Here is a 72,089-nt window from a genome sequence, read left to right on the forward strand (position 1 = left end):
TTCAAACTGTTTGCAAAACTAAGTTTCATATCTTCCTCTGCTTTGATAAAATGGATTTTAGCTTTGAGACACAGCACTGTGAAGCCTCCGATGAGACATACTCCAATCCCCCTGCAGAGGTGTGGGCCTCTGCTGGGTCTTCCTGCACCAGAAAAACACCTTATTGGTAGTAGAGCTCCTTCCAGGGGGTAGAGATGCTCTGGGACAGCAGTAGCAGGTTTCCAAGCCTGTTAGTGAGGACGCTGAGCCTCCAGTGGAGGTGCTCTATCCCAGGCCAAACTCAGAGGGTTTACTGGTCCAGTGGTACCGATTGGTAAGGCCAGAGTCAGGCACGCATCAGGGTTTATATCTAGTCCCCTGAGGGGGTTGTCTAAATGGCAGTGGGCATTTCTGAATCACATCACTTCCCAAGTCCCAGGCAGTGGACAGTGAGGCTGTTAATAGAGGGATACCAGGGAAAACCCCAGCAATTACTTTAAGTTCTTCATTGGCCTCATCACCTTAAAAGCCCTCTGGAGTTTTTCTGCTAACCCAGTCACCTCACAGTGACGGCTGAGAGTTTTCATGGCTGGAAATGACCACCTCATCAGGGTTGAGGTCCCAAGTTACGCTAGACCATGGTCAGCTTTGAAGTCTTGGAAGGTCCCTGTGGCTCTGGAGGCTAAGGCAGGAGGATTACAAGTTCAAGGGGCTAGTCTCAGCCATTTAGTGAGGACTTAAGCAATTCAAAACCCTGTCTTAAAATAAAAAGAGCTGAGGATGGAGTTCAGTGGTAAAGTATCCCTGGGTTCAAACCCCAGTATAAAAAAAAAAAAAACACAAAACAACAACAACAACAACAAAAAACTTAGAAGGAAGGGACTGTATCTCTAGATCTCTAATGATCAAGGTCAATAAAATGCTATTAAAAAGTCAAAAGAGAAATTACATAAGGATCCAGGCCTGTTCCTTTCCACTGTGTGTCTGGAAATGGTGGGTGGGTCAGAAATTATAGTGAATTAGAAGTAAAACCAAATGTTTGAATTCCAATTTTCATTATGGAAACTCTAATTATGTGAGCAGAGGTAAATTCTTCAACATTACAAATAAAATTTCCCCATTTATTATAAAATAGAAAAATAGAAAACCAAAGCAAAAAGATGAAGTCCTAACCTGCATGAAAAGTAAAGAAAAAGAGTTAACAGTATGTGTTTTGGAAAAAAAGAAATACAACTATACTTCTTTGCAGACAATTTGATGGTGTATGTAGAAAAATTTTAAGAATCTATTAAAAAAAATAAGCTTCTAGAACCAGTAGCAGCCAATCAGAGGATTCAAGAGCAATACACACAAATAATTTACATTTTTATTTATTGACAATCAATAATTTTAGAAATATTGATTTTAGAAATAGCAATAAAAATAAAAATCAATATTTTAGAAATAGCAATAGCTCCAAAAATAAAATATTATGTGTGACTGTAACAAATTATATAAATGATCTGATGATGAAAACTGGAAAATATGAATGATAGCAACAAATGAAGATGTAAATAAGTGGAGGGACATACCATGTTCATGAATGCAAACTCAATATAATTATTGTTTCTTTTTTTCTTAATGAGCTATAGACTTCACATGCTTCCCCCCCAAAAAAAAATCAGGATTTTTTTGTAGACATTGACAAGCTACGTGTAAAAATATATTTGAATAGAGGAGACAACATAGCAGAACAATTTTGAAAAAGAACAAAGTTAAAGAACTCAAATTATCTGATTTTAAAACTTCATATAAAGTTATGATGACCAAATGGTGAAACGATAGACATGTTGATCAACAGAACAATGTGTCCTAGAAATTGATCTACCAAAATATATTCAATTGGCTTTTGACCAAGCAAAGGTAATTCAATGGAGAAAAGATAGTTCTTTTGGCACTTAGACGTTTATATGCAAAAATATTAATTTCAATATATATCTTATGCTTTCCTCAGAGCCAACTCAGAATAGATTATTGATCTAAACATAAAGGTTAAAACTATGAAAATTTTAAAAGAAAATATTGGACAAAGTATTTGTGATCTTAGGTTAAGCCAAAGTCTTTACATAGGTCTCTAAAAAGGAGAATTAAAAGACAAGCTATAGATTGAGATAAAATATTTGAAAAATCACATATTTGAAAAAGAAGTTGTATGCAGAATATATAAAGGGCTCTCAAAATACAATGATAAGGAACTAGATTTAAAAATAAACAAGTGGCAAATAAACCCATGAAAGGACTTTAAAATATTTCCAGTGGGGAAACACGAGTCAAAACCACAAACCACACAGTTATTAGAATGGCAAAAGCCACTGGCCAAACACAAATACACACAAGTTTTGACAACATCGAGCTCTTCCATGCTCAGAGCAGCCAGAGCTCCACTGTCTCACGGGTGCCCATGACAAATGGCTCAGGGTCTCCCGGAAAAGTCCAACGGTTTCCTGTAAAGTTTACCAAACACTCACCCTAGGCATCATCAGACTCACTCCCAGGGTTTTAATCAAGAGAAATGTGGAAACACATCCACAGGAAACTTACCTGTGAACGTCCAAGCAGTGTTATCCCTAGTCACGGAGAGCGGTGAAGAACAGGGGTACCTTCCAGTGAAAGTAGGGATGAGCAGGAGGCACAACCACACCAGCAAGGCAGCTGGTAGGTGATGGGGAGTGAACAGCCAGCCGCTCAGCAGGGGGACCCTCGTGGGCATTCGGCTAGGTCTAAGGAGCCTCCAAACACACATACGGTACAATCCAGGTTTATGATGCTCTCAGAACACAAAACCAAAAGTCGGGGAGCACACAGTGATTTAACAGGTCTGAGATGAAAGTGGAGAGTCTCACTACAAAGGACGGCAGGAGGGGACTTTTTGGTGGTTATGGAATAGTGTATCTGATTGTGGTAGTGGTCACATGACTCCATAGTGTCTCAAAGCTCATTGAAGTGATCACTAAAACCCAAAAAGCTAATTTTACTCAATGTTTATTTCAATATTTTATATTAAATAGTAGGAAAAACTGACATTGCTTTATGTACTTTACTTGTGGATTTACTCAACGTTAGTTGTTTGTTTTTGTACTAGTGATTGAACCCAGGTGATGCTCCATCACTGAGATACATCTCCAACCTTCTTGCTTTTACTTTGAGACAGTGTCTCATTAAGTTGCCGAGGCTAGCCTCAAACTTGTGATCCTCCTGCCTCTGCCTCCTGAGTCTCTGGGAGAACAGGTGTGTAACACTCGGCTGTGCCAGTCAGCCTTGCATCACTGTGACCAATACACCCAGTGAGAACAATTTGGAGGAGGAAAGGTCTATCAGGCTGTTTCCACGGTTTCGAGGTTCAGTCCAGGGATGACTGACTCCATTGCTCTGGGTGTGAGGTGAGGCAGATTGTCATGGTGGAAGGGCATGATGGGAGAAAGCAGCTCAGAACATGGAAGGCAGGAAGCAGAACTTGAGTGCAAGGAGACAGGTATGCTATCATCCCGAGGCCCGCCCTAGTGACCTACCTCCTCCAGCCATGCCCTGTGTGAAATGTCTAACCCCTCACATGGGGAAATCCACTGATAAGGTACCAGCTCTCATGATCTAATCACTCCACCTTTGACCATTTCTGCATTGTCCATCATGTGAGCCTTCCAGGGACACCTTATATCTCAACCTCTGTCAATATTTTAAAGTCAAATAAATGGAAACTGGTTATAAAAACCAACACCTTGGTCTGACATTAGCCTTTCATCTCAATATTTGAGCTGTCCAAGAAATGATTCAGACTGAAGTTCCCTCTTGAGCAGAGTCAGCGATTCCCAGGCCTGGACCCAAGAGCCGCCTTACATGACTGTGTCCCAGAAAGGCTCCCCCAACCACTGGGCCTCACGGGTTGCCCTTTTCCCTTTGGTCTTCTGCTCTGTACTGGGACATTTGTACAGACAGACTGATGTTCCCTCAAAACTCACTTTCTCAGTCCCACTTTCTCAGCATCTGAGTGTATTTGGAGAGAGGCCGATTTAAAAGGGAGTTCACCGGTGTGGGCCCCAATGCAATGCGACCCTTGTCTTATAAGGAGAGGAAATATGGACACAGATGAGCACAGAGAGAAGACCCTGGGAGGGACAAGGGCGAAGGCAGCCATCTGAAAGGGACTCAGGAGAAACCAGCCTCGGAGGGAGACCTCCAGCTTCCAGAAGGCTGAGACAGCCCGTGTCTGCCTTTCCGCCTCAGTCTGTGGGGCTTTGCTGCAGCAGCCCTCGCAGACTCCTGCAGACGCATTACAGGAGGCAGGTTGGTGACATCTCCCTTGTCCCAGGAGCTGTTCCCCACCTCACTTCAGAGCTTCAAGGCACAAAAGGGGCTGAGTAAAACATTGCAAAATCAGATCAGGTCTCCACTGTCTGCTTAAAAGTTGCTTCTCTAGATTTTACATGAATTTTTAATTTCAGATGACACCTTTGACTAGAAGTGACAGTGGAGCAGATCATTTGTGTAATTACAGCAACAATCCCTGAGAAGAGCGGGCAGCTTTCAAAAGAGCAGCAAACATGAAATGGACTGGCTGGCGGTGAGGCAGGTGCCGCTCCCAGCCACCGCCTGGGTTCCGGGGCGGGGAGCTCCTTTCGACCCCGTAGTCTCACAAAACACCGAGGCTTTGATTTCCCGTCCTTGGAAGTGAATGCTGTAGATTCTCAGGAAAAAGCAGCATTTGCTTCAAAAGCATTTTTTTTTTTTGAGGAGCCAGGGGATGGGGCCAACATAAAGGTATCAGATAAATAAATCCAGACAACAAATAAAACGAAGTCCCCGCCAGCCTTCGCTTGCTGAGCTGCACGTTTCCAGCCACGGTTTCCTCCACAGGGCGAGCCGCTCTGGTTTGGCTCCTTTCCCCTCAGATATGACATCCGAGGCATATTAGCGACTATGCGGCAGAGTAATTAAGCTGACAATCTGTCCATGCAGGGGAGGCATGATAAAAAGCTTTAAAACGACTTAGTCTGGAAAACAGGAGTGGAACTGTGTTTTCATCTCCACGGCACAAGGATGTCCCATGCCCAGGACCCCGAGAAGGAGGGACAGACCCAGGGCAAGGTGGCCTGGAACAGAGGACAGAGCAAGGGCAAGGCGGCTCGGAGCAGGACTTTTCTGCTTCCACAAGTGCAGTGAACAGCCCTGCGTCCACCTTGAACCAGGGTAGAAGGAGGGAGGCGAGGGATTGACTTTACTAAAGGACAGCTTTAGAAAGCCAGCTCCAGTTGAATAGTCCCTTGAAAATGGACAGCAAATGTAACATTGTAACAATCGATTATGGAAAGATTCTAGCCCATTAGGCTCAGTTGAGTAAAGTCCATCCTTTGAGATGGAGACCAGTTCCTCTGCCCCGTGAAGAAATTGCCTGTCATTTTCAGACTCTTGATAGCAACACCCTGCAGCCCCTCAGGTGTGACTTGGTGTTGTCGGGCAGCCTGAGAACGAGCAGTCCCATCTCCAGTTGCATCAATGGTGTTTGGAGGGAAAAATTGTGTCACAGGTGAAAACCACGAGGTCTCTCTTGACAGGCTTAGATGGCCATGAACCAAGTTCAGATTCAGACTGGAAGTTTTGGGAGCTACAACTTATGTGTTAGTAGGGTCTGAGTGCTGTTACTAGGACGCACGCTCCATTTTCCAGGTCCTGATGGAATCAGTGCATTGTTGGTTGGGGAGCGTGGTCAGGGTGTCATGTTCATTATGGAGACGAGCAGTCCTGCCCTGCTCCAGATGTGGGAGGATGGACTGGGCCTGCGGATTGTCCTCAGCAGGAAGGGGAGGGTCTGGGCTGTGCACCTGCAGATTTCCTTTCTTTTAATCACGGTTAGCTCAGTCTTTCCCTATGATCCCCTGATTTACTACATCTTGAATGGAAACAAGAAACACCTTTCCTGTCCTCGGGAAATGGATGCTTCCCTCAAAAAGTCAAGTCAAATGTCAAGGAGATGTTAATGATGATCTTGGCATCTGAAATAAGGTCCCTGTTGCTAGAGGGCTCCACCTGGGTGTGGGCATCGCTGGCACACTGAAGTTGCATTTCCCCTCTGTAAAGAGTTTCTCTGGGTCTCACCCTTTTAAGGCAAAATATGCCTTAAAAAAAAAAAAAAGAAAGCACACATTTTGGTAGGCAGCAGAGGTCCATGTGGTGTGTCAGAGTGGACTGGGAAGACTGAGGCCCAGCTGCATCTACACACACAGGAACATAGGTCCCAGAGTGAGATGACTCACCAGTGCAATGGTTTAGACAAAGAAGAGTCTTTCTCCAGGAGAGGATGCCTGGCAGATGAAGCCATCATGTTCCAGGCTGCGCCCAATCCCTCGTTACCTTGTGGGCAAGTGCAGTTTGACTCCCTTGGTTTTTCTGGCTTAAGTTCAACAGGTCACAAGAGGAAAAAACAGCAATTTGAGACAAAGGCTGCTCAAAGTGGCCGGTTCTTCCAGGATCATGTACTTGGCAGCTGAATTGCAGGTTGAAAGAGCTGTTGCTGGGAAGGACGAGAAGGCATTTCATGCAGAGCAGACAAGAGGCAAAGTCAACGGCTTTCACAGGAAGGGCAGCGATACTGGCCAGAAGCAAGGATAGTAGAGAAAACTCCAGGAGCCAAAGGACCCATGGTTAAAGATATATTCTAGAAAAGGAAACAGGAGTCACAGTCAACAAGACCTGTTATACTGTGAGGGAAGCAATTGCTCTTTCCGCACATAGATACTCTTAAAAGGTAGTTTGGAAACGAGAGAACCCGTCAGAGGCAAGGACAGGAAAGTCCAGTCTTCAGGAAAGTGTAACCAGAAGAATTACCAGCGAGAGGAGACTGCATGTCCGACCTTACTGGTAGCAAATCCTGGAGGTGATAGTAAGAGCTGAGATCACACAACACACAACATCTGGAGAGATAAATTGGTCAGCGCAGTTCACACAGGCAGGGCTCCCTAGGAAACCAGATGGAATGTGCTGGGACACAACACAGGAAGCAGGGCCTGCTCAGGGCACAGCCTTGTCCTGTACAGTCACCTGCTCCTGTCCAGAGGGAGGTTAGCATGGGTTGATGAGTAGCATTCCCTCGCTACAGTTAAAGATGGGGTTTGGAGGCTGCTTCTGGAGACAAGAGGAAAGCCGTGGGCAGAATCTCCCTTTCCTGGATGAACTGCAGGTGGAGAAGTTGGGCTTGGCCCAATACTTAGGATCACTAAGGCACAGAAATATGGGGCTTCCCTAAAATATACCTAACCGTCCCCTGTGGTCAGAGACCTTCTCGTTTCAAGTGCCAGACATCCAATACCTCATGAGGATAGATGTACCAGTGGCCCATGGGCTCAGACTTGTTCTGTCCATGTCACCATGTCCACTTTTTAGACCAACTGCCAGAGGGGTTGGGCTGGTGGTTCCCAGAGAGCTGTGGATTGAGGAGGAAATATCCCAGAGTGAGGGTATTTGGGCTGAATGTTGAACCAGAAAAAAGCGATATAAGTTCACTATTGCCCTCATGGAGAACCTGGGCCTATTTCCACAGCTTCTGAAGGTACTGCAGATTTTGACAGTGGGTTCACTTTAGCTGTCATGTGTGTATATTGCTGTCGATACGATGCAGATTCTTGTGATGGGAACTCTGGGCTTGCTTTGGAAAGCTGCTGCAGCACCTTGGTATTATTCTGTATGCAGGGCATCGTGTGTGGTGCCTGCCCTTCAAGGTCAGTGCCTTCCTATCCATCTGAGATAGGACATTCAGGCATCTCCCTCGTTGGCTGTAGGGAAACGTGGATCCCACTGCAGGGACACGGGGCTTTGCTCTGTGGTCTGCAGGTGCTCCAGGGAGCCTCGGCAGCCCGATGGCACCAGGCGCCCCTCTGTTGCTGAAGAGGCGTTGAGGACAGCCTGACCTCTCTGGGGCTCAGCATCAATGACTGTGCTGAGGCTCGTGGGAACAGGCCCTCAATTACACGTGGACACCACAGTCTCCCCCTGAACGCTTGGGCGTTTGTGCTCTTCTCCTACAGGGTTTCCATACACACACATTGTTTTGACATTTTGTTGTCTTATTGACAAAGACACTCTTTGAGGGCTGCAAAAGAGGCACTTTTTTTTTTCTCTTAAGAAATTCATGAAGATCTCTAGACCGAGACTGACTCTTTGTGGAATGAATGAGCAAATGAATAGATATTAAGGAATATTATTCAGAGTAGACGCTCAGTAAGTTATTTTAATTGGATAAGTAATTCAAAATGTGAGTAGATAACCTTCTTAGGTTGATAGTTAAAAGTGCAGATGGATAAATCAAACACACAAGAAAAAGGACTGGAGAAAGCCTCACGTGTCACCTTTATACCCACCCATGATGGTGTGGCTGCAGATAGTGAGCCGGACGGCAAGTGCTCGGGTGCTAGGGTGGGTCAGAGGAGCGCCATCAGCACCAGTGTTGGTGACCAAGCCTGTCGTCACTGCCGACCACTTACATAATCAACAAACTTGAACCAACTTAATTTTTAGATCAATTAAATCCAAACAATCAACTTTGTTTGCCTTGACAATGCAAAGCCGTCAAGTGAATTTCTTTTCCTTACCATTTGCTTAGAAGTTCTGCAGACACGGACATAGGCCTGGACAGAATCACAGCCGTTACCCAGGTAGCCATGGTGGCTGCTTGGGAAGGTCAGCGTGGTCCTGACGGCAGCTGTTGGCAAGCACTCGCACACTCGTGAGCACAGGAAGATCTGTGCAGGCCGAGTTTGAGATGGCATCGGAGTAGAGAGAGAACGCCCTGGTGGGGATTAACATACAAACGGCAATTAGTCCGGCCTGGAGCTATCCATCACTCTGCGCACCAGGAGAAAGCAGCGGGCTGAGGTCAAGGTCCCATAAGTGAGGGTATTAGCGATGGAAGTGACACAGGGTGGTTTTCCAACCTGCTCACTCAAGAACTAATTGGTAGGTCAGAAAATTGCAGACACTCATCTGAACCAGCTAGAAGAGGAGCGTGAGGAAAGGGCAAAGTTTCGGCGTGAATATAGGGATTCTCTTGCTTTAAATGCCATATTCTTTGTTGCCTGACATATTCACATTATCCCAGAGGCCATTTTAGTTGGTCTCCAGCTGTGAAAAAGACAACATCACATCTGTGGTGTCAGGTGGAGGCAAACACAACAGGAAAAAAATTAATTGAAAAATCTTGTTCAGATATTTTGTGAAGAAATTAATAATGTGCTTGCCTTGTAGAGGGATGGCCAGCCTCGGTGCCATGTGAAGATATGCAATACATATTTGAACAGCTTTGGGTTTAAATCTACTGATATTGCAAAGACTTAGTTCATGAAGATGTGAAAAAGTAGAAATCACTCAGTAGCTTTACCAAAAGGGAAATGTACCAAGACCTATTACTATAATATCCAACTGATCCTTCAGCGGATTTGTTGTGGCAGTTGTGTTTTTAACTAGTCTAAGTGGGATGCGCCCTGAGCAGCAAACGCGTGTGCCGTGAGTCCCACTGAGGCTGGGAGGCCTCACGTGACCTTGCCGCCCTGGGACCTGTGTGCACTCCATGCATTTCTGCCCACGGAACCCGAGGCCCAGAGACCTGTACACCGGTGGGTCCTGACACTTCGCCGTGGAGGCGGTGCGGAGGAGATAGACATAGGCTTCCCCCAAGACAATTAAAATCATCAATTTTTCCCCCAGACCCTTGAGTATCACCCGATTCCTTTGCCTTTTGTTCACCTGAGTTCAAGCCACTTACTTGTAGCACACTATTCACAGTCCTTTCATTGTATCATTAAAAATGAATTTCTACCTGGTGCCGTCATCAAGCTAACTATGAGGCGCTGCGTTGGAGGAGGGATGGGAAAGCATGAGGGACACCCTGGGGGAAGGACACGGGCTTGCTGCACTGCACGTGGCCTCCTGCCCAGGGGTGCTTCTTCCCCAAGTCGAGGGTCTTCTCTCTTCCATCTTTCCTGACCCCTGGGCTCTGAAGCTCAACTAAGGATGATGTCAGGAAGGCTTGGTTAATGCCCCTGATGTGATTCCCAGGGACATGCTGAAGGAAGTTTAATGTTCGGCCACCTCTGGAGTGACCAAGGGGACTTGTTGGGACCCTGATTCCCCCAGAGGAAGACCCCAGAGGCGGGCAGGCCAGAACCACCTGAGTGCTCAGGACTCTCAGTCTCCCTGCTTGTTGACTCCCTAGGGCAGCACTGCATGGTGACCTCCATGTCAGTCTTCCTCCTGGGGGACACACCATTCTGCCATTCCTAGGAGGACAGTGAGGACGACTCAGCAGGTACCCGAGTCTGCACACACTTGTTTGTATGCCTTTTCCCAGCCTCGCTTTCCCAACACCCTGGGGGAAGGACACAGGCCTTGCAGTGGAGAAGGCCGTTCTGGTCTCTCCAGGTCCCTGAGCATGCAGGATGCTAATGGTGGGGGCAGTCCTTGCAAAGCCACGCTCTTGAAAATACAAGGCTGCTCCATTCCCTGTCCACTGGCAGTAAGTTTTGCTTCTAATCTCTAGGATTAAGTAATCACTGATCATATTCATCGTCAGGTTAGGAAGGGGGCTTCTTGGTGTTGAGTTGATGAACTGGGAACTAGATACCTGAATGGCAGGTTCCTGTGGAAGACAGGAAAAGGACATGGGCTCCTCTAGCTTTCCTGAAGGTAGACAGGCTGGCATGCGCAGTGGAGGGAATCCCTGCTCTCTGGTCAGAGGCTCAGGAAGTCCAGCAATACTGAGGGAGTGGATGATGCCAGGAGCTGACTAGCATGCCAGAGAGAGCCCTAGGGACCATAAGCTGTGGGCACCACTGGGTTTGGGCAGGTGTGGCTCTGTGAGCACAGAGGCTGCTGTACTGGAGTGTCTTCTGAAGGACCTTAACCAAGATAGAGACAAAGCCCAGATTCACGGAAGAAGCCACCTCCCAGAGGCTGCAAAATCAGATTCGATGAAATAGTTGGTGTCATAAAAAGGCATCTAGCCAGAGAATGGCTGTGTTACAAAAGTATCTTTATGCAAGTACATGTAACGACCACATGAATATCAAATGAATTCATTATGATCACTGCTATTTCCCTGCATACTGAGCCAATGTATAATGACTGGGCTCTTAAAGTTACCCAGCTTTTTAGAAAAATACTAGTAATAACAGGAGAACAAATCTCCTTACATGATGGAGAGACCATATTTTAAAGAAACAGTGTTTAGAAACACTTAGACAGTTGGTAACCAGGAATTTCCAGATATTGCAGCAGGTATTTATTATTCCAGCTTTGTCCAGAATCTATTTCAATTGCAAAACATTCTCAGCAATGCCCCAGAAGAGAGGGTGCCACATCTGGTATCTGAATGAGCAGGAGTTGCCTTTCTTCAGGGTCCGTCACTGCTCTCAGCCTTCCTAACTCTGGAAAGTCAAAGGCTCCTGCCTTCTTCCCAGACGCATATTGTCCAATGCGTTTTAGGCAAAGTTGGTCTGTGCAGAAGTGGGGGCAGAGCCTGAGGGTGCTATGGGTACATGTGAGCATGTGTGCACAGGCACACACATGTGTGCGTACACACACACACTTTTAATATATGCATGCATGCAAATGAAATGTATGCATATATGTGTATTTAGTCAATTCAATGTATTTAGTCAATTCCCAATAATGCTTTTTTATTAGGTGGCTCTGTGCCCAGAGTCTGTCCCACACACCTGGAATTTGGTGGCTAATGGATACACTATCCAGTGAAGAGGTTTCCTGTGGGAATTCTTTAAACCAAAGAATAGGACAAGCTTCATTTTTGTCCTAATGTTACTTCATCCCATCCCTCACTCTGTGACCGGAATGATCTCAATTCAAAAGTTCACAGATTCCAATCAGAACTGAACTCCATGCATAGGAGGGGTGTTTTGCACACAGGCTGCTTTGGACTCAGAAAGCACAGACTGTAGCTAGGAGATGAGTGCTGTGACCACCCCCAGAGCTGTGATGTGCAGCCCTGTTGAGAACTGCCATTCAGAGGCTCCGTTCACTGTCCAGCTAGCCTTGGCAATCACCAGCGCACTGCCCCTTGCTGGTCAGTCTCTGTGGCTCACATGGAGGATGTGGAGAAAGTGGGGAGAGTTGGAATGGGTTCAAAATTCAAAAGAAGAGATTTGTCTGCATTTATATCCAAAGTAGTCAAAAGAAAGGGGTCAAACCTAGGTCAATGTCTTGGGAACAACTCCAAGGGTGAGGGAGGACACTGGCAGATGATGTGGCTGGCCCCATAGAGCACTGGGCCCATCTTTGGAAGATTCAGCATATTTTGGGTTCATGTGACAAAACTTGGCCTCCCTTTGGGCATTTCTTTAAAAGGCCCAGTTCATTCATAGACCAAGGGGGTCACTGCAACATCCAGAGTGTCCTCAGGGCCTGAGCCCCTGCTCTCCCCCTCCAGGCGTCAGTCTTGACAAACTGTACCATGCAGCATTCCACAGCCACGTCCCATAACCTCACAATCCCCTCATCTTGAGAACATGAGATCCCAAGGAGTCACAGGCTGAGGCCACAATGGGTGCTGGTGCAGGAGGTGGCCACCTCAGCCCCTCTAGGGCTCCACATTCAGGTGGCACAAAGGTTGGGAGGTGACAGGTAATCAAACAACAGTCACCTTTTCTCATTCACTTAGTTAATCGTCCTCATCACTGCCAATTTCCTAGGGCACATTTCTTCAGGAGCAGAGAGAAAAGGTGAATTCACACCAGTGCCTCCAGCCACGCCCTTTAGCACACGGAGGCTGTGCCTTCTGGAGGAGCAGCATTGGGATCCTGGGCTGCCCGCTGCCCTCCTAGAAAACAGCCTCTCTGGCAGCTACACAGCCCAGAGGGGAATGAGAGGCGGCTCCAGGCAGCTCACACCCCTGAACTGGTGCCTTGGAGTCATCACATGACCCTCAAAGGCCTGGACTCCTCAGTAATAAATCAGAGACTGACAACATGGAACAGCGTCCCATCACACTGGAAGAAGTCTGCTTTTAGGAACGCTGGGGAATACTTTGTCTAGTTCATCTCACGGCACCAACGATAATGCCCATGGTTAAACAAGAGGTTAACATTAGAGGAGATTTACAAGAAGGTGAGCAAATCCTAAAAATATTTTAAAATAAAAAGTTTAGAGTCATGGCAGGACAGAGGAAACCCTTGGTCAATATTGTAGAGTAACTACTGCAATGATAACCCGAGAGGGTGATCACAGACGAATCATTGCAGAGTTGGCCTTAGAGCCACTGTAGAGTGCTTTTCATGCTGTCAGCTGCTGGCCAGAACTGAGTCCCCTCCGGAGAGTATGTGCCTGGCCCCTGCTGCCCAGGTCCCACCTTCCTCTTTCTGCCTCACCTCCTAAGCCTACCATGAAGCCACTTACCACTGCCTAGAGGTTTCCAGATGTCCCATGCTCTCCCAGGACCCACTATTCCAGCACCTCGTTCCTTCCTCTGGCTCTGGCCCTGCCATGTAGCCTCCCTTGGTCTGGATGCCATTTCTCCCAAGAAGTCAGTCACTCCTCATCTCCTACGTGCCTCAGAGGGTGCAGCTGACCTCCTCCTGCTTTCCAACCTCTGCGGACCCCTTGCTCAATTACCCACCACCCACTGCACTGGTGGCCAGCAGGGTGCTGGCTCAGCCTCTGCACTGCAAATGCTAATTGGGTGAAGGAATGAATACTGGTTCTGTCTCCCAGCAAGTGAGCCATGAGCTCATCCAGAGATGGTCTTGAGTCCATGTCCTCTCCAAGTTTCTTTCTATGATGCCAAACATTACTAGAGTAGGTTACTGAAGAATTTATTGCTTGAATGAAAAGAAAGAAAAGAATCTCAAGAATAAAGCAATTCTGTGAACTGCAACAAGGAGACAAGTGAGAAAATGCTCCATCATGGCCTGATCTGAGAGCTAACCCCAACCGTAGCCATGTGTGTGTGAACGCTTCTTGGTGCCATGGTATCTGGAGGGTCCACCATGGGCCACACACTGAGCAGGAGGATGCTGTGCCCAGATCACCTGAGCAACCAAGCAGAGTATTTTTTGTGCATACTCCTAAGCTTATGATCAGCATGATTGCTACCTACCCATCCTCCATCTCCCATAAAATAAATCATTCTCTGTATCAATGATAGCTACCCAAGGGACACCCACCAGAATGAGTTGATCAGGCTTGCCCCTGTCTCATCAGAGAAAACCAGTTTGTAATAAAAATATCCACACTGAAACATGCCATAGGGGAGCAAATGAGGGATCTGCCTGGGTCAGGGAATGCTTTGCACAGAAAATGAGGGTTTAGTTTCTGTGAATGTTCCATCCTGTGATAATGCAATGCTTACTTAGTCTTTCATTGAAAGAGCCAACGTGAGAGTTTGAGAATGATCAAGGTAGATCACAGACATTGCTAACATGTCACAGATCTCTGTACACCCCCGTGAGTGGGACCAGCAGATAATTTGCAAAATGATAAGGTGACTACTTTTCAAAAAATCGTTAATAATTTCAAGACAGCAACAGCAAAGCATTAAATGAGTTGTGTGGCCCTTCCCCCACAGGACACAGTGAAACGTCATAGGTCAAAGGTCACAGGTCACATGCCCATGAAACCAGCCTTGCCTGTCAGTCAGAAGCCAAGGTAAGCTTGGTTTGATCATCCTTTGGTCGGATCACTGAGCCGTACATGCTGCATAGCAGCCGGTGCTTAGTTCATGGCGGTTCTTCTATGTGACAGAATCCTACGGCCTCGAGTCCTCCTTAAAGGAGAACTGTTCATCACCTGTTCACATGAGCATTCTGATCAAATTATTTCCTAGAACGAAATTCAGGTTCCATGATCTTCATTAGCCATTGATGGAATTTTTTTTGCTTTTAAGATACTAAATTGTGGGAGAAAATCAGTGAAGAGATGAAGTTCATTATATACTCACGATAACTAAGCCTAAATAAAAGAAAAAGTAAACCCAGAGTGATTAAAAAGATTAAAAATAAGTCCTCAACAGCACAACTTAAAGACACAAGCTCCAGGGTGAGACCAGGCTGCGGAACCATCTCCGGTTCAACGTCAGCCACAGATGGGAGTGTATTAGGCCAGAGTGCAGAGAGAGCACCTTGGAAACAGCCATCATGCATGTACAGTGATTGACCTGGATGCTAATGCCGACCACATCCAGAAAAATGACCCTAAGTATGCACTTTCTGAGATGTTTAGAGCAGATTGTAGTACTGAAATACCGATTATCATACTCATTGGACTGGCAGGCATACATAATTTATGCATGGGTGAGGAGGTTTAAAAATTGACTTAATGTTCTCTATTTGGCAACTTTTAATGTGAAATTGAGAATAAGATGAATCTTTCTGGAGAGAGCCAACGCTGTTCCAGTGAAGTCACGGGAAATGAGCTCAGGAGGAGACTCCATACAGTGCTCCACTGACTCTCACCTGTAGCTGAAACGGTCAGAATTGATGCCTGTTTATCCAGACTAGAAGGCAGGAGGGGAGCTCATGGCTCTGCCACCTGCTGCCTGAGGAGGAGATCAGGTCTGCCACCTCCGCCAGGCTACCACCAGCCCAGCCTCTGGGTGGGAAACGACCAGGCTTCGTGCCTGGTTCCCGATTCCTGAGCGAGTGTGAAGTGCTGCCGAGGATGCAGGCTCTCTGGGAGGTCAGTGCACCTTCTGGACACGTCTGGAGCAAGCTGTGGTGGCAGCATTGCACATGAGCGCGTTTAGTCTTGTTTCTAGCAAACCACATGTAGACTTCCCAGCGCAGCCTGGATTTCAGGGATTGCCCAGTGGACTCTCCAGGCCCTTCATACTTGTTGGACAGGAGCACACGTGGCAGCCCTTCTCCTGGAACGTGAGGATGAGACCCGGCTGTCACTGCCATCTTCATCCCTGGAGGTGCTTTAGCTACGCCTTGACTCTTGTCACTGGCGCTGCCCCTAACTGAAGCACGGGAGGACCTGGCCACCCAGCCGTGGCCAGCTTTTCTCCTGGCAGCAGGGAGCTCCTTCTGCCGGGTTAACAAGGCTCTGCCTGTGTCGCCTGTCATGGCAATAGCCCTGCGGGGGCTGTTTGCAGCTTTCATCTCAAGTGACTTCTTATTCATATTATATTAGATTAATATGCACATTATACCAATGAACATTTTATATTTCTTCAATTAAAATTCCCTACCCAAATATACTGCTTTAATTGCTGGGAACACCAGCACTAAGTCAACACCTCTACACGGCTCAGGGTGACACGTCTTTCTCTCCATCCACCGTGGTCACACCTGTCACGGATCCTTCCAGCCTGAAAACTAGCTGTGTGAGGGACACGGTCAGCCACCCAGAACTCCTGGGAGAAAGAGGCTGGAAATCACTAGCCTCGCATTGTGAGGTCTTAGCTAGGCCCTGCGGCTAGGACTGGCTGCTGGCTGTCATCAGAGCACAGTGAAGAAAGTTGTGAGATACCAAGAACAGAGGGGCGGGGGGAGGTGACCTGGGACCTACCCGAGTGGCCCCTCGGGCGGAGGCTTGCTGAGCTGGTCTCTTGCCCTGGAGCAGCAGCCCGCAGCTGCTCTCTTAGCAAACTTTACTCCATGACGCTCCTACAAAGCATTCCCATGTGTGCCCCACTCGACCTGGGGAGCGTCTCCTTTCTCTCTCCACTTGAGCGCTCTTACTCAACCCTTGAAGCCCGAGCTTGGCCAGCCGCCCACCTCTGCGCTCTCAGCAAACGTGCAGTCCATCTGCTGGGGCCCAGCCTTGCCCTACATGTAGCCAAAGTCCCCACCTCTGCTCAGTGGACTCTTCGAGCCCTTCCTACTTGCTGGACAGGAACAAGTACGACTTGGGTCCACTGGGAAGAGACTTAATGGGGTCTGAACACCCAGGAGGATGGGCTTTGCTGGGTTGGGGACAAGCAGAGCTCCCTTGAATTGAATGAATGAAGACATGAACCAGAAAAGAAGAAAACCCAAGAGAAAGGAAGCAGACCCCCAGACCCCCTCCAGGGTCGTTTACCCCCATGATGGCAAATGGATCCATAGTTAATCATCCGAGTGAAAACCAGAGGTCAAAAGCCCATAAACAATGTTGCACTCCACCCCAAACCCACTTGGGCCTGCATTCCACATCCTATGTGCTTCAGCGCTTCTCTACACAGAGTGTAAACATCTCCTCACATCCTTTTACATTTTCCCATAGAATATTAAAAAATTGATATCATGTAAAAATCTGGTTCTCCGCCCATACGCAAAGGAGAAAATAAACGTTTATAACCCAGAAAGCAGGGTTCCATTTTGAAAAGTAGAATTTGTGCTACTGAAAAGTGTGGCAGCCCCAGCTGCGGTCAGCCTGCCTTAGAACTGGGGACCTCGTAGGATGGAGAGCTGATCACAGAGCCTGGGAGGGCCAGCCAGGGCAGGGCAGCATGCAGTCCTCCACAGTGTGGAGACCTGGACGCCCCACCACACCAACACCCCTCCAAAATTCAGCCTCACAGATCACCAGCCACCCTCGGTTCCCTGTCTTCTCTTCCGTGGGCCTTTCACACGCATATAGAACCCATGGCAGAGGTGACCACTATGGTATTTCTCTGACCCTGGCAACTGGCCAGCTGCCTGGGTGATGCTTTAGCCCAGTGTGGAGAGGAGCCCAAACTCGCCCACCCCTCCTGTGCCAGGCCGTCACACAGCACGCAAGGCCAGTGCACAGCAGGCCTTCCCCATGGATGGGTCACCAAGAACTCAGGCCATTGTCCACCCAACCCTGCAGCAGCTGAATCTTTCGTGTGCACAGCTCGCTGCTGCCCTGAAAAGCCACAGGACAAACAAATAAGGAGGCCGAGCCACCACCCTCAGGGCTTGGCAGCTTGGCAGAGGCTCGGCCAGAAGAGAAGTGTGGATGGACGGCCTCCGTCAAGACCCGGCATCCCAGGCTGAGCAGAGGCAGGAAAGCAGAGAGCCAGCCACAGAGAAAACAAGAAGCCATGCCAAGAACTGGCAAGTCCAGAGGAGAAGTGGGGGGTCATGATGAGGTCAGAGGTCACAGTCAGGATGGGCCCAGGGACATGGCTGTGCCAGCAGAACCTGGGCAGGTCTTTTCATTTTAAGCATGAGACTACACCTCCCTGGCACTGATGAGTGTCTGCCCCGTGCCAGGCTCCCTGTGGCCCCCAACAGAAGAAAGATGGGTAAGACAGTAGCCCCATCCGCACTGAGAAGCCCACCTGGCACAGATCCTTGCAGCCCTGCCCATTCACAGTACACCTAACCCAGGGCCCCGGTGGAGTGTGTCCAGCCAGAGCCAGGCAGACAGGCACTAAGAAGCGGGAGTGAGGGGAGGCAGGGTGGCCCAGGCAGCAGAGAAGTCAGGAGCAGAAGCTGGTGGAGACCCGGCAGAAGGAGGAGATGACGTCCCATGGCCTTAACAGGTCCAGAGGTTCCCAGACGTAGTCGGTTTTCTCCATTTCCCAACCGATGACAAACAGTTGCCTTCTAATGAAACGCTTCACAGATATCTTTTTCTTTTGACCTGTCCTGGAGTGAAGGACAGTTTATTATCATTTGCCAAAATGGCTGAGCCAGGCTTGTAATTCTAAGATGGTCTGAAGGCCTGAAACTCAGAAGTTGCTGATTGGCAGGAATCCAGCAGGAGGAAAAGGAAGGCGGAAGAGCTCAGGACCTGGGAGCCCTTCCTGGAGGTCTGGTGGGACACGGACGTGGAGGGACATGAGCACGCATTCAGCAGGAGGCCACAAGTCACGGCCTCGTCCTGCGGTCCTCATAGGTGTGGGTGTGAGTGTGTGCGGTATGTGTGCAGCCCGGGTGAGCGAGGAGAGGGTGCTCAGCCTCCCATGACATCACATGGGCATTTGCTCGGCTCCTTCCAGGTGGTGGGCAATAACTTGGGCCAGAGGGCCCACCTCTAGAGCTTCAGCTAGGGCTAGTCAACTGGCTTGGAGGGGGCAGAGTCAGAGAATGTTTGCCGTTAAAAGTTTGGCAAAGTCAAGAATAAAGAAGTACATATTTAACAAGATAGACTGACACCCTTAGTTAAATATTTAAAAAAAAAAAAATAGGAAAGCCCAAACAGAACAGAGAGGACAAGGAAAACACATCAGAGAACAGAATGAAAGGCAGATCAGGGGCTGCATAGGACAGTGCGGCTGAGTCCCCCTGGGCCAGAGATTCCTGAAGGACTAGCTGCTGGCGCACATGCCACACAACCCACCTGCACCACACAACCCACCTGCACCTCCCAGCACGTTCTGGGGGCACAAATGTCACTGCTAGCCTACTTTGATGTATTTGCAACATGCTTGCAATATTTTCTCAACTGTTTGGTAGGCAATTTTTCCTCCCTAAATAAAGGTTGAGAATGTGCAAATTATTATCTTCTCCAGAATCCCTCAGCAGCACCCAGGCTGGCTCCACACTGGCACAGTGAGTGCAAAGACACTGGTAAGTCTGTCCCAGGGAAGAGGCACTGAGCAGTGGGCAGGGCAGTATCTACACCTCTGGACGGCCTCCAGGAGTGTCAAACAAGCTCTGTCACACCCAGCATTTCCTTGGCTTTAGATTCTCCCTGCAGGACACAGGCTTTAACATTTCCCAAGTAAGGGTGAACCTGGCAATAAATGTACATGTCTGAGGTGAGATTCCTTCTCATCCCCGTTGAAAGCTGTTTTAAAAACATGTGCTCTTAAAATCAAGGGAATATAATAATGCTGCAGTCTGGCTGGGCACAAAATCACGAGCCACTCACACCTTGTAGATTCAAACAGCAACTATGAACAGAGCAGGGAGGAAGAGCAGGAAGAAAAGATTAACTTTAAACAGAGACATGAGGTGGGAGGGAAAGGGAGAGAAAAGGGAAATTGCATGGAAATGAAGGGAGACCCTCATTGCTATACAAAATTACATATAAGAGGTTGTGAGGGGAATGGGAAAATAAACAAGGAGAGAAATGAATTACAGTAGATGGGGTAGAGAGAGAAGATGGGAGGGGAGGGGAGGGGGGATAGTAGGGGATAGGAAAGGTAGCAGAATACAACAGTTACTAATAGGGCATTATGTAAAATTGTGGATGTGTAACCGACGTGATTCTGCAATCTGCATTTGGGGTAAAATTGGGAGTTCATAACCCACTTCAATCTAATGTATGAAATATGATATGTCAAGAGCTTTGTAATGTTGTGAACAACCAATAAAAAAAATTGAAAAAAAACAAACAGCAACTCTTTATTCTCGAACTGTTACTGGCACTTTACACACAGATTCTGGGCAAATCCACGTTCTGGGCAAAATCCACACCTCCACTGAACTCCAAATACTCTCTGAATCCCGCGAGAACTCAATGGGAACTCAAGGAGCGGGCGGGTGCTTGAGGCAGCAGGATACGCCCTATTCCCAGCAGGATACACCTTAAACCTGGAACCGCCCTAAGCCCAAGGAGCGCCCTAAACCGATCCACCCTGGTCCTTGAGCAAGGTCACCTTACATGCAATGTCACTGCAAATGACCTGGGTCATGCCATGCGTCATTCCTACTTGGCAATGGCTCTCAGCATAATAATATGTGTTTGATAAATAAAGAGGTCTCAGGTTCTTTGGGAGTTGAACTTGAGAAATAACCAGCAGCCTGCTGCACCCCCAGACCCTCCGGGTCCCGTGCACTGGTTTCTGCTGCTCCCCTCAGGAAGGCCAGGACCCCAGCAGGTCCTCTTAGACAGTGCTTCTCTTGAGTTACAGCTCAACTCTCCTCTTTTGGGTGGTGCCTTGCCTTCCCAAGGCCTCGACTTACACAACACATAGTCTTCTGCCTCCACAACTCAGGGCCTCCTCTCCTGTCCTGCCTGAGAGAGCCAGCTATGACCGGCAGCTGGCCTCCCGGACAACACTCCCCACTTCTTGTTATCAGAGCCCTCCTCACGTTTTTCCTAATTAATTAACAGCTCCTTCATGACTTGCTATGGGCATCTCAGATATGTTTGCAAACAGATCATCTTAACTCTCCCAGATAGTTCCTATTATCATGCCCATTTGAAGGTGAGGAAACCGAGACACGTAGGTTGAAGCCACTTGCCCAGGGTTGCAGGTTTAAATAGCAGCTGACGGCAGACAGGGTCTTCTTTCCTGTTCCAGTCCCCTCAGTGGCCTGAAGTCATCAGGACCGTTTAGGTTTTGCGTCTGAACACACTGTGCTCTGGCTCTCTGGTCCTCTGTCCAGGAGGCTGTGTGCCTGTGCAGGAGGCCCACCACTCTGCGGTGACTGCAGCCCCTGTGCTGTCTTTAAGCACGCACCCATCCCTCAAGAACCTCAGAGCTCGGCCCTTCATTCCTTGGACTCCATTAACCAAGTGACTTCTGCCTATACTGGGGTAGATGCCACCTTGTCACGAGCCACCACAGACTGCACAGCCCTCTGCATGACACAGAGCTCAACTCCGAACCACGTGCTGTGTCCAGGGAGGACCTGGCTAACTACAGTCCCCGTCAGAGTCCTGGATTTTGGTTTCATGTTGGATTTCTAAAAACATTTTTTGCCCCTTTTATAATTTAGGAAACTCATTAATTTCTTCACCTAATATCTTAACTGGGCCTTTTAAAATGTAAATTTTCTGCAACCACTGAAATAGAAAATGCTTTCCAATTTTTATTCTAATTTGCTAGTTGAAATTGAAAGCCGCATTGATGTGCTTGGCAAAGAGGCTTCCTATTGGTGAAGGTCACCTCCGTGGAATGTTGTGTGCTCTTAGTAAAGACCTGGAGAAACCAAAGACAACTTTCATTTAGACAGATTAAGTCCTAGGACCGGTAAAAGGGACACAGGAAGGCAAGTACTCTGAGGGCATTTGCAACAGACCCACGTGTGCAGTCACCTGTGTCTCTTCCTCCTTGTGCCAGGAGGGGCCCAAACAGAGGCTTGTGCTTCCTGGTGACACACCACAAAATGATGCAACAGCCAAGATGCGACCTGTGGCAAATTTATCAACATAATTGCTGCAGACAGATAATCTGACAGGCTCTGCGCAGACTTCCCAAGCAGACCCGCCCACAGTGGTCCATTTTGGAACCCTTTTGGCTTCTGTCTTCTGCAGGGTCCCTTCTGATTATATTTTTTCATCCTAAAACTTCCCCTGGGGAAGCAGGGCTGTCCAGGCCAATCAAGAGTGCTTAACAGCCCCAGTAGGGGCTGCCTGCATGTCGACAGGCAAGCCAGCCAAATATCTGGGCACAATCTCGCAGGTAATCTAGTGTCGTAGCTTGAATAATTCCTACCCATGTCTTCATGCAAGGCTGCAGCCGCTGCTCCCACCTTTGACAATATGCAAGATAAAAGAGGACAATTTTAAAGATCAATTATGCCATAAAAAGTGGTCTCATCCTCTGGCTTTTGTGCTTTTATTTTAATCAAATAATTTAAGAGGATTAAAAATGACAATATTAATAGCCAGTTGGTTTCTATTTGTTCTAGAAACAGACACTAATTGCTCATGTCAGCTTACCTCACTGTTACCCGCGCTAAACTTTCTCGTCAGGTGAAGCCAGCAGTCCCGGTGCTGGGTGGGGGGAACTGAAGGCAGAACAGGCGCTGCAGATAAGGAGAGAGGCAGAGGGGTATTAATTAGCTCTCCTGTACTACACTGTATTTTAATTAATCTGACAGATTTTTCAAAAATGGAATTGACTTTTCACCGTTCTCTACCATGTGAGCACTCTTCCTTGTCACTGAGCAGGTCAATGGCTCTCATGGCCGCAGCTGTTCCCTTCATTGATCTCATGTCCCCCACGACGTCTGCTGCACTCAGCACACTGTGGAGCAGGGACGGGGCTCCCGGGCACCACTCTGCCTCTGGAACCTTCTGTCTGTACACCCATCACCACGGACAAGTTGTCCAGCTGAACCAACCCTCAAGCAGCAATCAACCCACCTGGAGAGCTTTCTAGAAAGCAGCTCAAACAGGTGGCTGAGGGTAAGAAAGACAGTCCTTACAGCATCAAGAACAGAGCTGGCAGGTGACGTGGAATCCCTCTGCTGGGGACAGAACCAGTGGAATGAAGTCAGCATCTCACGGATATCCGCACCCCTCCTATGGAAATCAGCACCTCATGTGGATATCTATGTCTGTGTCCATCCTCAGATGAGTGGACACACTTACAACAGAATATCATTCTTCCCTAAAAAGGAAGGAAATTTTGTCATTTGCAAAAATATGAATGAACCTGAAGGACGTTATACTAAAGTGAAAATCCAGATAGAGAAAAACACACTGCAAGATCTCACATGTCTGCGGGAAAAGAAGTCAAATATGCAGAAACCCAGAGAACACAAAGGCTGGTGGTGGGGAGGCTGGCCAGGGGCAGCAGGCAAGTGAAGGATGCATGGCAGCAGCTTTTTCAGGTGAGTCTGGAGACCTACGCACCGTAGGACTGCAGCTGATGATGATGCATGCTGGGGATTTGCCCAGGAGGTGGACTTCAGCCATTCTTACCCTCCTGTCCCTACAAAAGGTACCCATGTGCAGGGACAGACACGTCAACACATCTGACTGCAGTGCCATCCCTCTGTGTCTGTGCAGGCACAATATCACCGATGCCCTCAAGACAGACTGTAATGAAGATGAAGATGATTTTGACCTCTTGACCTTTCCAGAGCCTCCGTGTTAGGACACCTTGGCTCTTGACTGAGGTTCCCATGTTACCCAGAAACCAGAAGCTTCTTCCACCCTGGCTGCTGCAGCATGTGCTGATATCAACAAGCCTCAGAGGATCTGGGCCTTGAGGAGCCCTGAAGACAACTGCTGAAGCCAGATTTAAAGTTAGGTAGTCAGTGTAGTTAGGTAAATCGGGTCTAATACCGAGTGAAATCTAAAATGGAGGCCATGCTGGGAATGACTCAGGGAAAACACAGGACAACTCATGGAATGTTAATGAAGTCCCATAAAGGCCCTAGGCCAAAGTCCACCTCAAAGAAGTGTTAATAAACAGCCCCCAACAGATTTGGAGATAGCCCATCCCAAAGAAGTGATAATGAAGTCCTTCCTGCCCAGATTACGTGTTTGGCCCACCTGTGTCCCAACCCTTTCCCCTTCATCAGCAAAACTATAAAAAGGGGAGACAACTGCACTTCCACGGATTCCACCTCTTGGGTCCCCTTCTTCCTCCGGGAGAAGTCTTTTCTGCTGTCCTTTAATAAACTTCTAATTTCTACTCTGGCCCGGCCTCGGCGTGCTTCTTTGGTGTTATTCTTCAACATCGGGGAAGCAAGGACTCGTCACCGGTCAACAGCGGTATCACTGCTGGGTGGCCGACTCCCCTGAAACCCCACCTTCTTGTAGTGCCGAGAGTGGTCTCCCTCAGGGATGGCCACGGGAAAGCAAGCCTGGACTAAAAACCTGGGGTAACACGGGATCTCCTCCTTCCCCCAGGACAAGAGCCGTGATCCAGCCATGAGGCTGTGTCCCTGCAAGAGGGCTGGCCATGCAGGAGCAGGACTGGCTCACCCCAGTGGCTCTCACTTGCCCCGACAGGAGCTCACGGCGGGGAGGGGGGGGCTGTGTCTCCACGGTCCTCACAGCCACTGCATGGCAGGAGCACAGATCAAACTGAGGTTTGGGCTGCTTCGTTCTTCTGTTGGAATGCGGGTTGGGGCCCTTAGTTCTAGGGAGGCCCTGTGTTTCATGTGGCCATGAAGGAGCCTCTGCCCCTTCTTCAGACATGAGGAAATGAGCCTGGGGGTCACATGCCCTTCCTCCTATGAAGCATAGGGCAGACATCTATTGCCCCTTCTCTAGCCAAGCTCTGGCTCCCCCACCCACCCAGATCCGGGCCGTGATGCCCCACACGCTCCTAACTGCATTCCTAAGGCCCCTGCCTCTGAGCTACCCTGCTCCCTGATGGTGCCTCTTGGTTGCCGGTTCCTGTTCCTCATCACACACTGGCAGCTCCGCGTGTTAAACCATCCCAGACAACAGTCCAAGTCTCTTACCTTCTCGGGTTTCTGCTTTAGAGGTGATGTAAGGAAACACAACACTGGGATCACTCCATTTGACCCACGGTGAGAACATCTTAAAGGATTTAGATACCGAGAGAAAAAATGTGCATGCTAAAGTTACTCTCAGAAGCACACACGATGGATTTTGAATCCTCTGAGGATTCAGTCCAAGGACGCAGACCCTGAGTGTTGGCTCATGCTTGAAAGCATGGCTGCTCTGAGACGGCCAATTTGAGCCCTGGCCGACCTGCAACCAGACCCTAGGATCGGTGAAATGGATTACAGTGTCTTCCAGGGCACTCGCTCAGCCTTGGTGCATGGATCATCTTTCTTAAACACACACGCACACGCAGCCTCTGCCCCTCCCATTGTGCCGGAGCTGCCTCATGCTGGTTCCCAAGAGAACCACTGTTAGATTCCCAGGAACCTCATAAGCCAGTTGCTAGACACTAGCATTATTGATTATTAAGTTATGCAAACTTAAAATTAAACAGTATGTATTTTAAAAAGTAACAGGTGCCTAAAACAAATCACTTTCTAATTATTTTATTACATTTCCCACTCTCCATGGTCTTAAGGTTAACTGTGCCAACCTCCCCTGTGTGGGAAAACTACTGCACACAGCCTGCTGCTGGAGGGGAGTATTTACACTCTGAAATTGACAATGGCTCTAAATTAAGGTGTCTCCTTGAAGAACTGGGGGCTAAATGTTTGCTAGCCCCTCACTGCCCTCCACCACAGCTGGACATGGTTCAGGGGATCTTTGGGAGATTCTCAGGAACTGTGTCGTCACCCAAGTTCTTCATGAACCCTGTGGCCCGTCCACATTAGTCAGCCAACAGTTCTTCACTCCTGGTTGTGGGGAGCAGGAGTGTCACCTTTAAAATTCTCCCCCTTTAAGTGCATCCGGCCATGGACTGAATTCCCCCATGCAATGGACTTCATCTCATCTGCAGTTATTAACGCCGGGCAGAGGTCCTGCGCTTCTTGGCAAGCCTTGCGTTCCCACGAATAAATCATGATAAAGTAGGCCAGCTTTGGAGGCTGGACTCATGTTTTCAATTTGGCCGGTGTAGAGATGGAGTTGGATTTAAACAAGGGCTTTAAAAAAAGAAAATCTAAGTCCAGTTGCATAGACGGGACTGCAGCTGGATACATTAGCAAGCTCCCCAGCCAGTGGACGTCCGCCCAGGACGAACTGCAGCCTTGTGCCAAGTGGGTGGAACACCAGCGAGTCTGTGCTGTGCCCCTTTTACAGCCAATTATGAGGCTCCTCGTGTCGCTCTCAGAGGGAGCTTACAGTCCCCTTGTCCAGACAGGGAGCATGAGCCTCCCCTCGGGTTTCTCTGGCTGACATTTGAAAGAAGTGGCATGACCTGGAGAATACACGTCCTCCCATGCCCCACGAGCAGGCACTGCTCCCCCGGTCTCAGGGTCTCTGCAGGCGTCCTGTTCCACCCTCAACTCCTCCCCTTCCTGCACCACCTCTGTTCCCACCTCATCTCCACACCTGCTCCTGGTGGTCAGTCACTTTCCCACAGCTTAAGGATCCAGAACTAAAAAGAAGTAAGAGGCCAGAAGCACTTGTCTTCCTGCCAGTGAGCGGCCTTCCTGCGCCTCTGCAGCCTGATGTGATGGCAGAGCGGGCCTCCCCTCAGCCTCTGCCTGGCCCTGCAGCTTCTCACCACTTCTCAGCTTCTCTTCCTGGTTCCTCTTCAGTGAACACGTGTGGAGGATTTGTGATGGGCCAGGAAGAAGGGTCAGGGGTCCTTGCAGAAAGACACGTTGAGGAACTTGATGGAACGCAGCGTTCATGAACCATACCCGGGAAACGGCAGATGGGGATGAGGAAGGCCTGCAGGTTATCAGGGCAGCTTGTGGGCAGGGCCAGGGCTTTTCTTTAATGACAGGAAGATTCTAAGTGATTCCAACTTGGGACATATAGCCATCTACATCTACGCATATGCAGCACTTGGGATTAGGAGGAGCAACAGTCAAAGCATCCATCTCTCCTGTCCCGTGGCTGTGGTCTTGTCTGTCACTGTGAGTGAAGAATCCACAACTGTGTCAAGTCATCCTTGACCCGCCTTCCCAGCTCAGTAGTTCATCTGATGAGAATTCTCTGTTTCCATTCACATTTCGTGCTGGGTTGGCCAAAGCAACGCTCTTAGGCACTTTTGTTCTTTCAACTGACTGGTGTGTTACACCAATCTGCATGTACATGCGGGAGCCTAACGCCCCCTTGGCAGAATCACCCCTCAGCTGGTGTCAAACTGTGGGAAACAGGGTGTGGCTGATGAGTGCCAGCTCTCCCCTACAATGGCCCGGGCTCCTGGTGGGTTGGTCATGTGACCTCTTCCAGCCAATGAGATGCAGGCAGAAGTCACACCTGCTGTTCCCAGGCAGATCTGCTGCCCCAGGAGGTGTGCATGGCTTCATTTCTCTCTGCTGTTGGGAGACTGATGCCTGGGCAGGTGGGCTACTCTGTTGGGCAGGGTCTGGGGTGAAGACAGTCTGCAGAATGCCATAGCAGACCCACAGAGCATCACTGTTGTCATACAGCTCGGCCACTAAGAGCTTTACATTTTCCTCTTTCTGTTGTGCTATCCTGATGGCTAATATGCTTTATTTCCTGCCTGGGATTTCGGGCCAGCCCACAGGGAATTAAAAGTTTTATTCCCTCCTGGAATATTTGTCTCATACCTGTTGGCTGCTAAAGTGAGAGATGATTCCTAGGATCTCTAGGGTTGACTTATGCTGCCATCTCAGGTACCTGTGAGATGGACCCACAGGGGCTGCTCTTAGGATGTTAGCAGGTGAACACCTGACTGCAGAGGTGTAGGAGGTGACTGAAAAACAGCTAATGGCCTTGGTACACAGTGTGGAACTACATGACATAAGCCAGGGGACCAGAAGCAGCTCCTCAGTGCTAAATTATATCTGCACCCACCCAAGCTTCTCAGAGCCACTCAAATTCATGTGGGAACTACAATCTCCTAAAGAATAATTTTAATTGAAGTCACCATCGAAATTCATAGTAGCTATTCTCTGTGTTTTTCTCATCTTTGTGAGTGTTCCTTTTGGCTTGGTATTGGCCCATGGACCTGGGTAGTTTGAGGACAAGCCCCTGGCACTCAACTACCTTAATGAGGCAGTCCCTGATTTTAACTAAAATTCCTTTAATAGAGGTTTCAAGAGGGCTCATATATTTTCCTTTTTTGGATACTTTTAAAAATTATCAACAATTTTAATACAGCAATGCTTGTTTTTAAAAAGTCAGATTATACAGAATCGTATCGAGTCGAAAAATAATTTCCTTTTATGGAACTTCCCAAATCCACTTGCATTTTCAAAGAGAAGGACTGAAACCAAATGGGCATGTGCCATTGGTGCCCACGTGAGCTCCCTCTCCTTAAGTGTCCTTCCCCACTGTTCCCCAGCATGTTCACCCCCTCCCATCACCTTTTTAACACTGTTTGGTTCTAAATATTCTTAGTTCTGTACCTGCATAGCATTATTTATTTTATAGCATTATTTCTGACACCACTACAGCATTCCATAAAATAAATGTACCATAGTTTCCTTAACCCTCATCCATCTGATGAGCATTTACCTGGTTCCCAGTTTTGGTTGTTGTGAACAATGCTGCCGTTAGATCTGTGTTCTTCCAGCTTTGTATAACTGTGCCAGTATTTCTACAGGAAAGTTATCTAGAAGTGTCTTACACAGTATGAAATGGGATACTTGCTACTCTATTGCCCCTAAAAATGCTCCAGAAAAATATACCCATTGACCCACAGTGAGGTGGGAACTTTCCTGCTACCCCTGGAACTGCTCCTGCTCACCCCCAGGTACACTGCATTGCAAGACAGAGCCTCCTTCCTTGGTAATTTGCAGTGCACTCCCTGCTACTGGGTTAAGAACAAGTTCAAGAGCAAGGGTCCAGTTCAGCAGTAGAGTGTTTGCTTAGCACCTGGGAGGCCCTGGGTTCATGCCCAGTCCTGCACAAAAAAGGTAAAAAAACATGTTCACAAGTTGACAGGCATTTGTACCCCGCCCCACCCCCCTTTGGAAATGGTCTGCTTCCTCTTTCATTCTTGATTTTTTTCTTTCCTTCTTCCTTTTGTCGCTTATCTCTTTCAGGTTTGATAAATTTTATCAAGTTGATTGCAATCTGTGCCTGCATTTGTGGACCTTTGATCTTTCCATTTTTCCGTATCATGTTGCTCTCTATTTCTTGTACTTAGCACGTCATTGTTTTTTTGGTTTTTTCCTTTTTCTTTTTCTTCAATCTGCTCTTGCATCCTTCATGTGTGGAGTGAAGTGAGTGTGTGTGTGTGTGTGTGTGTGTGTGTGTGTGTGCCCGATAGGTCTGTTTTCTGTGCTGCTTCTTGTCTTCTGTGCTTTAGTCCTAAAAATACACTTTTCTTTTTTTCTGAATTATTTGTTCCAATGTCTTAGAATTTCACTGTACTATTTCTGTTTTTCTAGAAATACCCTTAAAATGTTTTATACAAATGCTGAGAATTCTTAATTATAATATTTTCCCCAAATATGGCAAAATATTGACACGTTTCATCCTTCTGTATATGTCCAAGTTTAAATGAAAGTAACTATATATTTTTTTAAATGACAATTTTCTACTTTCAAAGTAATCATTTATTAAAAATCATATGAAAGTTGTTCAATCAGATTCAAAAAATTGCTTCAGAGCTTATGACTCATCATTGCTTCTCTTACCTCCCATTTCTGTTTTTATCTAGTTGGTGATTTTATTTTACTGGAGTACATCCTTGAAGATCTGTTAAGAAACAATAGTAAGCATTTTTAGAACTTGCAAGTGTAAAACTGAATTTACATTGTCTTTAATTTTGAATAATAATTTAGATAAGCATAAAATTAATGGTTCAAAAATCTCACCTTGAAGATTTTACTCCACTAATTTCGAGTGTCCCATGTTGAACATTGTAACCCTAATCTTAAGTGACTTTTTAAAATCAGATTGCATCCAGGGATGCTACACCACTGAGCTAGATTCCTCTTCTTCTTTTCCTTTGAGAGAGGGTCTTGGTGAGTTGCCCAGGCTGGCCTGAGACTTACTGAATATTAGTTAGGCTATTATCAAAAAACCAGATTGCTTTCTAATTATTTTATGTAGGGAGGGATTTGGTATGTGTATGTGTGTGTGTGTGTGGGGGGGGGTGTTCTTTAACTTTCTAAACTGAGAAGCTCCTTAACTACAATAACTAGACTCATGTGGTCACATGTCAGTGCTCACCACTGACCTTCTGCCAGAAGTGTTTACCTTAGTTAAGTCCCTGTTCCAAACCAAGCCATGGCACCCACCTCACACTACTGACAAAGCAATGCAGAAAGTTTCCATGGAGAGCCAGGGACCTGCCTGATCCCCTGATAATCACCTGCAATATGCCCACAGCACAGATGATGGGATCAAGTGTCACCTGGACGCACAGAAAGGAGTTGCTTCAGAGTCTTCTGACCCTTTTCATTTACTCTTTGTGACTAAGTTGATGAAATAACCCAAGTGAGGAAATAAAACATTCAGACAAACATTTTGTCCAAATATATTGATTTCTTAGGGCTGGCAGTTCTTGGTGGATGTCGGCCACAAAGACAGACCAGCACTGCTCCACCTTTACCTTTCCTGTTTGAGTCTCTGAGGGAATGGAGGTTACTAATATCATCTTGCAGCAAATTGGGGTGACTTTGCAGATGAGCACACTTTACCAGCACTGGGTGTGTTTCTTTCTTTAAAAATGGGCCAGGGTTGTCCCGGTGGTAAAGCAGCATCATGGGAAAGGAGGACAGCTAGATTCACAGGCCCTAGCCTCTGCTTGCACAGCCGAGCAGCACTGGAGGTGGGCTGCAGCAGGCTTCCCTCCCAGGGCCCCAACAGCTGGAGGCTGCTGGCTCTGACATCCCTCCCGGCACAGCTGGCCGGTGGCTCTGTGGTGGGGCCGGCTCAGGTACCCTGGAAAACACTTTAGAGAAGAAGTATTTAACTCACAGGATGAAAAGTCAGTTTTATTACCAAGTAGAAAACAAAATGAAGAAATAAGAACAGAAATAAAGCCAAAACATATAGTGAGGATAACAACTGTGACAGACTTGAAACTTTCTATTAAGAGACTTGCAGATGAGTAAACGTAGATTACACACAGTATTAGACCAGATGATACTGACGGTTTTAGAACAAAGAGTCAGACAGCCCAATGGCAACAAAAAGAAAAGCAAACGCGGTTGTGTTCAAAAGAAAGTAGGATTCGAGGCAGAAATATTCAAATAGGGCAAAGAAGTATGCATTTTATACTGATGAAAATTAAAATAGCCTGAGAAGAAATAGCAATTATTATGTTATATCCTGCAAACAAAGTAAACCAAATGTTACAAAAGCAAAATAATTATGAATGAAAATATAAATTAATGAAATCCCTAGAGTTAGGTATTAATCAACTTTCTCTGGCATTGTAAAGCCAAGTAGACAAAGAAATGGTTTGAGTGGCCAAATGAAGCTCAATTCATATTCGGACCTATACATGGCTACTACGAAGCTGGAGCTGTTATATGGTGTTATGTGTGCACATGTGCATTCACATACAACATGCACATACATTTGCAATATTTTACCATTCTTCAAATACTCATTACATATATACAGAATCATCTTCACGACATGCCATAACAAAATCATAGAAGAAAATCTAAATAAACTTTCATAGGTTTCTAAGTGCAGAAGCATTATATCAAAAATGTTATAACATTAGAAATTGATAAAATGATAATAAAGCAATTAAATCATTTGAAAGTTTAAAATTTAACTTTTCATAAATAACTCAGAAATAAAAGCTGTAAGTATTAAAAAAGAGAAGACGAGAATGCATATTTGCATAAAATATCATGTTAACTTAGAAAACCCAAGGCAATCATCTATGAAACACAATGCACATTTAGGAACATTCCAGGCAAATGTGAAAGCACCACAGGATACCAGCAGCAACCAAGTAGAAGATGTCTGGGCTCAGCATTCTTCTCACATTAGAAAGCAAATCCAAAGTATGCATTTAGGGTCACACCTTTAAGGGATACATAGGTCTCATAGGAGGAAAATGTCCCAAAATCTCTAAAATGTTCTAAATAAACAGAAATCGCCAACTCCCAGATATGAAATTGATACGGTGCAGGTCCCAAAGTACAACCCAAGTGAAATCCCACTGGACTTTATTTAACTTGGAACAAATGTCTGGAAAAGGAAACTCTCAGGAACAAAGTCAGGACGTCCACGGTCCCCGTTCTCTCCAAGTGGTCCAGGAAGTTCTCACCAGTGCAGCTGGCAAGATGGCCAAAGAGAAGCCGAGAGGGTGGCTGGAGAGAAGAAACTGACTGTCATCTTGAAAATGATGAAAGAAAATCTTAAATATACAGTCCTATATGTCAATAGCCCTGAAGTATTTTCAGATTAATTAACAAGTTGATGACTTAAAAGCTTTCCTAGGAATATATATACAAAAATCATTCTTTTTTTTACAGTCCTTACATAGTCCTATAAAGCAAAGGAAAATGGAAACTTTAAAGATATCATTTGCAATATGATAGGAAATCAACCACATTGGAATAAGCATTGCTCATAAAACAGCATAAAACCGGCAAGGCCTTCACATGGGAAACTGTAATGTTAGTTACGATAAAGAGGGGCTGAGTGATGAAACTGTAAACCACATCTAGCATGACAATGTCAGCCACCCAGGCGGATGCTCAGGGCCTGAGTGGGATACAGTGGATCTGAAGTGGAGCTCCTCCTGGCCGAACCGCAAAGCAGACTAGAAAGTTCACATGGAAATCCAAATAGCTGAGAAAGCTCCAGTCGTCTGAAAGGGAAAGAAAAGTGGGAAGGATGGTTTCATGAGAAATTAGAGCCAATTATAGTTTTATATTGATGAGGACAGCGGGTTTTAGCAAAGTGATATGCAAATACACCAATGACTGGATCACAAGATCTGAAGCCACGTAGGCATCCTGTGGTTAAGAGCACAGACAACAGCAAAAGTGAGGGCAGGGATGGGCTTTCCAACGCATGCTGGGAAATTTGGGCACCCATGAAAGAAAAAACGAAACTGGATCACGGCCTCATCCTCAACACACAATTCTCGCTCAAGGGATTATAGATGTAAACATGAAAGGCAAAAGATCACAGTGTGCAGAAGACCTTGTAGATAAACATTTCCATGACTTTGAGGTAGAAAAAGTTTTCTTCAATGGGATATATAAAGGATTTCTCAGATACACTGAAATGCCTTAAAAATCAGAACATCTTTTCATCAGCAGAGATCATCAGGAACAAGAAAGGATACCCACAGCATGGGAGAAGATACTTGCAATTTTACTTACCAGCCAAAGGCTCTAACCTGGAACACCTAAAGGGCATTTATAAAACCACACTAAAAAGAACAGGCAACCCACCTATAAATGGGCAAGAGACATGAACAGGTACTTCACAAAGGAGAGAATCCAAATAGCCAGTAGCACATAAAGAGGTGTTCAGCGTTATTAATCATCAGGGAAATGCAGACTTAAACCCCATGAGATGCTGTCATGCCACCCAAAAGGCTGAAATGGAAAGGTTCACCTACAATAGCCTGATGGTGAGAGTGTACATCTGCTTGACCCACTGAAAACCATTTTGCATCATCTATCAGTACGGAACATATGCATCAAAACGGAGGCCTGGTCAGTGAAGTCTGATGCACATGCATGGAATCGTGTAGTGCCTGAAAGACGTGTGCAAGAATTCTGAGCAGCAGCAGTCATGAGAGCCCCAAATGCAGCAACAGCAGGACCAACACATGTAGGGAAGGATGTTATTTCATGGGCTATTTCACTGTGATGAAAGGGACTGAACCACAGTTACACACAGCAATACCCAAAAGTTAAAAAAAAAAAAAAAGTTTAAAAGTGGAACAGAACACAAAAAAAAGCAGATGCAAGATAACACTTAAATCCTTCTATGTGAAGTTCATTTATATATAAATCCATTTACATTCCAGTATTTCAGGATGCATCCTTAGATCAAGATAATAAAGAAAAGCAAGGTGTAGCTCTCCAGAGTCAGGGTGGCAGTCCTGCGGGGAGCTAGGTGCTGGGCCTGGGACTCGGAGGAGAGGACTCTGGGGGACACCAGTGTTTCATTTCTTGACCTGCATGGTATTTACACGGGGGTCCATTTTCAATAACTTTTCCTTTTTTAAATTCTACATTGATAGTTCATAATTTTTAATGCATGCATTATATTTCAAAATAAAATGTTTTACAAAAATGAGAAATTTTAGAAAAGAATAAATTTGTCAAAATGAGAGTAATGAGCAAACTCTTGCCTTCCCATATATTAATGTGCATAATAAATATGCAATAAGGAAAACAGGGTCCAGGAACAGATGGTCCAACTGTGGGAAGGAAAGGGTCCTTCTGCAATCATGCCTTAGGAGATGTGCCCCCACTTAAGGTGGATGAAGGAGTCAGCCAGCCCAGGACGGACAGCAAGGTGGTTTAGCAAACAGTGCCAGGCAACTGGCTATGTATATATATTACCCTAGTACTCCTTCGTGTCCTATGCAAAAGCGAACACAAGACACAACAGTTAAGTTACAATAAAAAAAAAAATAATAATAATGAACAGTATGTGATTTGGTCTTTGGAAGCAGGAGGATTTCTCAGTAAACAGCAAAAGAAGACAACACAGAACATCAACATGACAGCCTCCTAGGCTTTCAAGACTTCTGAGATCAAAAAATTCATGATGTCCAAAACTTCCAACGTGAACAACTAAAAAGCACACATCAATTGGAAAAAATTGTATTTCAAACTGGTAGAAGACACCAGGACTAGCATCTTTAAGGCACAAAACTGCCTATGTTTCATTTAAAAATACTCTGAAATCCGAGGAGATAACCAGGAAATTTACCAAAAGGCAAACACAAAGAGATAGGCATGACTCACTGGCCCAAACTTGTGAGTCATAAATAATTAAAGGTTAATAAAAGAGATCCTCTTCAGCACCCATCAAAAGGACAGGAATTTTAAAATGCCTTTTTAAAAGTACGGGCAAAGGTGCATCTGGGGAGAGCTCTCATCTTGCTGCTGCCGTCTCCATTAGGGGGAAGGATGATGGAGAGTCACCCACCACCCGTTTCTTCTCCTTTACCCAGCCATCCTCCTCCTGAAGTACCTTCCAAGGAAACCACAAGAAACAGCGACAGGGATTAATGCCTGAACATGCTGTTTGCTGTGTTATTTGTAATAGCAAAATTTTGGCCTGTCGAAGGTCCCACACCCGGGGAGCAAACCAATTCATCCCCAAAAGCCGATTGTGCAGCCCCCAGAATCCTCAGGCAGAGAGCCTTTAATACCGTGGGAAAGTCATGAATAATGGGAGCAGGGCAGACCCAGGTTTCAGGCCTGAAGACGGCAGCTTGTGTGGCCTCTGAGGGGGTCAAAATCTCCAGTGTCGGAAGGAGTGCAGGTCAGGGCTGCAGGCTGGGCCTCATCTGCTTTGCAGAAGCCAGCTCTGAATATTCAATTATGAAACTTTAAGAAAACAATACAAAAAAACATGTGCATTTCACAAGGACCTGAAATAGAGCTACAGAATGTTAACTTTGGGTGTTTAAATTATGGCTGACATGTCCTCTTCTTTTATGATTCATTAATTTAAAACAAAACCAAATTTTAAGTAAGAGGGCAAAGTCGGGTGGGAGAGGGAAATAGAACATTTTAGCCAGAAACGAAAGCATGAGCCAAGACATGGAGACTGGTCTTTGAAGAGCAGAAATCCAGGCTCTCACAGCCTCAGGGAGCAGCAGGGCTGACTGAGTGTCCCTGGGGGAACGTGTGAGGGCCAGGTGTGTGGAGCCCCTCACACCCACGTAGATTGCAAGCTAAGGACAGTTGAAACAGGGAGATATTCTGCGCCGCAGTGGACCTGTTCCTTTTCATCCCTGGAGATTCAGGCTGTCCTGTAAGAAGGGGGACAGAGTGTGTGTCCAGGAGGAAATTTGCCATCACGGCCCCTCTGACATGTGACCGCCTCAGAGTGCCAGCTCCAACCATCCAACCATTCCCAGAAGGTGAACTGCTTTTAAGTCAAGAGAAGCTGGTGGTGGTGGGGGAGTCCCCAGGGAAAGCTAGTTTTGAAGGGTGCAGGAGAGGAGATGTCTAGATCCTGTATGTTCCGTGGTGCAGGTGACCTGGGTAGAATTCAGACCCAGGAGGAGGAGTGGACCTGGGGACCAGCTATGGTCACTCACAATCCTGCACCCTGGCAGGGTCTCTTGCCTCCAGGGACCTCTCGCCTGCCCCTGTGGCTTGGGGCTTTGAGGAACAGCATGGAGGGAGGCTCATCAAGCCCTGGAGGAAGGGAGAAGGGCAGCAATGTGTCCAGATGCCGGTCAGAGTCGCTGGCTCCCAGGGCAGGACCACAGGGTTCCAGCCCCACCACCACTGTGTGTGAGGTAACGGTGGCTTCTCAACACAGGAAGCCCTGCTTGTGAGGAGGTAGGACTCTCTTCTCTTAGGCACAAGCCTAAGCAATCATTAGATTTTCCACAGGGCTTTTCCAAATCTAAAACTCTAAAATGGTCCAGGAAACACATGGCAGGTCCACACCCACCTGCATTTCAGGGTCAAGTTTTGACCATATGAGATTCCTACAGGGGACAGGGAATCAGAAGAGAAGCCAAAGGAAAAATCATTTTCAGGGAAATTAATCCTTCCCCCATCATTTACCCCAAAGAAACCTAATGATTTTTATTCTCCCATAACCTTTACTATTCAAAAGGTAAAAATAGGAAAAAATTAATTTTATTAGCAAAATTTACTAGATTAATATGACTAAGAATGCCACATAAAATGTTAGCATTAAATATTAAAATATATTAATAAAATAGTAGATTATTAAAGCCTAATCTTTAATATACCACATTAATGGGGGGAATTGTGTCAGTTTAAGCATAAAAGAGAAACTAGAAGAGTCCAGTGGCCCTCACAAAGCAGGACAGCAAAGGCCAGCAGCTGAGGCTCTGCTCAGTAGAAGTCAGAGAAGGGTCCCCACAGCTGGGCCCCCCTGACGCCCAGGTGCAGGCAAAGTTTTGGTGGAGGACTCTTCGCTCCAGGTGGGCAGAGCTGCAGTCAGCAAGAGAGGTGAGACCAGGGCAGAGCACGGGGAACAGGCTCCATCTGCCTGGAGGGGCCAGGGAGGGAGGGGCAGCTCAATGCCCCAGTTAGCCCACCTCAGGTTTGGGGCAATGGCCAGATAGCCTGCAGTGGACAGACGGAAGTCAGGATGGGCCTCCTGGTGTGGGTGGTCCTGGGGACACACTGCCTGCCCAGATGTTTGCAAACCTGTCTTAGTGGCTGCAATGTCACCAACCTCCTGACCCCCGTGTCCTCCACAGAGCAGAGGGAGTGGACTCGGGGCCACACACAGGGAGAAGGCTGAAGCTACAACTTGGCACTGGCTCTGCCACCAATGCCCAGGGCCACAGACAAAGCCCTCCCTCTGGGTCTGCGACCTCACCTGGCTGGCCGGAGGTTTCTGAGCTTTTCCACTCTATCCTTCTTTGTGGCACGTATGCAGACAACGCAGAGCTCACAGACACGTGCACACAGTGGGTGTCCCTGCCCCAGCACAGTTGTCTCGGCTCTTCCACACCCCAGCGGGGGACCCGGAGCAGGGATGGAGACATGTTCTCTGTCTCCACTGGAGACTGCGCCTGCATCCAGAAGGTGGAGACAGATGCTCCTGGTCACCCCGCAACGCACAGGACAGCCCTCCCGGGGAAGCACTGGACTCCAGATGTCCAAAGTCCCAGGGCTGAGAAACCTGGCTTCTGTGTGGAAGTGGCTTTTGATTGTTGTTCCTTTTAACCTCTCAAAACTAGGGTGCCCTCATTTGGTATGAAAAACCAGGCCTCGTGGCTTAGCCAGTGGCCAGTTCTTCCAGAGCCACGGGACACAACAGAAATTTGCCCTCTCACAGTTCTGGGGGCGGCAGGACTGAGATCTAAGTGTTGCCCCTCTCCCCACTTGTAGATGGCCACGTCCTTCCTGTGGCCCTCACAAATACAGTCCTATTCTGAGGGCTGAGCTTCAGCTTGTGACCTGGGGAACACCATTTAACAGGGATGCTGGTAGCATAAATAAGTGGATCTCCACACGAGGGGCTCTGCACCATGGCAGCTCAGTAATGTGAGCAGGGAATAGACAGGTGGGGAGGACAGGAGGGAGGCAGGTGTAGAGCAAGGGAAGGAGGGAGGAGGGGGAACCAAGGGAGGGACGCCAGGCCCAGCCAAGGGCCAGGCAGAGAGAGAGCCTTACATGTCTGTCTGCCAGGGAGCACCGTCCTGTATCTCTTTGACTTGACACAAGGGCACAACTTGTTGCATGTATCCCCATGTCATTCCTTTTTATGACTGAATACTATTCCAATGTGTGAATGTGACCTTTCTGTTCATAAGTTCATCAGTTGATGGACATTTGGGTTGCTTTCACTTTGGGGCTATTATGAACAATGTCACTATAAACATTCAGGTACCAGTTTTTTGTAGATATATGTTTTCTCTTCTCTCATGTATAAACCTAGGAATGGAATTGCTGGGTCAGGGTAAAGCTGTGTTTAACCTTTTCCAGAATTGCTTAACTATTTCCCACAACCACCTCACTGTTTTACATTTTCACTAGTATGTATAAGGGTCCTAATTCCTCTGTATGGCCATCCCAGCAAATGTGAAGTAAACCTCATCATGGTTCTGATTCACATTCACTTTATAGTAAATACTGTTGAGCACTGTTAATACAAAAATAAAATTTAAAAATAGAACAGGACTGAGGCTCCCCAGAACATCTTAGGAAAATGCACTTTCCAAGTGTCACCGTTTCACAAGAGGCCTCGCCACGGACAATTCACTTCCTAAAACCTCAAATGTTTTGGAAGCCCGTTGACCTGTGTCCTTTTTCTTTCCACAAGGAACACACCCAAGCTTGAAGTGAGAGACACATCTAATGGGCTCATTCAGTTCAGCTGAACTCTTGGGAAACCAAGAGAAAAATCCAAAGAAACTAAGTAAACTGTGAACCCGAAACATATCCAGTATAAAAACCTACTTTGAAGTTTCAAAAAGAAGAATGTTTGAAATATTCTTATTTTTAAAAGACACATGAAAATATCACATAGTGGTCATACAAATATTTCAAAAGGCAATCCTAATTATTATTACAACTTTATTAACAAAATGGAGAATCCCGCACCTTGAAGGTTGTCGCACTTGCCGACATTGCTTTACAGGCTAAATCTCAGTTTTTAACATGTTTGCCCTTGGTACGCAAAACCAATAATGTGAGTGCTACTGCTGCTCGCCCAGCATTTATGGCACATGTGAAAAGTTGCATTTAAATTAGAAATGCTAAAATTAATATTTATTGACTCCATGTTTCATTATCATTAGAAATTAGTTTGTTCTTGGGTAAACAGTTTATAGCAAGATATAAATATGTTCCATTGACCTATTAACTGGCCCAATATATTATGGAGTTATTGACAGCAGCAGTAAAATTTACTAACAGCTATTAAACCTTTTAACATACTTGATATGCCTCTGTCTCCATAATACCCAAGAATTAGGTGTGGGTGTTTTTTTAAGGATAATCTGCTGCTGATATTAAATTCTTCCAAGATTTTAATATATTGTCTAAGTTTATGGGTCATAAAATAAACCTAGAGCTTACAAAAATTTACATGACAATATTTTTTTTTAGAAAAGGGCATGTAAATTTTAGTACAGTACGAATGATGATATAAACCACTAGAACACATAAAAAAGTTCCCCAAACTGCATTAAAGGAGAATTCAGGGTCTTATTTCAACACACGGAGCCCACAGACTGGCCGGGAAGGGCAGCGAGAGGAAGGACCTGGGAATTGCCGCGGTGCACTGTACGCTGGACAAACCTGACCAGGAACAAGTCCAAGTGCAGGCCAGGTGGCCAGGCGCAGGTGGGTCCAGCCCGGGCCCAAGGACCTTTCCTGGAGGGACAGACCCGAGTCTGGAATCCCCGAGGAGCGCGGGCTGCTCGACTGTCTTCTCCTGGAACCTGGGCCCAGGGCTTCGGGCTTGACGCCTGTGGATGGCAGGCCACAGAGGGTCCACCGAGGCAGCTGCCAGGAGCTGGACGGGTAGATGGCCGTGTCTGTGTGACGCCAGCCTGCAGCCGCCCTGGCCCATCAGGCCTCTGGCCATCACAGGGAGAGGCAGCTTCCCAGAATACAGGGGAAACCCTTCACAAGGTCCACTCCCACTGATGCCCCTGCCATGGCCAAGGGAAGACCCCCTGTCCCACACTGTCCCTTTCCAAACACAACATGGTGTCCAGGGGAGTGGCTGTGGCAGTCTCTTTGGGGGCCACCGTGGGACCCTCTGGGGGGTGGAGCACACATCCGTGGCTGGGCAAGGTGGGACCGCCACCCAAACCTCAGAGCCATCCAGGGAAGATAGCTGCCCAGTGCCTTAGCTCCTCTCCTGCTCTCGCCCCACTCTGGGACATGTGGGGTGTCCAGCCAGAGGCTCCACACCACCCATGCATAGCAGTGGTTCCCCTCAGGACTGGTGGACTCAGGCAGAAGGAGCCGGAGGCCCCAGATGGACAGCAGCCCGGCCTGTCTTTGGAAAGGCAGTGCCCAGGCTCCCTGTCCAGTGAGAGAGCAGGATGCCCCCTGAGGGCTGCACCCACCCCTGCAGGGGCCATCTGAGGGTGGACGACACCGTGATGCAGCTGTGACTCCCCCCGATGTGCTTGGACTGTCAGCATGAGAGGCGTAAGGTACAGAAGGACCAAGGGCCGCGGGGAGCTCTGCCAAGTTCATACAGAGATTTGCAGGGTTCCCCACCTGCGCATGGGGAGGGGCATAGGGGTGCAGCTTGGCTCCCGTGGCCAGGGAGCTGAGGCCCAGCTGGAGAAACCTCGTCCAGCTACACACGGTGCGGACAGTATACACATGTGTGAGACAGAGCTGTGAAATTAAGTGCTGTTTATGTACACAGTATTCTAGAAGTATGTGCACGTGCGTGTGCGCGTGCGCGCGTGCGTGTGTGTGCACGCGGTGATGGTGGGTGAATGCTGGTTTCCTTCACGATGGCAGGTCCTAGCTCCAGGACCTATGAAGGGCTCTTACGTGGCAAAGACTCTGCACATGGGATCAGATTAAGGGTTACCGGGTAAAAGGCCTGTCCCAGATTACCTGCGTGGGCCCCAAATGCAATCACAAGAGTCAGCATGAGAGGGGGCAAAGGAGGCCATGTGACCTCACAGGCAGAGATGGGGGTGACAGGGCCATACATCCCGCATTCCTGTGGCCCCTGGAGCTGGAAGAGGCAGATGTGATTCTCCTGGGCCTCAGGCCAGCACGGCCTGGCCATGCCCTGATTCTGGACCAGTGATGCTGATCTCCCACCTCTGACCTCAGAACCTGAGAGCATACAGTTCTGTTGTTAAGTCACTGGGTTTGTTGGGATTTGTCATGGCAGCCACAGGAAGCCACACGTGTGGACCTCTGTGTCCACGTGTGTGCGACTCAAGGTCTGGTTTTGTTTGCTGTTGCAGCTTGGGTGAAGTTTGGGCCACAGGCAAGGAGCATTAGGCCACAGTGAGGAAGGTGATGTGGAGTGGGCCCTCCCTCCTCGTGGGCAGAGGGGACAGTGCGAAGAAAGTGAGCAAGGAGCAGGAGTGGCCCTGCAGAGACGGGGCCTGTGAAGGGAATGGTCTTCCTAGACCCCGTAGTCAAGATGGCTGACCAGGCTGGCCAAGGAGTGCTGTGACCACGGGTCTCCAGCCGCCAAGTTGCTGCCTTCCACAGACATGACAGAGGCACTCAGAGGACACTTCCTGCAGATGGTGACCTCTGGGCCACCACTGACCTACCGCCTCGACCGTCTGGCCCCTGTTCTTCACTGGCCATGGTCTTGGCCTAACTGTATCTTGGAGCCTTTTAATGCAGGAAGATGTAAACTGCTTTTGATGAAGATCATGGACACCGTCCGTTTTCTCTTTTTACCTTTGGCCACCAAGAGTCACCTGCTAACAATGGATTTCTGCTGCAGGTACATTTGCCCGTCCATGATGGGGCTCGGGATCGCTGTGCTCAGTTGTCCAGCACTGGGACCCTGCAAGGCCCAGGGTGCTGCTGGGGACACGCAGTGGCTCATCACTGCAAGCAGATCAGGGGCAAGCTGGCGGCTCCTGGAGTTTTCCTGGCTCTTTGCAGAAGCCCCAGTTCCAGCCATTTGCCTCACGGGGCATCAGTCCCTCTGGGCACCGAGCCTTTCTGCTCAGGTACAAGGTATTAGCTTCCTCAGGATTGGATGTAGAGCTTCAGCTACTAACGTCTCCACCCAGGAAATTCTCTGATGAAACAACAAACAAACAAACAAAAAATCCCTCATACATGGAAACAGAACAGAGCAAACCCACGGGGAATTCGCCAGGTCCCCGCAGGGAACAGATGGCTCCCTCGCCCAGGATTCAAGAGCACTTATTCACGAAGGATCTAATTACAAGGGTGAGCCTGGCGGTGACTGGAAACCACCAGGGATACTGCGAGGGCTCCCCACAAAGGAGCTATTGCCACCCTGGGGCCCCGAGGGACAATGCGAGGCCGTGGTGATGACCAGAGCTGGGGACGGGAGAGGGGAGGGCACAGAAACTCCACTCGCAGGCAACAGGGTGGACCACCCAGGGGCACAGCAGCAAGAGGCACCCAGGAGGAGCACAACGCCACCACTTCTACCCCTGGTAGGCTGCACAGCGGACAGAGCCCACGGCACAGCCCCAGCTCGGCCCACGGTTGGGAAAGACGAAGGGAGGATCCTGGGCATGAGCCCCTCTCCCTACCTGGAAGATCAGCCACTTGAGACAGCAGGTGAACTGGGAGGAGAGCCTGAGGACAAGGAAAAGAGGAAAGGGACGTGTTAACACGGGTTCTGTGGTCAGCCACCAGACTCAAACCCGAGCTCCTGGTGTTGGTTTCCGCACATGGTGTCAGTTTCCGCATCCTTCCCTGTAGAGGAGCCAGAACATGCTTTTCTTTCTCATGAAAAGTCTTTCAAAGTTCCTGATGGCAGTCAGGACTGGTTGCAACGAATCCCAAGTGGGATTCCTGGGATGCGTCTCGTCCTTGATGGAGGAGGCTGGAGGAAAGCTTTGAAACAACTCAGTCAAGTTCGAATACACAACTTTCTCTTAGGAGCCTGGGCCTTAGGGTGAGATTTACATTTATCCCAACAGCAAGCAGTTTAGTGACGTCACTGCTCTTTCCCTCGTTGGATCTCACTTTGCTCCTTTTGAGTTTGGCTCAGGGGTTGGATTAGTCAGGGTTCTCAGAGAAAGCAGAGCCAACAGGAGGTACATACTTATTTATTTATTGTAAGTATTTGGTTCCCACAATCATGGAGGCAGTGATGGTGGACAGCTGGAAAGCCCGGAGAGCTGACAGTGACTGCAGTTTCAGTTGGAAGCAGTTCTGCTAAAGAACTTTCTCTTGCTTGGGGAGACTGATCCTTTACACCATGTGAGCCTTCAACTGATTGGATAAGGCCCACCCACACTGTAGAGGCAATCGTCTTGACTCAGTGTTCACCGAATTGAATGTCAAACTCATCCCATCTTGACTCAGTGTTCACCAAAGTGAATGTCAAACTCATCCAAAAATGCTGTACAGGTTGACACATAATTAACCATCACAGGATGTAAGGTGGATGTTGCAACCAGGTACTAAGACGCCAGCCCATTGTTGGTGCCCTTCTATGAGAATTCAGGCAGAGCCATATGCTTTCAAAAAAGGGGGGAGGGGAGTTAGTTTGTAATCTAGAGTGAAATCCAAATAGCACAACACCATCACCAGCTGCTTCCTTGGGAGGTGACCACAGCCATGCCTGATGGGTGGCCACTACCTCGAGCTCCTGGGGGCAGTGCTCCAACTAGTCACGAGATTGCACAGACGTGCTGGATACTTTGTCATGTTGGAATCGTCCCCTCTCCCTTCAGTCTCAGCAGTGTGACCAAAGAGAACAGAGTGTCCAATCACACACCAGAAGAACTGTTAGTGCCCTCACCAGCCCAGATACTGGCTCCGGACTCTGCCCTGGTGGAGTCCAGAGGTTCAACCAGATGAACCCACTGCTCCTTCCCTACCTGCCACCTCCTGGGCTCAGAGTCTGCCACCTCGGGATTCCATCTGGAAGCCACTGGACGGTAGACTCCCGACGGGTGGAGACTGAAATGGGAGGCCTGACTGGGAGTTCTCCCTGGAACCTGCCCTCTCTCTCCAGGACCAAGCTCCCTCTGGGCGCGATGGAGGGGAAGCCCCACAGCACCCGTCGGTCAACGGTTGGCGGCGCCGGGAAGGCTGGTGCGCAGGTTCCACCAGAGCCTTGGCTCCGAAGACGGCTAACTGCACCCCGCCACCGTCCGGGGCCCATTTTTTGGGGGGACACCCCCTCCCCCACCCGGGCTTGCAGGAGGAGAGCCACCGTCCCCGGCAGAGGGCACTGGCTGGCGTCCTGGGATGCGCGGTTTGTAGGAATGAAAGCGCTTTGGCTTCCTTTTGAACGCGCTCCGGTTGTCGACGTGCCACTACGGTTTCCCCGCTCGGCTTTGAAATACCGTAAACTCACAAAGCTACCGTCGAGTTCAGAACAAACACAGGGGGTATGTTTAGTTATTTGTTTTTGTAGTAAAATAAAATATTTATCATCCGCAGACACCTACTGTGAACAGAGGGGAGGCCACCGCGTTTCATCTGGCTGGTGTCATGTTTGACTTCCATTAGGGATGGATTACAGACCTGTGGGTTTTCATGAATTCAGAAAGTCCACTTTGAACACTGATTTCAAAGCCGACAGGGGGTGCGAGGGATGAGAGCGCGCAGCTCTGGAGGGGGCGACCTGTTGCATCCGGCAAGCACCTCGTGTTTGATAAGGCAGAGTGGGCTTCCCTTCGAGAGCGGGGCCAGGACGCTTCTCCCTTAACAAGACGACTTTAAAGGGAGCGCTGTCGTCGACTCCCCACGCTTTCCTCCAGGTGTACACAATTAATTCAGTCTCGGAATCCTGAGAAAACAACCATGGTGTCCGCGCGCTCCTCCGCGCCGTCTCTCACTCATCACAGGGAATGCGAAAGCATCCTCAGCCACCGGGGGCTGCGTCGGCTCCTCCGCGCGCTAGGCAGCTCCGCACACTGCGCAAGCCGGTGCCCGCGCCGGTGCCCGCGCCAGTACCCAGCCAGTGCCTGCCCCTGGGCATTTGAACCTGCAGACCAGCAGGCTCAGATGGGAGGATGGCCACCTTCCACCTGCCTCCAGCTCCACTCACCCAGAAACCCAAAGCTGAGTGCCACACTCAAGGACACACTGGTACATGGAGTCCTCCTGAGGGATGTGTCCCCAGCAACGGACATGGGTGCTTGGCCTCCTGTGATGCTATTCCCAGAGAAGGCAAGAGTAGGGATCAGGCCCACTGATCTCCTCAAGAAAGAGAAGGCTGTCTCAAGGAGAAACCCTGACCGAGGCTCACTGTCCAGTGGGTGGAGAGCAGGCCCCGTGGGCAGTGTGTAGGTGTGAGGTCCTCCTCTTCCCAGGGAAAGTTCTAAACCTTCTAGAAGGCCAGGAGCTGTGCCTCACTGCAGGCTTGGGGGTCCCTGGATGGGCAAGACCCCGGAGGACGAGGAGATGGCATTAAGAGTGAGTACAGCCTGGAGTGGCCTGAGAAGACCCCTCGCCCCCAGCTGAAAAGGCGTCTCCCACCCAACTTCCAGAAAAGGGAGTGTATCCAAAAGCTATGCAAATATGCACAGGGCACCTCTGCTGGCTTCAGCCCTCTAAGATGATTTAGGGACAGTCCAGTTCTTGCTCCAACTAGCACCAGGAGGCACAAGTGCCTCACTTGTCCTCAACCTCATGAGGCAGTGATGGCCCGATTCACTCCTGCCTAGGGACTGCTGCAGTAGCCCTAGCTTGAGGACTCCTTTGTCCCTGGACAGCAGGACCAGGCGAGCATGTCTGAGGCAAGCACTTGCTCTTTCTAAGAACATGGATCTAACTCAGTTGGGAGGGACATGGAGAACCTTCCTCAGGAATCTGGGAGTCTGGAAAAAGGACAAGGGCTCTGGCCTGGGCTGGCGTTGACTGCATGAGGGTGTCCTGTTTGATGTGTCCTCTGAATTTCAGGAAACGCAGTGCTTCAGAACTTCAGGAGGCCCTCACTCCACCCGTCCTTCCACCATCCAGCTGCTCTGGGCCTGCAGCTGGGTAGACTCAGGGATCCTGGGCTCAGTGTCTGGAGCCCAGCACTGATCAGAGGGAAGCGGGAGCCCCCTCTCTGCCCAGGTGTTGGCGCCCACCGGGTCTTGCTGCTCTCTGGGGGTTGGCCACACTTGGTCATCCTCAACCAGCAACTTAGGGCAAGATGAGGCAGTGTTGACCCTGAGTCCTCAACCAGAGGGCACCTCTGCCCAAGGCCCCCAGCAAGGCGTCTCGACGGCACCCTAGCCATGGCTCACTATGTGGCCTGTAACCGGTGGCCTGTGCGCCCCTGGTGGGCTGAGCAGCGGTTCCAGGGAGTGAGTGGGCATTTCAGAGCTCACCAAGGCAATGCCCGGTGCTTGTGTTACCTTTTGAAGGTCTGAATTCCTTGGGCTTCCTTGGTGGTTCTAGCTTGTTTATTCACATGGATTCTGACATTCAGCGAACACTGAGCCCAAGCCAGGCAGGGGAGCTCTTGGCCCCTCAGCATGAAATAGCACAAGTCCTGGGTGAGCATGGCTTGGTGTCTCCAGGAGCAGGAGCAGGCTGGCCACCCGCCCCAGGAGGCTCTGGCTCCCCGGATGCTCCAGCTTCCCCGGCAGCCAGGCCTGGCTTGGGTTCTGGAGTGGAAATCCCTGAGGCACATTGATTATGGACTGGGGCAGGGACATCGATGTCATTATCTCCAGGAACAGTGCGTGTGTGGTTCCCAACCAAGCCGCAGCCAGCTGATGGGAAGGAACAGGCCAGCCAGGAGGAGGCAAGGCCCTGTGGGTCAGCGAGTCTGCGGCTGCCACTGCCCCAGCTCCGGGGTTATGTACCACAACCATGAAGAGCGCAGAAAGCAAGAGCTTAGAACTTGTTGAGACGGCCACAGTCATTGCGGAACCGTCCCCCTTGACCTCTAGGGTCCTTGGAGCCACTTCTGAAACACTCACACTCGGCTTGGAAGGCCTAGGCAGGACCCACAGGAAGGAAGGGCATCACAGAGAGCTCTTCCTTCTCAATGGCCGCGCTGCCCTGTCACCTGTCCCGGATCCTTTCCCTCTCTGTGTTGCTCTCTTCCTCCCTAAAGCTGGTCTGGAGAACTTGCTGTGTCTGGACTAGAACCTCCCATGGCCATGGGCAGTCATTATCCCCTGTGACCACCGAAGGGAGTCTTCTCACTCCAGAGCAATGGGGGATGGGGTGGGGGGTGGTTGATACGCATGTGCTGGGCGAGGTCACAGTGTCACCGGAAGCCAGCTCCCTGCTTTTTCTTAGGTATCTTGTTAAAGCTATAGTATGCCCCAAGAGAATGTCGCAGAATATTTTTTAAATTTTGGGGGGACACTTCCCTTAATGGAAGTGCTATCTAAAATGGTGTTTTGTCTGTTTAGTGAAACAGCTGTGCTCCTGCCGCATCACGTTTGTGAGTCAAGCTCAGAAATCTCAGGAAATTGTCAAGTTTCTCATGACACACAGGGCATGGTCGTGCATACCTGTAATTCTAGAGAGTTCAGAGGCTGAGGCAAGAGGATCACAAATTCAAGGCCAGCCTTGGACACCCAGTGAAACCTTACAAAGGGCTGGAATGTGGTTCAGGGGTAAAGAGCCTCTGGACTGAATCCATACTACCAAAAAAAAAAAAAAAAAAAAGAAAAAGAATCAGTGTCCCCTGGTGGCTGCCCTTGCTCCGTTGCAATGGCTCTCCGCTTACCTGACCCTATGGTGGTGGACAGCAAGACACACTCCTGCCTGATGCTTTAAGGACCTGACTTAGAGGAGGAAGGGAGAGGAACACAGGGCACCTCATCCCAAATGACAAGAATGAGAACTTGGCCATTATCTGTATCCATGCCAACACAGGGACGCCAAATGACTGTGCGGAAGGGACCTGACTTAGATCAGGAAGGGAGAGGAACACAGAGCACCTCATCCCAAACAGCACCTGAAGTTCTGCCACACGAGCAAAGCGTTGAGACCCCAGCTTTGCACCTTCTCTGCTCCCCGAGAGCTTTCGCTCCTGCACCATGGGGGGCTGGGCTCTGGGCAGCAGCAGCAAGCGCACCATCCTGGACTGGCCCGTCTCACATCCTTGGCCTAAGTAGTGGGCTGCTCCCGAAGCTCATCCCACATGTCTAAAGGGAGCCCACACCTGTCACCTCCGTCCTCCAGCTGCCTGTGGCTCCTCCTGGGTGTGCTGGGGACAAGGGAGCCAACCATGTCATTTCACAGACACTCCCTGACCCATGGCAGCTTTGGGCCCTCTTTCCCTAGATTAAGTGGACAGCTTGAGAGATGGGCCTGGAAGGGGTGCCAGGGCTGTGGCCCTGCCTCCCAGACCCCACAGGCTGCGGCTCCCAGCATAAGAAAGGCAGGTAGTAACCATCACATTGGAGAAAGTCATGTCATAGTGAAACTGACACAAAGATGGTGAGTCTTCAGCCATGAATGTGCCTGGAGGTTAGGATGAAGTGCAGGATTGTTGTCCAGCAAACATACATGGGCCACTTGCACCAGGCCAGGACTGACCTAGGCACTGTGACAGTCATGCAGTGTGCACCAGCCACCGTGGAGCACTTCACACAGCCACCGAGTCTCCACAGCCACCTGAGGGGTTGCATCCAACTGAGGCACATTCAGTAGGAGAAACCCATCCAAAGTCACTGCACTGGGACAGGACATCCAGTTCTGACCTTGACCTGTCTTAATATTTAGGAAATTATCATACATTTTTTTTTTTGCTATAGTTTCCAAATTTCAATATGGACTTGGAGCCCGCCATCCTAGACCTCTTCCTGGAATGCTCCCCTGGGCCCCTGGCTCCCTGATGCCATCTTGCCTTGCTCTTCTGCACCATCCTGGGTGCTGAGCTGCATGTGGGAGTCGAGACCATGGGCATCTGGGGCTTCTCTCCCCCTGGTGAACACCTGCCCTGCCCAGCGTCCTTCTCAGCCAGCCTGCTGCACGTGGGCCAGCCAGGCACTCCTTGAGCACCCCCACAGCCACCCACCTGTTACCCCACTGTGTCGGGGGCCTGCCTGGGCCCTTCTGCTCCACTCACGTCTGTCCCTGAGCCTAGGCCTGAGCGTTCAGACACAGTGGTGTGTGCTGCTCAGTGCTGCACGCCCAGCTCTCAGTACCACACGGGCAGCCCAGCCCCAATGAGGGACAGGCTACACTCATTTTGGAATGTTGAGAAATGACAAGAATGAGAACTTGGCCATTATCTGTATCCATGCCAACACAGGGACGTCAAATGACTGTGCGGAAGGGAATTGGCTGTATTTTGGTCTTAGTGTAGGGACACTGATGCCCAGTAGCTATAGGACAACTAGGTTCTACCTGACTCAATGTTGTGAGCAGGATGAGATTCTGGCTTGGGTCAGAGACCAGGAGGGCACAGGGATGTCTGCCAAGGACCCCTCATCTGTGGGTACACTGTAGCAGGTATTGGTAATGCCCACCCAAGTTCCCATTTCCTGGCCACTCTGCACACAGCCCACTTGCCCCCATCTCCATCAGGCTATGCACCCTACTCCCTTCTTGGCCACATGAATGACAGACACAGGTGCAAAGCCCAGTAGCCTTGTCACATGGAGGAGCTGCTGATGCCCCCGGATCAGGCCTGGGCTGGACTGTGGCTGAGAGTCATCCTTGCTCAGCCTCCCCCTGCCCAAGCTTGCTGGCCTTGCTCCTGTCAAGGTCTCTGAAAGCACATCCCTCTATTAGCCAAGGGCATCCAATCCCCGGTGCAGATTCTGTTGGGGAGCCTGACCTGCAGCAGAAACCACGAGGGAGCCCTGGAAGAGGAGGGTGCCTTTCACAGGCTACAAACAGAGGAGGTCTTTGGCAGAGAAACTCTACCTGCAAAAGTGCACCCTGGGCTCAGACGTGTTAAAGATATCAAAACCTCCAGGAAGAAGCATGAACTTAAAATTTCCATGAAGACAGAGTGGCCAGAACCCCAGACAAATGGTAGCTTTCTAGCCACACACGTGCCTGCAGGAATGAAGGCAGGTGAGGGCTGGAGCCTCTGCAGCCCTGCAGGAGGCTTTGCCCCAGGCCCTGTCCCACCTGACAGTGGCTGCAGCAGCCTTGGTGTCCCTTGGCTTTCAGCTGGCCAGTGTCTGCCTCAGTCTCCTTGTGACTTTCTCTCTCCTTTTGTCTCCCCTCTTCTTATAGAGACCTCTGCCACTGTGTTTAGGAAGAGTTTATTTCAGGATTTTTAACTTAATTCAATCTGCCAAGACCCTTTTTCCAAATAAGATCAAGGTCACAGACTCAGGGTGGACATGTGTCTGGGGGCACCACATGCATTTGCAGGCTGAGGTCCTCTGCCAAGGCCCACGAGGCTCAGCCAACCTGCTCTCCATGGCTGGGCTCCTTCCTTCTTCTCCACCCACAGGTCCTCTGGGATGAAACGCTGCTTCCAGAGTCGCACGTAGCAAACTGTCCTCCACTGTCACCTGCCAAATGTAATGAAAGGGCTCGAAGGAGCCAAGAGTCCAGCCGCTCTGAGCATCCTCCCAGAGTCCCTCCATGGCAGCAGGCAGTGTGCAATTTGAAAACTCAAAACCTTTGAATGACTATGAATTTGGCCCTGAGTTTATTCCTAACCCTCTATAGCCAAGACAGATTTACATGAAATCATTAGAGTTAAAAAAATTCAACATCGTGCCTGGTATATGCAGCCTGTCATTCATCTCCTCTTCGCCTTTCACTTTTCAGACTCATCAATCATGTGTGACACTCATCTGAAGTCATGATTTACTTTGAAAGCCACTGGAGCAGGCACCAGGCATGTGGCTTTGAATCCGCAGGGGTGAATGCACCCTTAAGAACACAAGTCTTCACGGCAGATTTCCTCTCCAAGCCACCCCATGGGCTTGGTGATAGGACGTCTGGCCACCAGCGGTCCTGGTTGGGTCGTCTCCCCTTACTGCTCCTCTAATGAAGTTTCTCCTCCATCCCCGGGGAAAATGCACTGGCTAAGGCAATGGGAGATGGACCACCTTGGATAAACATGAGGTTTCCAGTCCCTGGCCATATTCCCCAAGTCACTGTGATTTATTCTGTGTCCAGTGGCATCATCAGATTGGGAAGACACAGAGGGGGGTGGAAAAGGCTCTGCATCCCTGGTGAATGAGTGTGGCGTCCTCCAAGCCCCAAAGACCTGGGCCCCCTGGTGCCACACGGAGCTGGGGTGCCGTGTGTCATGATCCATGGCAAGTCCAAATCCATGCTGGTCCTGAAGAAAATATCCACAGCCTCATGGTTTCCTTTAAAATATTCTCTTTCCTGTTTCATTAATTCTGTCAAATAGGAAGCCAAGTGAGAGAGGGCTGGTGATTTGTTTCAAAATCGAGTGATTTTATAGTGGAAATAGGAATTATGGTTCTGATTATAATATTATCATTAATGCAATTATTTTTAATTAAGAATTTTTATTAGACCTCATCAACTGAAGTAATGAATGTGCTGTGAGATAGATTTGCTGCCCCTCTATGGAAGGCCCTTTATTAGGACAAAACGACAAGCATGGGTTATGCTCTTTTACTACCTCAGAGAAGATGCCCCAGCCTCCTCCTGAAGGCCAGACAGGGGCAAGCCCCAGGGGAGCCCCCACACACCTGCTCACTTCCCACCTTCTGATGGAGGGTGGGGACAGATGCAGAGGTGCTCCCAGGGAGGACTTCAATCTGCAATCCTCTTGCACAGGACCTGGACTCAGAAATGCGGGTCAGCCATGTGAGTGTCCACACTGGCATGTGGCTGCCCAAAGGCCCCATGTCGTGCTGTCTCCTGCCCCGAGGACAGATGTGTCCCTGGGGCAGCCAGGTCACACTAGGTTAACCGGGAGGGCTGCTGCAGTAGATAAGCCACAGCTGAAAAGGCCCCACTAAGCAACATAAAATCCCCTCTAATTAATGTCAATATATTTCTTTACACTCTCAGCCTCTTGGAGGAGCTAACGCAAAACAAACCAAAGGGGGAGAAATCTCAATTGGTTGGGGGATTTTAGGAGAATTCTTTAATATCAGATTAAGCCCATTTTGATTGTAAATCTATTTTCAGCTCAACATTACCAAAGAATATTACAAGAAAACTCTGTTTTATGAAGTCATTATGATTTAAACCATGCTCGCCCCACTCTCCCTCTCTGACTTTCTCTCCCACACGCCGACTCTCCAGGGTCTGAAAAGTCTCCAGCTGCACCCTGTGCTCCACAGACTCAGGGCTTTTGCACAAAACACCTTATTGTTTCCCAGGGTTGCACTGGTGTGCCTGGAAACAAGGATGACCTTGGGTCTGAAGCCTGAGGCAATGGAGCTACCTAATGGACAGAATCGTCTCCATCACCATCCTGACCCACACCACAATCAGAAGTGGGTGTTTTCCAAACCCCCAGTTGGTGACTACCTGAGTCTGATAGTCCCTGGTTCCCCACAGGGCTGTAGCCCAGTAAGACCTCTGGCCCACGTCTGAGCTGAGTGTGTTCTGTGCTGTGAGGGGAGGGACAGGGGCCTGGCCCAGCAGCTGGTTGGAAGCGCCTGAGCTCCACCCCAGCACAGGCCAGGCCCCTCCCTGCCCGGCTTTGGAAGGAGCCTGCCTTCGGAGTCTGCCATGTGCTCTGGGCTGTTGGGCAAACTCTTTCCAGACCAGGATGGCTCAACTTCCAGTTTCTGACACACACATTTTCAGGGCTGTTCTGAGGCCCACTTGGTCCCCGGAACATGAAGCAGCCAGGAGTGGAAGCCATTTGGCATCTGCGGCTGGTCAGCCAGTCCTGCCCCTCAGCCTCTGTGGGCCTGCCAGCAGACCTTGAGGAGGGTGGTCCTGAGAGGGTGCTCTCAGCCAGGGCCAGCCCGCACATGCCCCGGAGCAGGCCCTCCTTACCCAAACAGGTGACCAGGGCCCCCTGGCAGGTTTATACGCTCTGCCCACGTTTGGGAACGCACACCTCATGGCCAACTTTAATTCAGCAGAAGTGAAAGGTGTTTGAACAGGCGTCAGCACTGATGTGCCACTCGGTCAGCTCAGCATACAGAAAATTAACGTATGGTAAAGTGAAAAGTTAAATAGAACCCTCCCCTGAAAACTTCTCGGACTTCAGTGGCATTTGAAACACGGAACACAAGGTGTTAGGCGTCCCCACAGTTTCCGGAGCTCAGTGTGTGAATTCCACACTGAGACATGACGTGGAGGTTGATGCTGTGAGATGTCACTCCTTTCCTCGTCTGCCAGGTGGCAGCACAGGGGCAAGAGGGGCTTGGGGGCCAGTGCCTGGCCCAGGGCAGGAGGGCTTTCACAGTTGGCTTCCCTGGTCAGCCACCCTCCTGCTGTCTCCTCCTGGGTCTCCATATTTCCTCCTTTCCTTCCTTCTGAACGTCACTGTGATCACAAAACCCTCTCGAGGGTCACTGATCGGCTTCAGGAAAGCCCCCAGCTCACTGCCTCCCACACGGTGGGGACAATGCCCAGGGACCATCGTCTTCTGTTAGCGGCAGCGACACGTGTGGTCTGGGCAGTACGAATAGAGCAGCAAGGTCTCGTCCCAGGGTTCATGACGAGTTGAGATAACACCTACTTTGTGGGTGTTATTTTATGCCCATACCAACCTGTGTATGTGACCGAGCTGGCCGTGGCTGTGAGGAGCGATGGCCTATGGAAATCCTTTTCTCCTTCTTTGCTCTGTTGTCTTCCTAGAGACATCAGGAAATTAGCTCCCAGGATTCGCTGCAAGGCCATTTTATTGGAAGTCAGAACGCCTGGGAAACGGGATGCTGCTCCTCAGTCAGTGCCTGAGGACCTGGCCTGGACTGGCTCTGGGCAGAGTGCTGGGCACACCAGCAGGCAGTTCCAGCCGGGGCCCAAGCTGCTCCCTGGCCAAGGTCCACCCTCAGGTGCCACACAGCTCCCCGGTGACATCAGCTCGTATTCCTCACTTTATGAACCTTCTCTGTGGGAGTGGGTCCAGCTCTCGGACCTGAAGGAGCAAGCGCCAACCTGGTGGAAGGCAGATGGGAGGTGTGTGAGCTGTGGTCTCCCGGACCTCCCTGTGCCTGAAGATGAGCGTAGACCTGGCACTTGGGCCAGCAGAATAAGAGCGGGGCCTTCTCTTCCTCCCTCTCCCCCTCAGAGAACTGGACAAGAGAGCTGGTGTTTTTCAAAAAATCCCTCTTGACAACCTCCCCGTGGCTCTTGGTATAGACACAATGGCAGCCCCCTTGAACACAGTCTACCACCCTTTGCTTATCTTTGCAGATTTCATTCACATTTTTGCAAAGCGGAATGATACAGACTTCTGCCATCACTTAAATAAGTCCTGTTTACTTGCTGAGGAGACTTGGCAGGATAAGATCTGAGTTTAAAAGCAAATACATCAATGATTCCTTTCCTAAATCCTGTCACCTCTGCATGGTACAAACTTGCCTTGGCCACAAAGTGACTGAAGTGGATTCCTGATCCTCTAGTAGAGAACAGCTGAGGAGAGCGGAGAGGATGAGGGAAGGAAGGACACCTGGTTGGTTCATTTCTGAATCAGCATGGAGGCGGAGGCCAGGTGACAGGAGCCCCCTTGAGTTGCCCAGCAGCTCCCTGAGCACTGCCTGGCCCTCAGGCAGAGGGTCCACCACCCCCAGCTGCCCCATGCCCCCTTGGACCGGCTTTCCTCTCCCACTGACAGTTTTTGATGTCTTGCTGGGACGCTTTCCAAGCCAAGCTGTGGGCTGGTCCTGGTCATGCTAGTGCAGGAGGCAGGAGTCAGGAGGTGCCTCACATCGGGGAGGTGCTGGCTTGACCAGGCGTGTCCTGCTGGGTGGCACACAGAGGCCTCCTCCAAGGACAGAGGCCAGGGTGAGGTGAGAGGCTGTGCAGACCTCCATTCCCAGTGCTGCTTCCTCTCTCCTTCTGGGTCATCCTAGGTCACATCCACCACACTCCCAAGCTCAGGGCCACCCTCATGGCCACTGCCTACATGTGACAGGCTGATTCCCAGAACAACAGCTCCCAGGAAAGGCACCAATGCTTAGGCAGCCTTCCAGCGTGGTGCTGGAATCCCTTGGACGTCTGTGTGTGGGGAGGGTCCCCTTGTGCAGAGGACAGGCCTGGGTGCCAGGAGAGCCGTCTCCACCTCAGCCTGTGCAGGGAGCAGTGAGGGGCCACAGCGGGGGCTGCCACACCACCCCACACCTCAGAGCTCCGGTTGTTCTCCAGAAACAATGTGTGGTCCATGGCTCCTGAAGTGGTTTGGGTTGTGACCCCCCAAAAGATAAGTCAAAACCAATCCCTGGTCCCTCAGAACTCCACTTTATTTGGAAGTAGAGTCTTTACAGAAATAATTGGGTTAAAATGAGGTTATTAGGGTGTGTTCCAATGCCATGTGCCTGTGTCCTTATAAAAGGGGAAAATGTGGACCCAGATTCAGACACACAGACGGAAGAGCTTGCGCAGACACAGGATACCAGGTGAGATGGAGGACTGGGCAGAGGCATCTGCAGCCAAGGAGTCCCAGACACCCCTGGAAGCTCCAGGCCCTGTTGACACCTGATTTTGGACTTCTGGTCTCCAGAACTGTGAGACCTTAAATTGCTGTTGTCTCAGGCCTCTGGAGGACTGCTCTAGTCCCCTGCCTTCTGCAGCAGGCCCTCCCGACAGAGGGCAGTTGCTGTCCGTGTCTCTGCTGCACCTGACCTCCAGGTCTATGGTGTGCAACCTGCAAACAGGGCCTTGCTGGCCAAGTCACCCTCCCTGTGTTCCAGCCTGGACAGTGGGAGACAGCACTCGACTGCCCACATCCCGAGCCTCAGCAGGGGCCTGCAGGTAATCAGGCAATGAGGCCCAGTCTGTTCTGATTTGGAGCTTGCTGATATCCTGTGACCTGTGGGAAATGAGCTGATCATTTGAATCAAATGATAACCATGTTGGGTCACTCCCCGTCCCAAGGCTCCAGGAGGCCAGCCAGGCCCCTGTGTTTGTCTAAGCCCATCACAGGTGTCAGTTCCAATGAGTAGCCTTGCCACCATTTAGAGGACCATTACCTGGAAATGCAAACCAGGGAGGGCAGACCTCGTGGCCTGTGCTCCCGGGTGGACAGAGCCCGTCTGAATCTGCTATTTCCCACTAACTGGGCCTTGTGGGACTACTTGGTGATGAGGCACCTGACAGGCAGGTGGCCCCAGCTGTGTTTTGTGTTTGCTGGAAGGGAAAGTGGTTCTCTCCCCAGGCCAAGGGGCTGGGGCACATTAGGCACCTGAGGCCACATCCTGCTTCTACCTCTTGCTGCCCGTCTCAGTGCTGCCCTTTGTATAAAGCATCCACATTTCCCCAATCAGTTTTCAGGGGGGAAAGGGAAGTGGAGAAGTCCTCCTGGAAATGCCCCAAATCCTCAAAGGGTATCCTTTCTCCGAATTTCAGAAAACCTGGTGCTTCCGTCTATAAGAGTTACACTAAACAAGCAAGAAGCACACGCACACACACATGCTCGTGTTGACCGTCAACATCGTCTGAAAACTCAGAGGACCTGATAATCCCTGACCCCATCGGCTTCTGTAGATTACATGAGATTTGATCTCCCTTAACCATCTGGCAATCTGTCCCAGTGTAGGCTTTGAGTGCGGGGATCCAGGTGCGCTTCATGCTTGCTCCTGACTGAGCATCAGGACCATGGCTTTCTCCCAGGGCTCTGCTTCTCCCACACACAGGGACACTTTTAAAAGGAGGAGGAACATGATGAACTTCCACCCCCAGCAACCTGCAAGTAGCCTCCTGGACTGGGTTCCCCTGACACAGAGAGGACACAGTGCCTCCTGACAGTCCTGCTCCAGTCACTACACACCAGAGGACTCAGGCGACAGGGGCTCGAGTTCCTGGGAGAAAAAGCCCATGTTTCATGCCCAACACTTTCTCCAACCCCGATTATTGCCCTTGCCCTTCCCCACTCCCCATTCCGGTACCCAGAAGCACCAGGATGGGCTTACACCCAGATGACCACGTGGCCTACAACTCCACCCACCACTCAGGATGTGGGTTTGAGACAGCTTCAGAAACTACAGAGAAGCCTCATGTAACCTTGAGTGTGGTTCTCCAAGCGAAGCCAGAGCACAGAGACCATGCCTCTGAGACAGGACTTGGAGTCTCACTCTTGGTTCATGTTGTATCTGGCTCTCGGAACTCTGCCTAGCACATGGTTGATGCGCAACAAACATTTGCTATTGAGCCAAATTAGCAAGAGTCCACCAGGCCATCTCCAAGAGAAAGGAGAGAGGGGCACGTGGGTTTGGGGTTCATGCAGAGGATGGAGTGTGTGTCTTCAGGGTCAGCCCCTGCCAGCCGTGAGACCACCACCCTCAGCAGTGCTACAGGACATGTGGACTTCCGAGCTCTTGGCTCCTGTTTGGAGTAAGGCAACGGGAGCTGTGGCCGAGGGCTTGCAGGAGCTCCTCGGGGGCAGGGATGGAAGAACTGTGCAAACACAGGAAAGTACGGGCCAGTGAGGAGCACTCCAGGCACGGCTCAGGCAGGAGGGGCTGCAGACAATTGTCCACTCTCAAAGAACAGGGAAGCCACTCAAGGCTTGTCATCCGTATTGAGGGTGGGGGACATAAGATATGTAAGGTAGATGGTGATTCTAGCTGCCACAGGGAAAAGCCCACAAGGAGACCTTGGAGAACCAGGAGTGAACGCTGAGAGCGGAGCAAGGCTTATTATTTCCCCTTCGCCCAGCGATGGCACAGACCTGCCAGGGGTAGCCAGGACACTAGCCTTGCACATGACCGACTGCTCTTCCATCCTCAGCCACTTCCCTGTCTCCATGCTCTCACCAACTGAGTAGTTTTAGAGAGCCCCCTCATCATGTCCATTGAACAGGGAGCTAAAATGATCATATGGTGGCGAGTCCCTATTCCTGCAGATGGAAAGTCTCACCCCAGCGTTAGCAGACCCAGCATGCTTAGATGAAGTACTGGATTATTACAGTATCTCTTTTTGACATTAGACATATTTAAGGAAGGGGAATTTAGTGCCAGTCTGTATCTAACTGACTCTTTCATACAGCCAAGGAGGTAAGTCCATGGTCTCCTCCTCATGCTCAGGAAGGGGGCTCCAGCTACCCTGGCTGGCCCCCAGTGGGCAGGGAGAACAGAAGGCATGAGAGGGCAAGGGGAGTCTGTGGCGATATGCAGCTGTGCACCTTTGCAAGCAGATGCTCAAACATGGAGAATCTCTGAGTAGAAATGGTACATTTTGAAGGAGTTTCAGCTCCTGTGAAAATTAACCCAATAGGATGCAAGCTCCTAAATTCGGTATTTTCACACCTACATATGCTTTTCTTTTTCCAAACAACCTTTTCTAAAACATATTCCATAGCTTCCCTCTGATACCCACTGGCACACTCAGGTATGAGAAAGCTGATTCCTGCACATTTCCTTTCTGTTTGTGAAGGAAGAACAAACTGCATTTTCCCAGGTGAACAGGAACATAAATTTAGCTGAAATGGTGTGTCATTAATCAGATCCCAGGTCTGGAGAAATGATACCAGACCGGGATCCCCATATTAAATGCATCAACTTAGGAATGATTCATTTATTTGTAGGGAAAGAAAAATACAAAAATGGTGGAAGAGAGCCAGTTATTTTTCATCCAACTCCTGCTTGGTTTTTATGATTGAAAAACGAAATAATTTAACAGAACAGGTATATACACTGTGTACAGAGCACACACACTGCCCGTCATGCAAATGGGGGTCTGACAGCGGAGAAGCAAAGGAGTGCCAGGAGGCACCTCCGCATTCGCAGAGTTGAGGAGCATAAATCTGAGAGGGAGATTAAGCTCAAGCTTCATAAAGCTCGCTCAGCCCCCAGTATAAGGCTATGAAATAGAGAGCTGGCTTCTAACTGCATCAAATTGGATAACGGACTGATACTTTGTCATGGAGCCATCATGGAAAATCTCAGCTGACCTTCTGACTCCAGCGCTCATCAGAGTAATGTTCCAAAGTAATTTGGGAAAGACACAATAATCAAGCAAGATCTCGAACTTCTTCCAACTGTCACTGGACATTTGCTTAATGTAAATAGAAGCTCCTTCCTGGAGTGGAAGGCCAAGGTGCCCAAGGACCTTCTTGCTCCATTAAAAAGACAATTTTATTGTGAAATAATGGGAACTGCCAGACTTGGATATGGAAATGGACTATTTTACGTATTTCATTTTGCACAGGAATATGTTTTAAATGAAATACTACCTGACAGATAAATTACTTGGCTTTGTGCATACAACAGATTGATTTAGTGTTCCCAGCAGCCCAGATGGCTGGCGACAACGTCATAGGTGCTTAAACATCTCAGAACATGAAGGCAATTTCTGCACTAACGCGAAACATTTGCAGAGTGACCCCGGCGTCTGATCCTTTTCTCCTAACCTGAGAAAAGATCAGCCGTGGAGGAGGAAGATACATGGGCCGGGGTGACCCACACCTTATTTAAAACAAGACGACAGTTATATGTCCCTTAATCATGGTTCCACACACATGTATGACCTCAAATTGAAACGCTCACTCCACTATTCAGAGCAACAGGAAGACCCTTCCTGGAGTCTGAGCAGACGTGTTGGCAATTTGTTTTTATAATCGTGGTCTTTGTCATCTCTAATTTTAAATAGTAAAGTGAGGAGGACAGCTGGAAATTTAGGTAGCTGCTCTCCCAATTCCCAACAAGAACAAAAAAGCGCCACCCTAAAGGCTCCTCTCTAGGCTGGCGTACAGGGAAATTAACAGTCTATGCTGAAAACATATGTCGTACAGAAGCAGCGTCTTAATAATAATAATGCCAGGCTCGGTGTCCAGACCAGGGGACCATCCTACAGGTGAGCCCGTTTCATAATGAGAAACTCGTGCTACTAAATTACCTGGATGGAGGCCAAAACAGATCTGCCCAATGCCAAGTTTTGCCTGGAGGAAACAGTACAGGAAAGAAACAAAGGCTAGCATTCCACCACTGAGAAGGACAGCAGAGCCACCAAGGAGCCTGGGTGTCTGCAACGGCGGCTTCACAGCCCAGGGCTCCAGTACCTTGGGCAGAGCCGGCCAGGCTTGAGCCCACCAGGTCTGTGAGGTCGCTGATGCAGTGATGGGAGGGAAGAGGCTCCGGCCTAGGGACTGAGGCTCTTGAAGCTTAGAATGAATATGTGGAATCAAAACCCTTGGTACACAGGCTATGCCTCCGGCATGTGGTGGGTGTGTGTGTGTGTGTGTGTGTGTGTGTGTGTGTGTGTGAGAGAGAGAGAGAGAGAGAGAATGCACACACAGTTGGGTGTATTTTGCTTACGTCTTACCTTATGTGGAACCGAGATGGTAGAAGCTAAAACAACAAATGCATCCTTAGAAGATATGCCCATGATGATGTTTCATGAACTTGATCTACTCGGAGACACATTTCTATACTTTTGGGTGGCTCAGTAAAACTGAACTTCTCCTGATTCGAATATCAAGACTAATTTATCACAATCAAACACAGATCAATAGATGAGAGAAAGGAAGGAAGGAGAAGTAGAGGAAGGAGAAGAGGGGAGTGGAGGGAAAAGGAGGGAAAGAGGGTCATGAACTGAAATCACCTTCCGTGCCGGTGTGAGTTTATTGGATGAACCCAACTCCAATGGGTAACTATAAAGCAGTTTCCCTGAAATTTATGCATAAAATCAGAATACTGCCTCACCTTAGAGACTGTTATGACGTATCGTCTTACTTTTTGCACCAATCATGTAATACTTTTATAAGACCAAAAAAACCCACCCAAATAAAAAGAAATAAAAAGACTAGATCATCAGATTCATAGATTGTTTTTTTAATATTAATTTTTAGCTGTAGTTGGACACACTCCATTATTTTATTTGTTTATTTTTGTGTGGTGCTGAGGATCGAACCCAGGGCCTCGCATGTGCTAGGCAAGTGATCTACCGCTGAGCCGCAGCCCCAGCCCTTGTGGATAGCTTTTGAAAGGCATCAGAGAAGAAAAGCCGGCGAAGGCTAGTTTGAATGTTTGAATGTTTAGTGATCAGCTTCACTGTGTCAATAAAATGCTTATCATTTCTTATTTGTCACTAAAGGCTAGCATTCCACCACTGAGAAGGACAGCAGAGCCACAGCTAAAGCCAGAAGCGTTTGGAGGACCAGTGGTTCGACGATGTAAGCTGCTTGGAGTCTCTCGGTGGAGAGGGCTCGGTTGTTCCTACCTAAGCCTGGCTGAGGAGGGGGAGCGCTTCACCGTCTGTCTTTGGGAAAGCTGAGGAGGAACTGAGTAAGTCGGCTTCTCTGGGCCATCTTTCGCGGCACCGGGTTTTCATCAACCAGACGAGTGCCCACTCTGCACATATTCACCAAGCCCTGCTGATGAATTGGCATCACTCTGCCCCAGTGAGAGTGTCCTGTCAGGTGGGGACACTAGGGGACCATCCAGGCACACACAAGTACAGGTGACTTGGGAAGGGAACCACCGGGCACAGTGAGCACAGTGTCCTTGGGTGTTCTGCACACAATGGCTTCTCACTAACCCAGAGGGTATCAGACTAGGGATATTGGCTTAAGGTTCCTTTCAAATCAGTGAAAGAAATGGGCAGTTAAATTCACAAAATAAGAAATAGGGCTGGTCAATAAGGCATGAATGTTCAGTTTCTATTTTAGTGGAGGAAATAGGGACCAAAATGACCACCTATGAATGTTTTGCCAGCCGGTGTTGCTCAGTCTTCTTGAAAATTTTCTTTGAAGATTCAGGGAAAGCAGCCTTCTCCATAGACTGTTGGCAAAGTCTTGTCAGTGTTTAGGGTGAATTGATAATAAATTACAGAGGAAATGCACTCACCATTTAATAGAGTAGTTCTGCTTCTACCTCAGCTCGATTGTGCTCACAGACCTCTGTGCAAGGTTCTACGAAGCTCTACTAAAACCCAATCAGCAGGGGACAATGGAGGCCCATGGTGGTGAGCTCCTTCAAGTGGCCACAGATGATCCAAAGGACAGGCTGCTAGTGGGTATTGAAAGGAATCTCCCCAGAGTACCTGGGGACACGGGCAGCAGACCTCCTAGAAGAGGACACTGATCCACGGGAAGGATGTGAGCCACACACGCTGACCTTGCTGCCCTGCCTTGTTTGCCTTCAGACCCTCGGAGCTTCCTGTTCAAAGGCCCAGTTCTGTCATAGCCAGAAATCTAACATGTTCAAAGCTTTAGATAAGCACATGGCTATTTCCAAATGCCGCAGGGAACTGACCTCCATGACCTCGAGGCCCACAGAGAAGTGGGCGTGGGTGGGGGTGATGGCCACCACACCCAGACCCCATGCCTCTCCTACACGTGGACTCGCCATCTCTCAAAGCACACATAGTGGACAGTCGCAGACTGTAATAATTAATTCAAATATCAATTTAGCTCACATATGTTCACAACCTCAAGATAAGACGTTTCATTCGTTTTCTCCCTAACTTGGTGAGCCACATGGAGACCACAGGCTCAGCGGCCCTGGAAGGTGGGTGGTCAGTGAGTCACCTTGAGAAGCCTCCTCACATGACAGCTTGGCTGTGAAAGGTGACAGGCTCCCAACTGGAGCTCCTTCAGGCTTGAGCCCCTGGAGCTCACCTCCATGTCCAGAGCTGGAAGGAGATAAGGTGCAGGACGTGCGTTTGCAGCCACTCCCCCTCCATTGAGGATAGGACTCGCCAGGGCCTGGGGAGGCCTCCGAACCTGCTCCTCAGGAAGGGCCTTTGTGGGGTGTCTGGCTGGTTCTGGGTATCAGAGCCTTCATCGCCCACCTGGAGAAGAAGCACAGTGGGTCTCACCAAGTGGTGGAGTTTTATTTATAAACTTAAACATACACTGTTAGAATAGAAATGAAGAATCAAAAAGCCATGTAGAGAGAGGCAGAAGTAAACACACCATGCAAATAGACAAATGGAGCTTCTGGGAGTGTTCACTGCATTTAGATCTATAGAGCACCCAGATCCGACTCGTAAAAATTAGACATAACATTGACATATGTCCCAGGAACTCTATACATGGGCCGGGTTTCCGAGTTCTGCTGTAATTTTACGTGGAGCAAAACATCACTAGGAAAGGCAAATGAGGCGTTTTGATCTACGAGCTCAAGCCTCAGTGTCTAGGATATCCTGAATGTTCTCATTTGATTTGTCTCAGAGAAGAAGGGGAAAAAATTAAAGCCATGCCAATAGGAAATTTGCACTTTTTCATATTTGAGAGCCAAATGAGCTGCTGAAATGCAAAGTAAAGGCTCAGAACGCGCTCACTGTAGTCTGCATGCAGGCTCTGCCGGGCTGCGAGCCGGCCGGTGTTCGGGGAGCGAGAACAGGGAAACAAGAGGCTGGATTCCAGCCCGCACTTTGAGCTCCACTTTGGTGAGTGCACTCTGAGGCCTGCGGAGCCTAGAACAGGGGCCTGGAGAGGAGTGCTCAGAGAGCCGTGAACAGCCCGTGCCCAGGGAGGCGCCCTGCTCATCCTCCTGCTGGGTTTTTTCAGCAAGCTTTTAATTTCATAGGAACGCGGGGCACTGATGGAGTGCTTTTGGGTCTCAACTGGTCTCAGATTTTTAAATATTAAGCCAAATACTCAATTTAATAATGTAGAAGAATTTAATTTTGAGTCCCGACTGCAGATCAGTGTAAAAGAATTCTCAAACAAGAAGAGGAGGGGCTGGGGGAGGACAGAGCCCTCGATGTGTGCCCGAGTCTTTCAAAGCTGCTCCAAACATTATTGCGTGGGGGTGGCCCCAGGGGGCTCTGGCTACAGTTTCCCAGGGTCTACCTCCCAAGAATTTTATTGCTAATTAAGAAGGTTCCTAACCCTCCCTGAATCCATACAGGGCACTATTGTACTGACTGGAGCAGCTGCTTGAAAACTGTCTACTGTTGAGCCTCCTAGTGGTGGATGTCACCAGCAGCCATCGAGGAGGGCGACCAGGTGGGGAATGGAAACCTGCCCCTCAGGGCCCACAGGCAAATAGTGGCCACTAAATACAAGCAGAAATGCCCCAATCCAATTTTGAACAGGAGAAAGATTTTGAGGATCATACACTCAAAAACAAGACAAAACAAAAACAAATATCTAATCGCATTATGAGAATTGAGAAGTGTATCTAATTTAAAGCTTTGGAGCAATGCTTCCCCAGGCATCAGCCTGCTTTTCCCTGTGGTGATGAACCAGGCCTGCTGGAGGCGGGAGGGGCAGGCTCTGGCTCCTCTCTCCGCCTCTGCAGCCTCGTCCCGTGTGCTGTGGATTAGGAATTCTGGCCTCAGAAGCGCAATGCCAGCATCCCTGCCATCCCACACAGGCCTGGACGAACTCTACGGTACGTGTTCCACCATTGTTCTGGTCTCTGATTTACCTGGAAAAAGAGACCTACTGTGTCACCTCTCTCATCCCTGACAACTCTAAACACCACTCTGTGCACCCAGTGCCCAGTGATTCTGGCCCACTGGCAGGTGCTCACCACCCGATCTTCCCCTGGCAGCTGCACATCGCAAAAGGATGTAAGCAACTGGGCGCAGAAGGGGTCTGTGCTCTTTGAGCAGATACTGGGCAGCAGCTGAAGAAGTTCGAAGTGGATAAGGATCAGCTAGACCAATCCTCATCCTCCCACCCCATGCCTTCCTAGGGAGCCAAAGGCCATGGACCAGCACAGAGGCTCCCTTTAGCTCCCTGCCAGGTGGCTTGAGGATCTCTGGTATCAGAGGAAAGAAGGGTAGTAAAGCCAAGTCACATGTTCCTCTGGTACCTCGTTGAGAGGTCACCTGGGTGCCCTGAGTCAGATCCTAGTCTTGGGCTGCCACACCATTCCTGGGCCTTCTCCCACCTCCATCTCCAACGTCTCCTTGTGAATGGGTCCTCGGGGGCTCTCCTAGTGGGAGCCCCATCTGCTCCCTGCACAGAGGCAAGCTGGTACAGACCCACATGGACTTACTGAACAAGTATCTGGTAACAGACGGGTGGAAAACAGGGTGCACTCCCTTTCCAGAGACTTCAGGAAACTCACACTCTGCCTTCTAAGTGAGCAGCCAGCAGTTCCCGTGAAGGTCGTACCAAGGCCAATGTGGCCACCCGTGAAGGCAGGGATGGGCTGCCTTTGTGGCTGGCGTCAAGCAGCCAGCACTTCTCCTTAACTGGTTGGTGGGCCTGAGAACCCCACCCACCATTTAATCACTGAACTTTCCAGAGGGGAAGCCTTCCAGTAGACTGCCGTGAAGGGGGAAGTAGCTCAGAAATACTGTTGCCATCATGAACTTGAAGAGCTCCATGCACAACAGGAGAGTGCCTTTCTAGTGTTCATCCTGCTAGGTGGGCACCACATTAGTAGGGCATCATGGTGGTAGGATGGCATTTTCCCAAAAACGGCCTCCTTGGCTTTAACATAGAATTAGACAAACAGACAACAACAACATAAAAAAATAAAAATCTACGCAAAAGTAGTGATAGACCATGAGGAAATATTTGCACCTTGTTTCAAAAATGAATAGTTTTTCCCTAAATACTATTTATGGCTGAAATAGAGAAAAGGAAGGATAAAAAACTCAACAGAAAGATGAGTGAAAGACCTTATCAGGTGGTTCACAGAAAAAGAAAGTAAAATTGTCCACAAACATAAGCAAATGTATTCAGTTTCACTCACAGTAAGTGCCAATTAAAACAATTCTGAAGTATCATTTCTCATGTATCAGCCAAGCCAAGATCCAAAAGTCTGATTGCTCACTCTGTTGGGGAAACTGTGGGCAAATGTTCACTTTGATTTACTTCCCATGTGAACACAAAATGGTACAACTCTATGGACGGGGAAATTGGCAATATTTAAGCAAACTACACATATACAATTACCTTTGACCCCCCTGACCCTACCTATTGCTTACAGGGATGTATCTGAAAGATCCACTGCCACAAATGTAAAACAACAGGCACATAGTAAGTCTTTGTGGCATTATATGTGATGCCAAAAAATGTAAATGGCACAGATTTGGAAAACCTGTGGTATGTCCATTCAATGGAGACCTATGCAATCCTTAAAATGAATATGAAAAAATATTATTAACGAATTAGCAATGACTTCTAGAGTGAGTGAGTGTGTGTGTGTGTGTGTGTGTGTGTGTGTGTGCACGCGTGCACCCTTATTTTGAAAAATGAAACAATTGAATCTTCTCTCAGACTTGAGGTCATGGGCCAACAGATGAGAAAAAAAATAGCTATGAGGCATTTCTGAAAATTTTTCATATGATTTTGAATTTTGAACTATGCATATCTTTTATATATTCAAATTTAAAATTACATAAAATAATTGAAACTAAATATAAACCCAAATAAATTAACTTATCTATATATTATACCCAGTAAAGGAAAAGTCCAAGAGACTTTTAAGGACAATACTGTCAGTAAAAGCTCTCAGGGAGATACACAAGAAAGCAAGAGCAAACTTCCTTTAATAAAGATGTGTTGTTAGCAGCAAATCTTACATGGGAATTTTGAAATAATGTTATTTTGTAGGATGGACCCCCCAAAAAAAGGAGCAAAAAAAATCCATCTTAGAGAAAATACATATAATTATAGCATCAAAGCAGTAAAGAACATCCTGAAATATAAAATTTGAACTGAAATATTGATATGAGATCTAATTCACCTAGCAATAGGACAGTCTGTGGCCGTGAGCAGATACAGACATGGTGTCTAAATGCTGCTCCCCATTTTACAGAAACTAGGATTTGACGTCTGAGTCTGGGGAAAGGGAAGTTCCTGGACATCTGTTTCTCTTGGAGAGCAAGAGGGCACCAGGCCAGTGGAGGGGTCAGCACTCTCGCAGGCCCACTGGAAAGCCTTCCCCTGCTACGGCTGGGATGACTGAGCATCAGAGATGATAACAGTCATCGCAGCTGATTATGAAAATAACAAGGACCCACCAATCCTGAGGGCAGCTGAGAGCCTTGACGGTGTCCTCGGGAAAGCTCTGGTTTCCTCAGAAGGAGCCAGAGTGCCTCAGGTAGTTGTCGAGAACTCTGTAGGAGAATGCCAGTTAGGAAGACAGAAATTCAAGATCACCAGCCCCACACTCTCACTTCCCTCAGCGTGTTCTTCCTTTTTCGCTGTAGCTTCTGCACACCCCATTGGCCCAGCCGGGCCTGCAGCTGGGCTGCTAACTCCCTGGAGAAGAGGTTTCTCAGTTCTCTAGCTCTAGGTTGGCCTGGGGATCCCTGGCCTCCTCTGGGCTGCTGCAGGGAGCCTTCATCAGCTCAGCCTTTCTGCTGAGAAATTTGATGATTTGGATCGGCATTTGGCATAGGAATAATTTGGTATCTATTTATAGGCACTTTTTCTAGAAGGATGCTGGCCAAAGAGCACCGACAAGGCCCTGGAGTGAGGTTTCACACGGCAGAGTGGGTGAGAACCAAATAGCAGGAACTGGCCTATAAAACAAGGGTCAGAAATAAAATGCAAGGATCATAAGTTAAATGGCAAAGTAACATTTTAAAATCATAAAATACAAACTCATGCCTTTTTTAAAAAAGAAACCACTATTTTGCATTCACCAAAAATCATGGATTCGAACAAGGACTATCTATGGATGCTAAACAGAATCAGCTCAAAGAACTCTTACGACATCTTGCCAGATAGCACCCCCAGGAAGTACTTATTTGCAGCTAAGAAAAGTGTCATCTTTACCTGGAAAGATAGGACAGTTATAAACAGCCTCAGAAATGGTGGGAAGACCTGGCCTGGTCTCGTGAAGTCCAGCTATTTTTACCAGCCATATTTAAGTTGAATTATCTTTAGACCTAACCACATTTAACAGGAAATACAGGGGATAGAAGAACATATTAAACAGCACAAGGAAGCTTTCAGATAATCCCCATATCTGGGCTTTCCTTACGACAATGAACACCACGGTCTTTTTAAGAAGTTATAACAGAAAGCCATTTATGGTCCTTGATGAATTTCTGCCAAAAAAAAACCACACCATTAAATATATTTTGGGGACAATTGGGGAAACTTAAGTATAAGCTAACTAATAGATGCAATGTGGGAATTCCCGTGAATCCGTCCCACCTGTGATAGGGCTGCTTCATATGAAAAAAGGTCCTGGATTTTGGAAGCTGTGTGCTAGTGTTTATGGAAGCATGTTGTGATGCTTTCCAAAGATTTGTCTGGACCAGTGGCTGGAGATGAAGCTAACGTGGAAGAATGTTAACTGGTATCAAATGCCCATGGTGACTATTGCCCATGGTCTTGAAAAATTTCCAAACCAGGCTGGGAAGTTTAAAGGAACACCTAATTTTTTGATGGGTGCTAACGACCCATCGATCCATGCCATATAACCAGTGTCCAGAGATCAGATGCAGGAGACCATGTGCCCAACATCCGACTTCACAAGGATCAGAAATGGTTTTATGCCAGAGGTGACCAAGACTTTGGGGTTGCCCAGCCTAGCCTGACAGTTGTGTTAGCTGCAGATCGTTGTTATTGGTGTTATAGGTGTTGGAAACACTGTGGGGACTGCCTCGGCAGCTGTGGCTTCCCAAGGAGAGCTCAGCAGCCCTCCTGACCATGCTGTCCCTATCAGCACATACAGCAGAAGGTCTGGCACATAATCCTGGTGTTGAAGTGTTTTAACAAAATCATGCACATTGTTATATCCCAGCATTAATCTTCTAGGACCTATCTATCCTCCATCTGTGTTCACAGCACCAATGGCTGTCCAGTGCCTATGTTAAAACATGAGCTATTTACTGTAGCACTGTAGGCCTTCCCTCTTCTGCCTCACACCGCTGTGCTGGCCTCCTTGCTTTATTCCACTACGTCCTGCTATGGCCACACAGGGCCACTCCCCTTTCCACCAGGTTCCACCCTTGTGCACTTGCCCCACTGGGATGCCTTCTCCCACCATCTCTAAGGATCCACCCCTGTAGCTGGTTCTCCCTGGGAGGGAACGCAGGCTTCACCAGCGAAGGGCTGGGTGGGATGTCACAGCGCCTCTCCAAGCCTCACTTTGCCCCTCTGCACAATTAACTTAATAACAGTCTTACTTCATAGACGGGTGGTTAAGGATTAAAAGAGAGAAACCCCATGTGTCCAAGCACTGGGCTAAAATATTTATAGGTAAGGTGCCAATTTCTGTTATGTATTTCTCCACCCACCCATCAATCCTCTGCACCATCATCAGCAATCAGTATTTGGCAAGAGTTTGTTGAATGAATGAATAGAAGGAAATAAGATAAATGAATATTCAAAGGCTCCGATTGTACGGTGATGCCAAACCCAATCTGGAAGGTTGTGTTTTGGATCCAGCGCCTCCCTGAGATTGGCACAGGCTGATTTCTGGGTCTTGCTTCTGGGGGCCCTGAGTAGATCATGGCAAAATGAAGATGTTCATTGAGGGGGTGCCAAGATGGTCCTCCAGAGAGGGCCCTTGCAGGAAGGAAGCAGACACTTCAACCTCACTGGCCCGCACAGTGGGAATCCCAGGCTCCATCCAGGTCCTGGGTGTGACTGACCTGAGGCGGAAACAGGGGAGGGGTCCCCTCCTGACATCTGGAGTGGGTCGTGGTGCCTTGGAGAGCCTCCTCTCCTAGGTTTGCCCAACTCCCCCCTGCAGAACACAGCCGCTCAGAGAAGCCTTCCCCTTGCCTCTGCCCAGACTGGAGCGAAGTGCTCCCTTTGTGTCTCCACAACACGTGCCCCAGCAGAGCTCAGTGGGTGTCGTTTTGAAAGGTTCTTTCTCTGCTGTCTGGCAGCACCGGCTCCTTAAGCCAGGATGCAGTGCGTGGCCGTCTGCCCAGCGTTTAGCACAGGACCTGGCACATGGCAGACAGTAAAGGGCCATTAGTGAAATTGGCAAGAGTTGGCCACACGCACACAGGAAATGTCCCCGGATGGTGATGGTGACGTTGATGATAAGCTTACGTCAGTACAGCCAAAGCATTCTGGCCAAGTTTAATTGGAAGCATCCAAGCTGAAGCCATCTTGGGAAAAACAAAGCCAGAGTGAGCACCAAGCACCTGCCCACCGTGGAAGGAAGGCTGGGGGCCGCTTGCCATCCCCGCAGGCCAGCCTGGTGGAGCCCGGGCCGCCTCCCTCCAGAGCCTGACGCCTGGCGACTGCTCACTCGTGCATCTGGGAGCATCGTGGCGATTCTGGGCCACTTCAGAGCTGTTTCCAAACAGATTGCACTTGGGGTGCCACATTCCAAGAGAGCGGGCAGATCGTCCTCAGCTGATGGGAGAGCAGTGCAGTTCTTTTAGGTCTGTGTTCTTGTAAAACTTACTGCTCCTCCAATCAGACGTGTGTGCAGCTCTGGGGCCTGGCAGACTGAGGAACATAAAGTTTGCGGAAAATTGTTTAGAGAGGAAAGTCATGGAGCTTTCCAGCAGGTTCTCCACATTTCCAGTGCTGTGCAAAACGGGAATCTGTCTGGAGCAAGTGCCAGGAATGAATTCCAAATGACCTGGAAGGAATCCTCAACGAGAGGGACCTGGACCTTCAGCGCCCTACTCCACTCAGAGGGGCCACGGAAACAAAAGCAGAGAAAGGGCTTCAAGGCCAGCTCAACCTGAACCAGGAGGGCAGCCAGGGGCTTCCTGTCCCCTCAAAGCTGCAAGAAGCAGGCCAGCGCCCTGTGACCCCATCCTCATGGGGAAGAGCTCGTGGCCACATCAAAGCTGCCTGGTGCGCAGCACAGCCCCACGGGTGTCAAGGGGACACATCCAGCCTTCCTCTCCTAACTCCCCTCCACCTCTGCTGCTTCCCCCGAGTCTTCTGCTAACCTGGGAACCGCTCCACGCTGGGAACCACTTTCCATCTCAACAAGCCTGGACTCGTCACCAGAGGGACTCAGGCTCTCCCCGCGTCCGCCTTGTGCACATACAGGGACAATGGCTCTCAGCTGACTTGGTGCCACGGCTTCTCTCTCCTGGGGGAAGAACTTCACTGGGGTAACTTGGCACTGGAACTCCCCAGAAGCCCAGGTTCCTGGCCCCAGGGATTAACTCCTAATGACGGTTAGGCCTGAGGCATCTGAACCATGGCTTTCTTGGGTCCCTATGAAAGCAGAAATGTCTGCATCCAGGCCTGGAGTCTCTGCTGCAGCAGCCTGAGATGGTTCTCCAAAATCGTGCCCAAGGTGTCCAGAGGGGAGTGGGTGGAAGGCCCCTCCTCAGTCTCAAGGATGGGAGGCCTGGGACTGGAGATGGGCTCTCTGCAGGCCTCACTCACCTACCTGCAGGCACCAGCAGGCTTTCACCAGGTTGTTCACTAACTCCAGAAGAGTCTCCTCTCATCCTGGAAGGGCACATTCCAGGCAAGGCCAGAGACGGCCACCTGTGTCGGGGCTGGGCGTTCTCCATTTCCTCCCCAGCTGACCCTCCCCAGCTGACCCTCCCCAGCTGAACTGTGCCCTGACTGGCTTTTTCACAGTTTTGTTCATAGATGGAGCTGGTTTCCAAGCTCTGGTGGTAGCTCCCATGATTCTGCCGCACACTGGTTCACACTTGTCCTCACAGGGGTGGAACTTCCCTATAAGAGCAGGGGCCATGCACCCCACATCCTGAGAGCCCCCGAGTCCCCGATGCACAGCAGAGCTCTGTGCAGCTGCTGGCGGATGAGTAGGTGGAAGCCGGCCTCTCGTGTGCCTGCCATTGAAAATGATCAGCCAAATAGAAGTTCTGAGTGTGGCTTTGACCACTGAGACGGGAGGGGCCTCTGAGCAA

General features: G+C 49.1%; 1 long non-coding RNA gene across 2 annotated transcripts; it reads right to left on the minus strand.

Moving 5' to 3' along the window:
- Positions 1–22,469: 22,469 nt before the first annotated feature.
- On the minus strand, positions 22,470–25,261 carry LOC308634170. 2 transcript variants are annotated; one of them, XR_014018968.1, is made up of 3 exons: positions 25,005–25,261; positions 22,722–23,194; positions 22,470–22,607 (listed from the first exon to the last, which is right to left on the minus strand). It is a non-coding gene; the product is annotated as an uncharacterized lncRNA (long non-coding RNA). The 2 variants fall into 2 exon arrangements; XR_014018969.1 differs by having other exon boundaries at positions 22,532–22,607; positions 22,712–23,194.
- Between the last annotated feature and the right edge of the window lie 46,828 nt (positions 25,262–72,089).

Source organism: Spermophilus citellus, assembly GCF_964194105.1.
Source record: "Spermophilus citellus genome assembly, chromosome: 15".
Classification (NCBI taxonomy): domain Eukaryota; kingdom Metazoa; phylum Chordata; class Mammalia; order Rodentia; family Sciuridae; genus Spermophilus; species Spermophilus citellus.